General features: G+C 39.7%; 1 protein-coding gene across 1 annotated transcript; it reads right to left on the reverse strand.

Annotated features, from left to right (window-relative positions):
* Positions 1-32,561: 32,561 nt before the first annotated feature.
* Positions 32,562-36,839, reverse strand: LOC113181756 (apolipoprotein R-like). Its single transcript, XM_026387380.1, has 4 exons — positions 36,755-36,839; positions 34,453-34,623; positions 33,328-33,503; positions 32,562-32,717 (listed from the first exon to the last, which is right to left on the reverse strand). The coding sequence occupies exons 1-4, from the start codon at positions 36,837-36,839 to the stop codon at positions 32,562-32,564; spliced, it is 588 nt and encodes a 195-aa protein (XP_026243165.1).
* Between the last annotated feature and the right edge of the window lie 25,541 nt (positions 36,840-62,380).

Raw genomic sequence — 62,380 nt, forward strand, 5'->3', positions numbered from 1 at the left:
GTGAGCCCTGAAAAACTATCATACATCTCATACTCTAAGGATACTGCAAGAGAAATTTCATCATATATATATATATATATATATATATATATATATATATATATATATATATTTCATCTTATATCCCCTTTCTCAAACTTGTTACTGGCCTTAAAATACCATTTCAGGTTGAAAGCCCGCTTCCTGGCCTTTAAATATGTTCTTGGAATGAATTTTTTTTTTAAAAGGCCCACCCCTTAAATGCAATCATCATCCAAGTGTCTTCCAATTTATACTGTGCAGATTCTCTCTTCCTCTCTGTGGTGGGGCACTGCAATCAGTTCAGACAGAAGACTGGCTCTCAACACTGGATTCCATAATGAGTGGAAAGCTATGAGCCACGCCCTCAGGGAGCACTTGAACCCTACTCTCTGCAGCTTCTGTGCTTTCACAGGCGCTGGCCACCAAGGATACCTGGCATTAAAAGCAGTTGTGGTGTTAAATGGCAAATCCTCCAGGAAAAGACTGTGTTTGTATCTTTCTCAGGTTTTTCTACAATTAGCTCCTTTTCAACCAGTACTTCTTAAATTGCTGCTTGTTAGAAAAGGCATGATCCTGAAGAAAAATCCTGAAAGCCAAATAGTCTAAGTAGGTAAAATATGAACTCTATGCTTTTTAATTCATTCAGCATGTCTTGATTATCTGCTGTGTGTAGGGAAGTGTGCACTTAGTCCAATTCCGATTTTAAATCACACTGTCCCAGAGCTGCATTACCTACACAACCATATCTGGACTTTTCCAACTTTCCACTTTCTCCCATTTGCTGTTTCTTTTTTCTTATCTTCCACATCCAACACAAATACTGACCACTTTTTAAATCTGCTGATCAGAAAAACAATCAGAGTTTTTCAAAGGGAGGCATGATGATACAACTTATGCAGCAGTATATTCCACATAATAATATAAATAAACCCATCCCTGATCCCATTATTGATACTGGCGATAGTTTTCCTAAGAGAGCTAGTATGGATTCTTTTGCAAAACATATTTTTAGAATCAATACATATACAAATTGAGATACTTTTATATGAGTATTTTTGGCTTTTTCATTTGGAACTGACCCCTGAGCAGTCCTCACTTATGCAGCCATAAAAATCTTGGATTTCAGCCTATTTAGCCAAAACAAGATATTGGATTGGTAAGTGGTCATGCCATGTTGGAGTGGCCAGCTACCTCCTACTTCCCCCCACCCCCCCCACACACACAAAAAGAAAGAAAAATAAAATAAAAAACAAAAGCTGGGTGATCTCATGAAAATCAAAGGGATGTCAGTAAAGAAAAAGAACAAGTGGGAGGGAGGAGGGAAGAGGAAGGGGAAAACAGTGGAGAATTATATTGACCAGATGATCTTGTTAGATTGTGTTTATGTATGAATATGTAACAATCCCACCATTGTGTACAATTATAATACACCAATAAAAAAGGTGGAAAAAAACCCAAAAATGTCATCTAGGAGTGTCTAGCTTTCTAGAATTTTGAACTTTTCTGTAAGTCTTGGTTAGAATTTCCTTTAAAATAAAGAAACAAGGTCAGAATTACATATCACATGCTAATATGGATTTCATAATACTGACATTAAGTAAATTTGAAAAATATAAAGGATTAAAAAAGGGCAAAAACTTACTTTTTACCCTCATGTTCCCCCTTTTGTTCAGTGTTTCTGTAGTAGAGATTTGATAATAAAATTCAAGAAAAGCTTAAGTAATAATAAAAAAAAGTCACTTTTAATTGAATCATCAAAAGTGACCCCTCAAGATCTATGTTTCCTTTCTGTTACTGTGACAAAATACCTGAGACAAAAAACTTAAAAGAGGAAAGATTTATTTGGGCTCATGGGTTCAGAGGTTTTAGTCCATGGTCACTTTGCTCCCTTGTTTTGGGACTGTGATGAGGCAGCACATGATAGTAAGCAAGAAGGAAAGAGAACCCGCAAGAGAAAGGAGCTGGGATCAAGATATAGCCCCCAGTGACCTAATTTCTCCAGCTAGGTCCCACCTCCTAAAGTTTCCAAAAGCCCATTAAGTTGTGAATTCATCAATGGACTAACTCATTGAGGAGGTCAGAGACCTCAAGATCCAATCACTTCCCCAAATTTCCACCTATGAATTGTTGCTTGGGGGACTGATCTTCAACACACAAGCTTTTGAACATTTCAGATCCAAACCATAACAGTGTCTTGCTGCATTCCCTTCCAACCTTTTTCTCTTATAATTTTTTTACTTATTATTATATTGTGAACATTCTTACATCAATATTAACTACTAAAATAACCATACAATAGTCTATTTCTACTTGGCCAATGATTGTTAATAATTCTCTTATTGTTGGATGCTTAGGTTTTTATCCAATTTACTATAAATTAAGCAGAGATGAACCTCAAACATGCATTTTCCCTAAATTTAAATTATTTCACTGGTGGACCCTTATCTTACACACAAAAATAACTCATAATAGATTAGAGACTTACATGAAGATCTGAAACCATAAAACCTTGAATAAAACACTGTAGGAAAAACTCCACAACATTGGTCTTGGTAATGATTTCTCAGACATGAGACTGAAAAGCACAGGCAACAAAAACATCACTGGTCAGGTCCCAACTGGTACTTTTCCTATCATACCTTCTCTGATCTTGCCCATCAAAATTGATTTTTCTCTCCTCCCAACCTCCAGGTACTTTTCAAACAATAAACTATTATTATTATATCAGTCTGAAAAACAAAAGCAAGCAAACAACCAAAAATAGATGAGCTGAACTAGAGCAACCTAACGTCTTCTGCAAAGCCAAACCATCAACATGCAAAGGTAAGCTATGGATTGGATTATATGTACTAAACAAAGGGTTAATATCCAAAACATAGAAGGAATTCCTGAAACTCCATAGCAATAAAACAAAACCCCCAAATAACCTGATTAAAAATTGGGCAAAGGAACTGAATAGAGATATGAAAGCAGCCTAAATACATATTAACAAATGAAGAGATAAACAAAACGAGTGTATGCAGACATTAGAATATTACTCAGCCTTTGGGGGGAAAAAAAGGAAATCTTGCCATTTGCAATAACATGGATGAACTTGGAGAACATCATGCTAAGTGAAATAAGCCAGACACAGAAGGACAAATACTACATGATACCACTTACATGAGAAATCTAATCTAATCCCATAAAAGCACAGAACAGAATGGCAGTAGCCAAGGGGTAGGGTTAAGGGGAATAGGGAGGTATTAGGCAAAGGGTACAAAGTTTCAGGTGCACTGGTTGGTGGAAATGTAAATACAAGATGAATAAGTCTTACAGATCTATTGCACAACACAGTGCCTGTAGTTAACAATATATGCTTAAGAACTTGCTCAGTGGGTCTTATGTTAAGTGATCTTATCCCTCCCCCGTCCCCTGTCACTCACTCCACACATGTACACACTCGCAATGATAAAGAGGTGGGAGGAAAGTTTTGGAGGCAATAGTATGTTTATGGCAATGATTGTGGTGATGGTTTCACAGGTGTGAACTTCTCTTCAAACTTATCAAGTTTTATATATATATATATATTGAATATGTACAGCTTTCATATGTGAATCATGCTTTAATAGTTACAAATAATAGGGATGAAGTGTCCAGTATAGCAATATTACATCAAAAACTTTTGCTATCAATTTCCATATTGCTTTCCAAAAGAATTATGCCAGATTGCAATCCTAGGAGAAAAGAAATGGTCTTAGCACCCCCTCAAATTTATGATCAGTTATTATATCCGAAGTACTGATCTATGAGGAATATAACTGGGAGGCACTCTTGAATTCCTACAACTCTTCTGACAGCAGGCTTTCTGTAAAATAATTTACCTTATCTCATTTCCTGTTCTAGCAGCTTAATTTTTTACAGAAGTGGTTAGCTCTACAACACATTTCCAAATAAACAAAAATTTCTTGAGCAACTACTGTGTGCAAAGAACTATAAGAACTATACCTGATGGTGTGGAAAATAAGGTCCCTGTCCTCAAAATACCAGTAGGAGATGGAAGATATACCTGTTCTCCTTTGTACTCACTTCTTGCTCTTTACTACTATTTACACAGGTAATACAAAGCAGAAAGTAATAAGGGCCATTGAAGAGATACAGAAAGTTTAATGCCAGGATAGAACAGAAGGAAACATTTGATGAGGTGGGAATTCTAGCGTAAATTGTTTCATGTCTTATCCATTTTGCATTATGAGGAATAAAATGCTGGAGATACAGCTTTGGGGCCATAAGATCCCTTTATGGGCCTGGTGTGATGGTGCACACCTCTAATCCCAACAGCTGGGGAGGTTTGTGGAAGGAGGATTGCAAGTTCAAGGCCAGCCTCAGCAATTTAGTGAGGCCCTGACTCACAATAAAAAAAACACAAAGGTGGGCTGGGGATGTGGCTCAAGCGGTAGCGCGCTCGCCTGGCATGCATGCGGCCCGGGTTTGATCCTCAGCACCACATACAAAGATGTTGTGCCCACCAAAAACTAAAAAAATAAATAAATATTTTTTAAAATTCTCTCTCTCTCTCACTCTCTCTTTAAAAAAAAAAAAACACAAAGGTCTGGGGATGTGGCTCTGTGGTTGAGTATCATTGGGTTCAATTCCTGATACAAAAAAAAAAATTCCTTTGTAGAAGCCTCTGGCAGAAATAAGACTTTAAAATTTTTGGATTTCTTTAAAGCATGTGTATGAAGAACACCTGAATGAAGAAGTCTTGCGATTGCATCATAAATGTGTTAGTATACATGCTTTCCCTAGTGTTTCAAGGGGAATTGATAAATATCAGGGTTCTCCTTTGCAAATACTATTGATACCTGTATATTTATGGTCCTTCCTTTCCCTAAATTTAATAGGGATAAAACTGTTTCCTGAGTTGGAGTCAAATAAAAGGAAAGGCTGAGACCTTGGCCTACTGGGAAAACAAAAGATTGTTCTGTCTCATGTCGCCCTTTTTACTTGGTCTTCTATAGATACATTGCTCAGTATGCTAATTGGCTGGCTATTTTTAGCTATCTAAATGTACTTTTAAATTAATGAAAATTATATAAAGTTTAGATTTTACTTCCTTGTCATAGGAGTCATGTTTCAAGTCCTCAATCATCCATGTGGTTAGTGGCTACTACATAGAGTGGGGCATATACAGAACATTCCATCCTTGCAGAAAGGTCTGTTAGAGGATGCTGATCTAGTTAGTGTTAGGCATTTAAGCTCACCCAAAGTGTGAGGTACTTACGAATGCTCATGAAAATTGTTCCCAGAATTTAGAAATTTCATAATGATTGATGTAATGCCCAAGTTCTAGGGAAGTGGTTTCTAGGGTATAGTTAACAATAGTCTCCAAACATCTACTATTTGTAGAGTACCTTCTCTGCAAAAAGTGATCTGGAATAGAGAAAAAGAAACGAAGAACCCTGAACATTAAGGTGTCTAAGTCTGTGAAAGCTCTTTAGTTATGTAGAATGTGGGTATGTTTCCCAACCTACCTGAGTGGTACCAGTTTACACCTGTTTTCTCAGCATAATTATGAACAGTTTTCTCTTTTATTGTCACAGTGTGCCATTTAGGATGCTAAGTTACATGGTCACCCTATTTGTAGTTGCATTTCTTCCTTCCTCATTGAAACTTTGTAGATGAGCAAATCAAAAGTCTTCTAAATGCTGGTTCCCTAAGGCTAACTTTGTCCAAGTCACATGAGGATGTATGTGTTCACAGACTATGAAATTGCTCCTCACATATCGAGAGCCAACTTACTGTGGAAAAGTCCCAGGAGTCACTCTTGGGCTTCTGTTTTTTCTTACTAAAGAATGAACAATCAGAGGTAATTGTTGAACTAGAACATAGAATAAATATATGAATGATGAAGGGAGACATTAAGTACATCAAATACTTGTATATGTTTATTTTCTGCACCAATAGGTTTCCTTGTAAAAGAGAAGCTTGATATTGAAAGAAAGACAGAGAGAGAAATATTTACTGGGAAGAGAGCTAATCTCAGGGGCAGAATACACGAGTCCCTTGCTAGCTTAGCCATATATATGATCTTGGGATTTCCCAATTTTATATGTTATAGATTTCAGTTTATATGAAGTTTATAGATTTCAGTTTATATGAGTTTATATTTCCAAAGATTTCAGTTTTCTAGAGGGAATAATAGGATTAAATTTAAAGCATTCTTCACTTGAGCCAGTTTGAACCTCTGAACTTCTGGTTCCTTTACTTTATCAAGGTCTTTCCTACTTCCTGGCCTTTGAGCATGCATGTCCTCCATCCTGTAGATCTGAGCACGTCACGACCTCATGCAGGTCTTCGCTGATTCCTTGAATCAGGTCCAGTGAGATCATGGTCTATATAGCTCCTGATCAAAGCACTGAGCTGTAATTTCCTATTTATTTGTTCAAACTCCCCCTGAGGCTTTAAAGCACTAAGAGAATAAAAGTCATATTTATTTCATTTGCTTTATATCACCAGTTCCAAAATAGAATATTTACATCAGATGATGCTCACTTATATATGTGGGATAAATGAAGGAGAAAGAAAAATCTTTTTTAATTATTTTTTTAAATCTATATATGACAGTGGAATGCATTACAATTATTATTACACATACAGAGTACAATTTTTCATATCTCTGGTTATATACAAAGTATATTCACACCAATTTGTGTCTTCATACATGTACTTTGTGGAGGTTTCTTAGAAAATTGGGAATGGAACCACTATTTGACCCAGCTATTTCTCTCCTCAATCTATACCCAAAGGACTTAAAAACAGCATACTACAAGGACATAGCCACATCCATATTTATAGCAGCACAATTCACAATAGCTAAACTCTGGAACCAACCTAGATGCCCGATTAAAAAAATGTGGCATATATACACAATGGAATATTACTCAGCAATAGAGAGAATAAAATCATGGCATTTGCAGGTAAATGGATGGAATTAGAGAAGATAATGCTAAGTGAAGTTAGCCAATCCCCCAAAAACCAAATGCTGAATGTTTTCTCTGATATAAGGAGACTGATTCCTAGTGGGGTAGGGAGGGGTGGAGCATGGGAGGAATAGACAAACTCTAGATAGGGCAGAGGGGTGGGATGGGAAGGGAGGGGGCATGGGGTTAGAAATGATGGTGGAAAATCTTTTTTGATCTGGAGCCAAGTAAGACCTGTTTCCTATCCCGAACAAGCACATGGTTAAGGTCAAACTATAGTGGCCACACTCCAATGCAAAATAAATGTCATGAAAGAGGTACTCAAGTTCCTGTAGGGATTCAAAGGAAAATGAGAGCACCTCAGAGATAAGAAAAGCCTTCTTAAAAGAGAGAGCACTTGAGATAGGTCTTAAAGGAAGGTCAGAACATCACTGGGCAGAGATCATTAATTTGAAGTTAGCCTTCAATTCACGGTCAACCTAGCATTTATAGGAAGAGATTGTTTTCAGCACTAAACTGATAAAAAGACGAATAAAACCTACGTGAAAAAGGCCAGTGATTTAATTGGGAAATATGTAGATATACTAAAAGCCAAATGCATTCCATGCTAAAGTTAACACTGTGAACAGAGTCAGTGGGGGGAGGGTGGAGGACAGGACTAGAGAGAAAAGAGGGGTCAGTTCTGACCGGGTGTCTTTTCCACCGGGGTGGAGAACATTAGAGTAAAGCCTTGCAGCTGTAGATTTTAATGAACTTCTTGGAACTTGCCTTTTGTTTCCTTTCATTGCTTAGCAACCCTCAACCTGGCTCATGAGATGGTCACCACTGGGAACAATTGTTTTAAAGGCCAAACTTTCAAACCCCCATTAACTCAGACCACACCTGTAAAACTTTCCTCCAGAAGATTGCCTATTTGGGCAACAATTTTGGTTATGTTAAGAGCATTTCAGTCAAATTTTACCCCTATGTTTGCTGTACCCTTATGGGGTGACTTCTGAATTCTGAACTTCAGTAATTCCCAGGGACATTTTGAGCTGGTTTCTTCCAAAGGGAGATATGACTGGTTAGCATGTACTTTAAGTGAGGTCTATTTATTTCCCCTTTCCCTCTTGGACTTCCACTTGGGGAATTATAGCTGGGCTGCTTTGCAGAGTCCCATGGTGTATATGTCAAATGGCGTACCTACCCCAGCTGGCTGCTCCAGCCCTTGGGATCCTCAAAGGTTGCTCAGCAGCAGCCTGATTAGAAGATTTAAGGGAGATAGAAGCAAGGGGTTTTTTTTGTCATCAATTAACCTGAAGTTGATATATGGATTTGAACTCTTGCAATGGACTCAAATGTGCCATATGTGTGTTTGAGTGTTTAGGGGAGTAGGGTATCAATTTCAAGTGTGACTGCTAACAGCACAAATTTGATGATTCCCTGAATCATCAGCATCATCACATTTAGTTAATGACCTTTACTACAGAGTGCAGAAAGGCATAATACCAGTATTCACCAGCAGTTTCTTAAAAAAAAAAAAAAAAACAACTTTAGATGTATCAAGATCCATAAACTGTTCTGTGGTTTAAAGAAATTTTTTTTTGCGTAGGCATTGTGGTATACATCGGTAATCCAAGCAACTAGGGAGGCTGAGACAAAAGGATCATAAATTTGAGGCCAACCTGGGCAACTTAAAGAGATTCTGTCTTAAGATAGAAAGGGCTATGGAATGTGGCTCAGTGCTAAAGCACCCCTGGATTCAATCTCCAATACCAAACAACAAAAAATAATTTTCACCAAAAAATGGTCTTGGATGGTACTGAACATATTTTTTAGCACCAACTTGCTAAATTATAAATAATCTGTTGCTCTAGGACTGTAGGAAGGATTGTATAATGTAATGCTGAGACCATCTCTAAATGCCCAGTCCATCCAGTCCTTAGCAATGAGCATAATGCAATTCACAAACACCAGGTAACAACTATTCATCTGTGCTAACAGCACAAAATGACTTTGGAATCTCTTCCCATCCTACAATGAAGTGGTAAACTTTGCACATGAATTTTGTTGAAAGTCTAGAAGCATTATTAGGTAAGAGCCACAAGGCAGCTACATTCACTAACGATACTAAAAGTTCCCCTTTATTATTAACTTAAGCATAGCAGGTGCAAAGTCAAGATATAATCATTTCAGAGCAGAAATACCAACCTCCTTCCATCTCTGGTGTCCTCAAATATTACCAGTCCACCCAAAGACAATTATTGCTAAGCATGTCCCTTTTAAGTTGTAAATCAGATGAAAATCTGTGGGGGAAAAAACAACTTTCTCATAAATAAGGATCTGTGACATTTATGGCAAGTGCATAGAGAAGGTTTGTTTTTTATTTATGATCCTTTAAAACGAATATACCAAAATCCAAAAGGGATGAGTAAGGAGAAGAAATGAGTAAGGGAATTTAAGGGAGAGACACACCCATGTTGTGCGGGTATAAATACTTTACGAAGATTTATTTTGGAAAATGAACTCTTACTGCCAGAAATGGAAAGCTGTTTACTATTGCCTATGAGCCAAAAAGAAATTACTGGCCAACCACCACATCCTTCCATTTCTCTGATTCAGTTAAGATTTTTCAGTCTAGTGGAAACTTCTTGCTGCCTGCCTGAGAAATCCCTTACCACACTACTTAAGGTGGAAAGCTTTAGGGGAGGACAGATCCTGGCCAAAAACAGCCATGCCCATTTGTTTATTTATTTATTTATTTATTTATTTACTGTGTGAGATTTTTAAAATTTTTTTCTTTTTGGTTTTACATGTATTTTGACATATTATACCTACATGGAGTACAATTTCCCATTCTGGTTGTCCATGATGGGGAATTACACTGGTTGTGTATTCGTATATGAACATAGGAAAGTATGTCCAATTCATTCTGCTATCTTTCCTATTCCCATTACCCCTCCCTTCCCTTCATTCTCCTTTGTCTAATCCAAACTACTTCTATTCTTCCCTATCCCACCCCCTTATTGTGAGTTAGCATCTACATATCAGAGAGAACATTCAGCCTTTGGTTTTCTGGGATTGGTTTGGTTTACTTACAATGATATTCTCTAGTTCCATCCATTTACTGGCAAATGCCGTAATTTCAATTCTCTTTGAGGCTGAGTAATATTCCATTGTGTACATATACCACATTTTCTTTATCCATTATCTATTGAAGGGCACCGAGGCTGGTTTTATAGTTTAGCTATTGTGAGTTGAGCTGCTATAAACATTTATGTGGCTATGTCACTATAGTGTGCTGATTTTAAGTCCTTTGGATACAAACCGAGGAGTGGGATAACCGGGTCAACTGGTGGTTCTATCCAAGTTTTCTGAGGAATCTCCATACTGCTTTCCAGAGTGCTTGCACCAATTTGCAGCCATGCCCTTTAAACCAGGCATCTCACAGTAGCTCAGTTGATGCGGGCAGACTTTCATCTCTGGGGTTTGCCGACAGTATTACAGAAAGGCAATGGAAGTTGCTGGTGAAAGTGGAGAGAGAGGCACAGGGTCTACTGTTGCTTAAGGGAAAGTGCTTATAAAATGGTCCTGCTGGATACTTATTACACACATGTGAATAACTCAGACTCCTACATGCATTTCTTATAACTACAGAGAAGGCAACATGGGAAGATAAAAGACAGGTGCACAGCTAAGAACTGAGTTACTACTGAGACCGTTGCCTCCCATATAGTAATTGCTGTTCTAGGGGAAAGGGAAAGTTCACAGGCATTCTGTCAGCCATTGTTCTCTGTCTTTCGTATTTTATTTTCATCCTTTATACCCTTAGAATTCCCATTTCTTGGGCCCTCTACACTTTGAAATCTCAAGACGTTGATGTGTTCCTTTTCTGCATATTTATTCGAAACATCTGGAAAGCATTCTTTTGGCAGGCTCAAGTCCGTGCAGTTTCACATGGGAAAAACTGAGGAATGGAGAGAAGTGTCTGGTGTTCACTCCCAGCTATGGGAAGAGACACCACAAAATGCCTTTGGCTGAGCTCAATGCATAGCTGGACGAAGCTGAGATGGGAAATCTGCAGCTGGATCTAATCACAATCCCAGTCACAAAGACAGATTTTTGCTGTGTTCTATCTAAACACTCCTAAAAACACACAAAAATATTTCTCTCTGACATGAGCATTCGTAGAACTCAGTAAAGGTAAAATAATCATATCAGTTAGGAGTAATATTCGTCCTCCAATCCCATTGACCCTCAATAGCCACAGGAGGGCCATGAGGCTTCTGTTCTTTCTATAGTAGAATTAATGGGAAGGGGGCTCAAAAAGTTGCTATATTCAAAATTCTTTGGCACACCTATGGGGAAGAGGCAATTATTAAGTTTAAGATTCAATGACAAAATTCTACCTTCTCCACATGCAGCCTTATATCTAAAATGGTCTCTCCTGGTCCCAAGCTGGCCCAATGCACTGCACTGACATTTAACCAAAAAGTTCTAATTGTCCACTTTGTTATTCTGTTATTGATGTCTTGTCTTTCCAAATTGTTCTGGTTGTTAGAGGGTGGAGGCCTTGTTTTAGCTTTTTATTTATGTCGTGGTGACACCTGCTTCAATAAGCCCATAATAAGCATTCATTAAATGCTGGTTTAATTAATGAACAACTTTTCCTCCCTTCTCCTCTGTCAGTCCCATCAGACTAAACCAAGTCCCTCCACAGTTTACCTCCAGAATCCAACTCGTTAACTGTTTTTTGTTGTTGTTTCTTTCTGGGTTTTAATCTCCACAAGACTCACTGTAGTAAGATCAAGCAGGTGTTGCCTAGGGAGAGTGGACCAGTCCTGGCCTCGGCAAGAAACACTGCTGGCTCCTGACACCCTCATTCTGCAACCTGCCAACAACCTTCAGGGGGAAATTTCCCAACTTCACATGACATTGAAAACAAAGCAAAACAGATAATACAATGAAGTATCATGAATTATGATAAAACTTGGCATGGAAAGATTGTTAAATGATACTGTTCCTATGTCATTCTGATTGTAGTCCTAAAGGTCATTCTCCTTTATAAACTGAAAAAAAAAATCTAGTAAAAAAAAAAAAACAACTCAACCATGACCAGTTCCAGGTAGACAGGACTAGGTCAAGTTTGTCCTAAGCGTCTCTTACAAACCCCCATTGCTTTCTCCACCATAAATTGACCAATTATTTAATACTATTCCTGACTTCAAAAAAAAAAAAAAAAGCATTTTGTTTCTAGAAACAAATGTGACTTGATAAGTTTCCCCATGAGGAAAAATAATTTTAAAGATGATGCAGAAAAAGAGTGATGATTAACACAAATATATTATTAATGGCAGAAATTCAAGCATTAGCCCATTCCAGATGCACAATAATACTGTTCTTATTTGACAGTAAATGACTATAGACGGTGAGTATTTATGAGGCCAGTTCTCATTTCTTGAAGAAATAAGAGGGCAAATATTGAGGCCCAAATCACTCAGGGCTGCTTTATTTTAAAAGGGAGAGGTCCTCTCACCCAGCTGTTTGGTGATCTAAGATTCTGGGATGAAAACAGCTAATGGTCAGCAACGAGCCTCAGTCCTGAGACCAGGATTTTTGGCTGGAAAGGGAAAATCAGACCTCTGGTAAAAGGAAATGCCCCACCACTGGGATTTTATTTTGTAAAAGAATCTTCAAATGGAGCCCAACATCCAGGCTTGCCTCTCTCCCTCCTGCCATCCACCTTCTGCTTGAGGCTTGATTATTTTACCATCCTATATTGACCCCTCATTGAAATCTGCGTCCTTTAATTTTAGCCAAAGTGTGAACACCAACTCATCTCTTTGTTTCCTCCCCCTTAGCATAGCTAAACCAGATCAGAACTTTCAGAATAGTTTATCTAAACACCAAGCAAAACAAAGAGAAAAATCTTGCATATAAACCATAATTTTCTGATTTGATGCATGCTGCTATATACCTTGGCCTATCGTACACTACCTCTGTGATGGTTTTACGTCATCTTAAATGGCTGACATGAATGTACAGCTTTCTACCTGTGTTCTTACTTCCAAAATTCTGGTTCAGTTTCCTAAAGAAGGAATCAGCTCAACATCCTGACAATTCAACTCCTAGACATCTTGACCACATTAAGGTCAAGGTGAGAAGACACAAAAGTTCCTGCAACCAAGAGGGCCTCCTCTCCATCCCCAGCTAGCACCAGCAGGACCTCCTTCTACATTCTGCCTGGAGAAATATGTATTTTAGCCAAGCGATTGATGCTAAGGATGATCCTACTCTTCAGGTGAGATTCCTCTAAACCCCATACAGCAGAAAATACCTTCATTCTGTAGAGGTTCAATATCATAAATGATTGATTACATAACATTTCCATGTTTATATAGTGAGAGTGAGTGAGGAGATAGCTACAGCTCCAGATCTGTACCTGGCCCTGTTTTAAACAGGATAAGCTGTCCCTTGCCTGCAAATTAACATTGGGAATTACCTAGCTTTTCCTTTCCCAGAAACTCATCGGTGAACTGATGTCATTAGAGGGTTGATTAAAGCAAAGAGGCTTGATGACTTTTCCACTACTGTAATTTTCATATAAAATGATTCCCACTGATTTATTTGTTTAAGATTTCCACCCCTCAAGATTTTTTTCCTTTGATCTCTGAGATCAGCATGCCCAAACTTACACAGAGCCCTGAATTTGTTTGATAATGTTAGATGAGTCCTGGGGAAACTGGGCTTGCAATGGCCAGACTCAAGGTACTAAGACAGAGGATCGAACAATTTGGTCATACCTGAGTGTGGATATCTTTGTCATTCTAAGTTCAGTCATTCCAACTGCATGACAAATGTCAGGAAGCTAACAGGCTGGAAAAGGAGCATGACAAGAGCTTGGTCCTCCTTAAGAACCAAGGTGAATGCGCATGGTTCTCTGGTGAACCTCTAAAGCTGAGAAAAGCAGGATGTGGTCCCCTGGCCTGTTGACCCAACAGGGAAAAGCAGGATATGGTCTTCTGATCTGTTGACCCTGCAGAGTTCATGAATATGAGTTCAGACAAGAACAAAGTATTTTCTATTCACTGAAAAAAGGAACACTCCTAGAAAACATGTGTTGCCTAGCCAAATATCTAATCAAATGAGAGGAGTGTATATTTGGAAAAAGCTACACCTACGTGGGCAAATCCATCAAATTGTCACTTCCCTGCCACCCACCTGAAACTCCTGGAATCAGCAGGCTTTGTTCCAATTGCCTCTTATCTGCCTTTGTTCTGGGCTTTGCTCCCAGACTACTTACTGCTCAAGCCTTCGGTTCCCTTCCTCCCTGTTCACGACTCCTACAGCCTGAAGGACAAGACCCCAAACAACCAACTGAAAGTATCTCCCTGCTTTCCCTTCATGAGAATCTGAGGGACTCCAACTCTGCTCTCTGCCTGGTTTGCTGGCAGGACCACACCCGGGTCAAACATTTGGCTTTTATTCCCTCTTATCTTACAGACAAGACAGGAACCCGGTATCTTGGTGCTTCATGCCCGGCTGACCTCTTGGGAAATCCCTGCCTCTTGCTCCCACTTGTTTCCTGGTGCAGGGGAAACTGACATCTTCTTCTGCCTCTCAGCCCGGTTCTTCCTAAAACTCCCTCCAACCCTTGAGCCCGACATTTACTGATCTATTGACTATAAATCCATGATCTGGATGATGTTTAGCATTGACATTTCCTCTCCCATCTTTTTCTCCATCCAGATTCCTGCTGTTGTTATTTGTTTCATGGAATAACTTTAGAAAGCACTTTGTGTGTGCGTTTACCCTGGGGACCTCCTCCATACCTTTATGTCAAATTCCTGTTTCTCAACTTACTTGATCCTCCTCTGCTCTGCATTTCTCAGCAGCACATCTCCACTGAACCCAATCTCTCAAATCCCTGAAACTCCACTTCCATATTCCCTCTTGAGCCGGCCCCTCATTTCTTTTTATCTTTGTACATGCAGGAGATGCCTCCTGAACCAATTCCCACAACCATGAACCAGCTTTTGCCTATTATCTGGATCTCCAATGGCTTAATCAATTTTTCCACTCAAGCTTTCATAGTTACACAGTTGCCTATTAACTCCAACTTCACGTTTTCCAATATTTCCCTGTTATCCACACATCCATTCATTCTTTAGACAGGAAAATTTTGAGCACTCACTATGTACCAGGTAATGTGCTAAGAGATGGGTTCTGGCTCAGGAAGAAAACAGACGTGATCTCTGCCTTCCTGAAATTTACAGCTTAAGTAACGAGACATATTAAACAAGTAATGTACAAATGAGTATAAAATTATAAGAAATACCTAATTGTAAATGAAGATCTATAGCTCTAGATGCTTTCTAAGGAGAGAATAATGGGGGATCCACTTTAGACTGAGAGAGTCATGAAGTATTCTGAGGAAGTGGCATCTAAGCTTTTTGTGAGGGATGGGTAGGTAGTATTCAGTTGTTGTTTTTTTAAAAATAGAGAATTATCCAAATAATGAAAGGTAAATGACTACAAGGCAGGATCAAAAGGCTATGTGCAGGGCCTATGATAGGAAATAGCTAGGAGTCCTTGCAGACAGAAGAAGCCATTGTGATAGGAGCAAGCATGAAAGAGGCTCTGGATAAGGTTGGAAGGTTGGAGAGGATTCTGAGCCTATGAAATCCAAGAGTCCATGCTATGAGGTTTAGAATTTGTTCTAGACCCAAGGGAAGGTTACTTGGGATTTCAAGCAGCAGATTAATGTGATAAAATTTACATTTTAGAAAAATCTCCTGGTCTGTTCTGTATAGAATAAATGAAAGGGGACAAGAGTAGAAGGGAGAACTACTGGGAGGCTATTGTAGATCAGAGATGATTGTGGCTCAGAATGGAGAAATGGCAGGAGAGAAGGAGAAGTGGGGGTATTGCAAATGTATTTTGGAAGCAGAATCAACAATATTTGAGAATAGAGTAAATTGAGAATCCAAAAGAGAAGAAGAAATCAAAACTGGTCCCCAGGATTCTTAGTATGGGTAGTTGATGGTGCTATCGGTAGTTGGACTATGGTAGTTGATGATGCTACTTATGAACATGGTCATGACAGGGAGAAGAGAGAATTGGTGGGTACAGGCTGGACATGGCAGACAGAAGACAAAGGGCTCCTTTGGGAACATGTTAAATTGAGATGCCTATGAAATTTCCCAATAGGCAGTTCTACCCACCATCTGCCATAGGATCACCCTAGTGTGAATCTATATTCTCTGCACTTGGGCCCAGACTACTCTACTCCTGAGAAAAGTTCCTCACAAAATTCTGACTCACTAGATGTTCTGCAGAGAGAGAGAGCTGCCCATCAAAGGCCTGTCATTCCATCTTTAGAAAGCGTCTAGAGCTATGAAACAACAGCTCTGAGAGCTTCACAGAAAAGTGAACAGGAGGATAGATGAGGGGTGCTACGTCCAAGGAGAGGTGGTAAGAAATAGCTCAACCTTCTCTATATCCACTCTTTCCCTTTCTGGCCCTATGAAGATAAATACTGTGACTTTGAATGTCGTGTGCTGAAAACAGTGGAAACACAAGAACAGGAACCTGAGGGTTCAAATCACTGCCTGGAAGAGAACTAACTGATCAGGAACAACCATTTCAGACTTTACAAAAGAAAGTCAACCCCCATCGCATTATGCCTTTGAAATATAAGGGCTTAATTTTTATAGCACCTACCATACTTTAACATCCAATTAACATCCATTTCCCACTAGAGTTTTGTTGTTGCTTAAAAATCAAAAGGTATAGTGTGATATGATTTATGTATTTTGGTTGGACTCTGGGACATCAAGACAGACCATTTAGTCCCTTAGAGTAAATGTTAGTGATTGCAACTGAGAGTAAGTTTCCCAGAGGCCTGTGTTTAAATCCTACACAGGAAGATGATGGCTGCCCTTGACTTTGCTCAAGTTGTGTCTCAGGATGGTTTAAAACTAATATCCCTCACTTACACTCATTCTCTAGGGGAATTTGATTCCTAGATAGAAGGAGCTGGATCTTTTTAAAAAGCAAAGCAACTTTTTAGGGATCAAAAGAGAGATGACCACTGAGTGTTTGGATTACCTAAACTGGATTTAAAGGATGTGACACTTTGTAAAGAAGGAAATGTTCATCCCCTGGGACTGCAGAGAACTGGGGATCTCACTGGAGGGGATTGCTAAGCAAATGTATGGAACAGAAGCCTCCAGCAGGGTGGGAACTGTGGCTGCTGGGACCAGGGCAGCCGTGTAGTAGAGGCCACCCAAGAGGGACACCAGAGGCAGCACTATTAGGTGGTGGTCAGTGTCTAAAATAGGGAAGAGCCAAGGAAAACAAGATCAGGGAAACCGCCCTTAGTTCCAGGGTGTCTCCTCTCCTCTGTTCTGACTGCTGAATCATAGGATCCCTTATAAGGGAGGGTTGGGACCTCGGTAAGAAGGTTCTGAGATAAACAGCTTTCATGGAGACAGAGCCCAGGCAATGGCAAGAAAATATATGATTGATCATTCCCCCCCCCCCAGGATTGTAACATAAATCCCCTGTTTTTTTTGTTTTTTTTTCTCTTTTCTTTTCCCGGTAGTTCATGCCTTTCTCAAGACAAAAGGTTGCTGGGTTTTCTGGAGTCATCTGTTGAAATCCAAAGATCCTTCCCCCAGCAGCCACTTCATGACTTCTGGCTATAGTTCAGCCACAAGCTGCCCTGGGCCCTGCTTGGGCCATCTCACCTGACAGGCAGATGCCCCGGATTTTCCTGGGGTTATTTCGGTCTGTGGCCATGCCCCAGGGCCTCACTCTTAGCTCACAAAATGCGCCCCCTCTTATTTCCTTTCTTTGACTTCCTTGTCCCTCCACTATTACCAACTATCAACTGCCTTTCCTTGACTTTAAAACATTCCACAACCCAAAGTAGGTTGTGTTTGACCCTAACTCTAACTTCTATATCATCCTATTTTTCTTCTTCCTTTAAAATTATTTTTTTCTATTTAATTGATTTTATTTTTTTTAAATGCATGACAGCGGAATGCATTACAATTCTTATTACATACGTAGAGAACAATTTTTCATATCTTTGTATATAAAGTGTGTTCACGCCAATTCATGTCTTTATACATGTACTTTTTTTGGATCACAATTCTTATTGCACATATATACCACAATTTTTCATATCTCTGTTTGTATATAAAGTAGGTTGACAACCAATTCGTGTCTTCACACATGTACTTTGGATAACGATGTCCATCACATTCCACCCTCCTTGCTAATCCCCTGCCCCCTCCCTTTCCCTCCCACCCCTCTTCCCTATCTATAATTCATCTATTCCTCCCATGCTCCCCCTCCCTACCTCACTATGAGTCAGCCTCCTTGTATCAGAGAAAACATTCAGCATTTGGTTTTTTGGGGATTGGCTAACTTCACTTAGCATTATCTTCTCCAGTATCATCCATTTACCTGAAAATGCCACAATTTTATTCTCTTTTATTGCTGAGTAAAATTCCATTGTGTGTATATGCCACGTTTTTTTTTTTTTATCCATTCATCTACTGAAGGGCATCTAGATTGGCTCCACAGTTTAGTTATTGTGAATTGTGCTGCTATAAACATTGATGTGGCTATGTCCCTGCAGTATGCTGTTCTTTTTAGTTTTTTTTTTTTTTTTCAGTTCTGTGTCTGTTTCTGGAACTGACCTGTTAATCCACTCCTTAATGAGGTGTCTATTCTGATAATGAGACATTTTCAGGAAGAGTTGAAGTCCTTCTTTTTTTGTTGTTCCTTTAAATCCTCTTTCCCCGTCGCTTAACCCACAATTTAGAGAGTTACTGAGTTTGTTTATAATTTGTGTTTATTTTAATAAAATTCTAGTTATTAGAATAACCAGAATCAATCCTTTCTTTTCTTTAGGTCTTTCTTTTTTATTTTCTTTCTTTTCCCCCTGGATTGAACCCAGGGCTGCTCTATCACTCAGGTTCATTCCCATCCCTTTTTATTTTTTTTATTTTGAGGCAAGGTCTTACTAAATTGCCCAGGCTGGTCTCCAATTTATGATCCTCCTGCCTCAGCCTCCCAAGTAGCTGGGCTTACAGGTGTGTGCCAGGTACCTGGCTTCATCGATTCTTTCATATAACTATTTTTATATATTTTATTCTAATTTATTGTACATTTTTACATAACGGTTATAAAAATTTTGTAGCTAATTTTCTTCTTCTTGTCCTATCTCAAAGAATCCATCCTTTAGGCAGGACTTGGAAGAAAAATCTTTCTAAATTGTATATCCGATTTACTGTTTCCTCCCTTTTAAGTTGTTTAATGACTTCCAGGAAACTATAGGGCGAATTCCAAACCTCTCACACACGTAGACAGTCTATGATGGCGTCTGTTCAACTCTATCCTCTGAATGCCTCTTACTGCCCAGTTTCACATCTCTAGCCTTGCCTCACTACCTACACATCCGCAGGCAGACAGGACACCCTTTCTTGTCTTATCCCTGTCTCTTGTGGGGAAGCTGACTCTGTCCACCCCCTTCCAGAGCTGTGGACATATCTCTGCATATCCAGAGATATATCAGGGAAGGCAGCCTATCACTTTTTTGAACGTATTAGCTATTTGCTACTGTGTGAGTCATGCCACAACAAACATCCACTATAACTGGCAAGACTGACACACATTTGGGGCCAGCCAGCTGCTGTACCTCCTTTCTCCTGCATTAGGTATGCGATCTGGCTGGAGTAGTGATTAGAACTGTCATAGAGCCATCAGGTCTCTGAGCATACTGGTCCAAAATGAGATATGTGGGGGATTGAATAACTGGTGCCACCTTAAGTTGTTATATAAATTGTGGTCCGATACTTATTTATGGCAATAGCATATTTGGTCATTTAGTTTATTTAGTATTTTTATTTAGAAAGTGGGAGAGAATTTAACTTCTAATAACAGAAATATATGTCAGAATATTGTTACAATTTATAAGATTAATATCCCTTACATTCTCACCATCATCATCATAGCCAATAGTTATTATTTATGTGTGTCTGAAGTACATCATATTTGTTATCCTGCTTAATCCAAACACTGTTTAGTTCTACTCTTACCATTTTTTAAAAATCACACTCTCACAAACTCCTGCCATTTCCCATTGCTTCTTAACCTGCTAGACCTTTTCTTCTTTTTAAGGCAATTTGCACCTTCTAATATAATATACCGCTTACTTTTAATGGTGTCTTCTGTTCATTCCAGGATATAAATTCTACCAGGAAACAACCTTTGTCTTTTTTTTTCTCACACCTCACTATAGAAACATGTAATAATAGGTAGTCAATAAATGTTTGTTTCATGACTAGCCACAATCTTATGAACTAGATAATATTTTTAAATCCTCATTTTATGAATAAGGAGATGGAGACACAAAGGGATCAGGATGCACAGCAAGTAGGTGGGGAAACCAGGGATTGTATTAACAACAGATCACAGAGTCTGAATGCAGAACATCACACTGAAATGTACTAATATATTTGGAATTATCTTTCATTTTATTTTCATCAGTCATGTTCATAAAGGGTAGTGGTCACTTTTATGGGTGTAGTTATCAAATATTGTTTGAAATACTTTTAGGAGATCTTCTATTTCTGGCTTTCATGTTCCAAAAAGGATTTCCTGTTTCTACAATGTTTGGGTTCTCTCTTTAGATTTTATTAAGATGTATTTATTTTTATTGGTGTTATTTTCCAAACCAGGGAATATCTTTGGAAGTATATTTGGCATGTTTAAGTTTAGATAATACTTTAAATCACTTGTCCCCAGCAACAGTGTTCCATAGTGTTGATATGGTTTCAGAATTCTCACTGCCAAATAAAAGGGTTTGTCATCTGGCTAGTGTCCCATGTCCAGCAGCACAGGTTCATATCACCCAGAAATCTCCATGGAGACAAAGGGGGGTGGATTCATTTCTTCTAGATGATGACATATCCTGAGCATTTGTTCTCTTCATCTTTTTAAATACTAGCTAGTGTTTATTATTTTGAATTACTTAGAGAATGAGTGTGGTCTGCTTGTACTTTCACTTTTAGGAATGAGAAAAATGACCCGTGTTGTGGGCTGGATCTCGGAGGGACAAGAAATCCGTGTCTGCACTAGTGGAGCTTATATTCTGCTGGTGCAGGCTGAGGTTGGAGACACATAAAAGTATAGAGAAATGAATACATATAAATCATAAGAGCTATGAAGGGAAAACCAAGGTGTTATAGGAGAATAATGGGAGGGTTTACTTTGCACTTTTCTTATAGAGGCATTCATTATGACTTTTTGCCAATGATTTAATTTTTAAAAATACTGCATTAACCGGGCGCGGTGGTGCACACCTGTAATCCCAGTGGCTCCAGAGGCTGAGGCAGGAGGATTGCAGGTTCAAAGCCAGTTTCAGTGAAAGCAAGGTGCTAAGCAACTAGGTGAGACCCTGTCTCTATATAAAATACAAAATAGGGCTGGGGATGTGGCTCAGTGGTGGAGTGTCCCGGAGTTCAATCCCCAATACCGCCCCTCCCCCCAAAATACTGCTTTAAAATATTATCTTCATTACTGAAATTTGGATTCCCCCTTTAAGTATTATGCCCCAGGTGAGTGTCTTGCTTGCTGTACTCTGGTTTCAGTGTGTTATAAGAACAGATGCAGAGTGAACTCTCTGGGTTTCCCAGAGTTGCAGTCTGCCTATGTATGAACAGAAGAGTCTGTGAGCCTTCTAACTGGTTCCTCCCCTCCAGTTCTCAGTGGATAAACGAATGTGTTTTATATTATTTTCTGACCTTTTGGTAAATATTCTGATGGTTTTTCAGAAAGTTCTGTTAGGTTTTAAAGAAGTGGTGGTTTGAGTGCTATTCACTAGTTTGGTGAGATGGGAAGGATGAAAACACTTCTGTATATAAAATCCATGTTTTCTGTGGGAGAGGATAAAGATGATGTAGAGAAAACACTTTTGCTGGCAAGTGGACCCTAACTGTTGTGGCTTGCACAGTGGGCAGCAGTGAGGAATTATTCCAGAGTTAATTTGCTTCATTTTGTGTGATTATTTCGTGGACAGATACAGAGAACAGTGAAGGTGGTTTTTAAAGGGGATCTTTGTGTTTTACATTCCACATATAAGTAAGATCACACAATATTTGTCTTTCTGTATCTGGCTTGTTTCACTGAATGTAATGCTCTCTAGGTTCACCTGTGCTGTTGAAAATGGCTGGATCTATTTTTCAATACTGAACAGTATTCCATTGTCTATACAGCATGAATTCTTTATCCGTCCATTCCTTGATAAATAAGCTGATTCCATATCTCAAGTATTATGAATAATATTGCGATAAATGTGGGAATGAAGACATCTCTACAAGGTTCAGATTGCAATTCCTTTGGATGTATATTTCAGTGTAGGGATTGACTGGTCAAATGGTAGTTCTAATTTTTTTTCTAATTTCTTGAGAAATCATCATACAGTTTTCATGTGACAATTTCCATTGCCACCAACAGAGTATATGGGGTCCCTTTTCTTCATACTCTTGCCTTTTTGATGACATTCATCCTAACAGGGATAAGGTGGGTTTTGGATTTACACTTTCCTGATTAGTGATGCTGTTTCCATTTGTCTCTCTTATTTGGAGAAATGTCTATTCAATTCCATTACTCATCTTTTAATTGGATTTTTAAAAAATTTTCACTGTTGAGTTACAAGCATTCCTTATATAATTCAAGTGTAAGCCCTTTATCAGAAATGTGGTTTGCAAATCTCTTCCCCCAGATGAGGCTGCTTTTTTTCTTCTGTGGATTATTTCTGTGCAGAAACCTTTTAGTTTGATTTAGTCACACTTTGCTATTTTTGTTTTTGTTGCCTGAATCTTTGATGTGATATCCAAAAGTTCATTGCCAAGGCCAACCTCAAGGAGCTTTTCCCTGTTTTCCTTTAGGAGTTTTAAATAGAAACAGAACAGAACAGAAGTTACTAGGGGTGGGAGAGGGAGGTATTGGGGAGAAGTAGGTCAAAGGGCACAAATTTGCAGTTAGGTCAGATAATAAGTCTAGAGATTAAATGTATAGTATGAAGACTATAGTTAATATCTTGTTGTATACTGAACATTTGCTAAGAGAGTAGATTTAAGTGCCCTCACTGCTCACAGAGAAAAGTAACTATGGAAGATGAGGGGTAAGTAGATCTGTTTGACTACAGTAATTATTTCACTATGTGTATGTGCAGCAAAACATAATAGGATACCTCTTCAACATGTACAATAAATGCAAGATTTTAACAAAAGGAAACTTGATGTAAATTCTGAGCCATGGGAGGAGAAGCTATGCAAGTGACAAGGTGGCCCTGGAGGTAGAATGACCTATGCCTAGGCTGGGGTTGTGGCTCAGTGGTAGAGTGCTTACCTAGCAAGTATGAGACACTGGGTTCAATCCTCAGCACCACATAAAAATAAATAAAAATAAAGCCCATCAAAGATATATATATATATATATATATACATATATGAGTGTGTGTATAAATATATATATATATATGTGTATGTATACACACACACACACACACACACACACACACACACACACAATGACCTATGCCTGGAAAAGCTTGAAGTTTAGTTTAAGTTAGAAGAGTACCATTTTGAAAAGTGTACTTACAGGGTAAAATCAAATATTCACTTTGGCCTAATACCTTAAGGCCAAATATTAAAGTATATTTATGCAAAGAGGTGCCCAAAGCTTGCTGTTAGTATCATGAAATGAACTTGGAAAAACAGAAATTTTACTCTAAGCAGTTTAATAATTAGTGCAAGTATATTATGAAAATTCAGTATCCCATTTGTAGTATTTAGTATTCTCCTGCAGGTACAGGAATTACTAAACTCGCAGTCGCCTGATTACTCAGATGGTTACTCTCCTGCTTATTCTTGACACAGATCTAGCTTTTAATCAATCAAGGGCAGAGGAAGAATAAGGTAGTTGGGGAATATTTCATTTGTTCTTTACAATTTCTTCTTTCCTTCATACATCTGATAATAATTTATTGTATTCATACTGATGACAATTTATCATGAATGCTATATATAATTTGGAAGTTTTTCTTCTTTGTCAAATTGTGAGGTGAGAATATTGACATTCTGCTGCTCATTCTGCTTTGGTGAGTTCCTATGGAACCTTTTCTTAAAAGTATAGTGGCCTAAATAAAATAATATAATATGACTCAACAGAGATATTAAAGTTCATTACCTTTAATACAATGTGTGCCAGTTTATTAGACAAATATAGAAAAGTTATCACTTTGATATAGTCTAACCCATTATTCTGTATTGGATAATTATTTAATTTTATTAGATGCTTGTTGGCTGAAAATTTTTGTTTTCTCTAATGTATCTGAATAATGCATTCTTAATACTTACATTAACTGTCCAACTATTTCCCTATTTATTCAAATATTTAAAATATTTTTCATTGTACATACAATCAATGTCTTTAATAGTCATTAATCACAATAGTACATATATAGGATATATTATAACAATACACATATAATATTTTTTTCTTCAACTGAATGATAGAATCCTCATATAATGCAGATAAAGAGACTTTCCACCCTGAGATACATCTAGAATACTTACTTATATTTTAAAAATCCATGTTCACTAATGACTATGGATCTAAATGACATTCTTTTTGCACTTTACCAACATTGCTAGTCTGAGAGTTGTGGTAATCAGGAGGTCAGAGATTGCTTTGCAGAAAGTTTGGAGCTATTTGACTTTCAAATGATAAAGCTGAATAGTAAACTGTGGTCAAATACTGTAGCTGCCAGGGCATCTCTTGAGTCTGTTTCCCTAAACTGGTATTATAAGCTTGAGGGGACTTGCCTTATTATGAAAGCTAGTGTAGTACTTTTCCTGGGACACTTCAGCAGACCTGGTGCGTGCATTCCTAGCCTGGCTAAACGGTCATAATTGGTGGTGAAATCAAGGCTGTCAGTCATGGCACACCAGAAACCCAATAGGCCTTGCTCAGTTTGCAGTTCACCATAATGCTTTGATTTCCCTGTATAAATTCCAGGGAAGCAGTTAGATTCAAGATTACCAAAATTCTCGGGGGCTGGAGATGTGGCTCAAGCGGTAGAGCGCTCACCTGGCATGCTCGGGGCATTGGGTTTGATCCTTAGCACCACATAAAATAAAATAAAGATGTTGTGTCCACCGAAAACTGAAAAATAAATATTAAAAAATATTCTCTCTCTCTCTCAAAAAAAATTACAAAAATTCTCTTCACTTTGGTGGTTATAGGAGAAAAGAGGGGGAACATGAGGTTAAAGGAAGTATTCTATTTTTTAATTAGAAATTTTCACATCTTATTATTGGTGCATTATAGTTGTACCTAATGGTGGGATTTGTTGTTACATGTTTGTAAATACACACAATATAATAATATAATTTGGCCAATGCCATTCCCCAGTATTTCCCCCTTCCTTCTCCTCCTCCCTCCACCTGGTCCCTTTCCTCTATTCTACTGATCTCTTAAGGGAATAATTCTATAAAACAGGCCCACTGTGCTGACCTCACACTCTTTCTCTTTTAAAATAGCAATTTATCTGCAGCCCTGCCTGGCTTAAGTGGACAGAGCATATTCCATTTTTCAGCAAATTACCTGTTATCTGCAGGACAAATACAGTTTCCAAAATGCTAATAAGGAGAACACAAGTTATCCTCCAGGAGGGGAACTTCTGTTATATAGCCAAGATCCTGGAGCTCAGAGACATAAGGATAAGTCCCCCAACCATAAAATCTATAAGTACAAGTTCCAATTAGAACTGGTTAGCATGGGCTAAAGTGATCTAGAGTTGTCATGGCAGTGGGGACTTGAAAGTCTGATGTCATCCTACTGTCAGTTAAAAGTCAAGAGATGGAACTTGGCAGAACTCTGGAAACTTCCCTGGGACCCCAATAAAACTGGAGTGCAAGAGAGGCATGCTGTCCCTCTCTCTTTGAGAGGACCCACTTTCTCCCTTGAGAGTGTCCCTTTTCCCTTCTATTAAAATAAATTCATACCTATGACTTTGAGTGACATGTCTGAAATCTTTCTGAAATTGATCAGGAGTTTTTTTTTGGTGGGGGATGGTTCATGCTGCCTCAGTTTCCCAGAAGACCCCAGTGCTGGAACAGTTGAAATAAGAAAAGATAACATTATCCAAGACCTCAGGCTACACATGCCTGTGGATAGTGTTCACCATTCTGTGCTTGGGAGCTGGAAGTTGGGTTTCATGTGAATTAACATATTTTTTCCATATTCCATGTGAAGTCAGACATTAGAATTCCATCTCTCCCAGTCATCCCAAGAACCCAAACTACTCATAAAAGGTAAAAATTGTACAATAAGCCTTGCAATTATTTTGGATGACTCTCCCATGCAAATTCTGCAGCCCTGGGGGGGTAGACAACAAGGAGAATTGGGAGGCTAAACAAAGTAGGGCCTGCATAAGATAGAAAATATCTCCAGCAGAACAGCAGCTAATTAGCCCTCAAGGGTTGCTTCCTTCTAGAGAGGCTAGGCTTGGTCCTCTCTTGGTACTATATTTTCCAGGGGCAGTGAAGAGACAGTGACCATAAACGAGATCTATCAAATGGCATCCTGAAAGAAGCAGAGATTTACAGCAAAATATCTAAGCTCTCACTCTGGGGCAAAGATCAGTCAGGTCAGTGATAGAATTTTAGGTCCCAGGAGGCACCAGCTAAGGCAGGGATCATTATTAGATGTCACACAGGGATTTGGATGACAATAAATAGCAGTCTGCCCAGGGACTCAGGAAGAACTAAATTATGCTTGCCAAATACAACCCCCTTCCCTGCCACCACTCTATATCCATCCCTGCCCCTTGTCATGGCTTCCTAACTACCAGGGCCAAGGTCAGGAAATTTCCCCAGCCATGGCCTGAGGGTCAGTCCCTTGAGTCCCACACCTCCAGTGACATTCTCCTCCTCACTGGGCTCTGATGTTCTCTCTACTGCAATGGCCTCCCTAGACTTTGTCCCTACCCAGGACTGTTCCTGGGTAAAGTGTGTAAAATTCTGATACCTGATTCTCTGACCACAAACTTTTGTCTCTCAAGTTGTTTCATTCTTAATCATCTCTTGCCATTGAACACTTTTTCTTCAATACCATTATCCTTCAGCCACATTTTTTTTTTCATTTCTTTCCTCTCTAGCTGAGTCCATGGTGTACCATTTCAACCTTTTGGATAGATATCCTAAACTTCCCTGACCTTTTATCCATTCATTAGTCATCTAGCAAAATCTCAAGCCTTAAATGCATCAGGAATCTATCATTCCATGCCAACAGAGTTCTGGGAAAAAGAAAACATAAAATTAAGCAGAGTAGTACATTTATGGCTACTAATTCCACCTGGACCCTCACCTTTCTTGAAATGCAGACTTCTCCACTTCTCTCTCTTTGGAAAGGTGACCTCCCCTCCTGCCTCCGAGAGAACATAAATGTCAACATAAAAGACACCTGATAGAGAACCAAAGAGTATCCACCCCCACTTTTTCCTTTTCTTCCCCATAAGTCAGAGATGCCAATCCTTCTATCTGAAGTCATTTTCTCCCAACTGAGCCCTGAATCTCTTCACCTATGGCTTCATCAGGAACATCTTTCACTATTTTTCTCACCCCAGTCTCCTCTCCTCATCCTCCCTCTGTCTTCTGTAGCCCATTTGTCCATTAACCTGACGCCTTTTCTCTGTCCTTTCTTTAGCAGCCAAATATAATTTTTGTTATTCTTTAAAATTATTTTGTAGTCATCTTTTCTATTATTGTTATAAAGATAAAAATAAAATAGAATAATATTACCTATTATCTATGTTGTATATCAAAACATGCTTAGTTTGCAAATAACATATAAGAACATCAAGTTCCAAATTAATACTTTCTCTTCCTAAGAATTTCCCAAAAAATTCTCACACAAATGGGATCATATGATACATGCTGTTCTGCCACAAACTTTTTTCACCTTGGGCATTTTAGATATCTTTCCACACCAATACATGCAAACATGAATCATCCTTTTTGGTTGTTGTTTTTCATTTTAGTGACTTTCTTTGTTCTTTTTTGTTTATGCATGACAGTAGAGTGTATTTTGACATTTTATACATACACAGAGTAAAACTTACTCTAACTAGGATTTTAGTGGCCTTTTAATGCTCACTGCTATATCCTTGGTACCTGACACATAGCAGGTACTCTATGAACATTTAGCAAGTGAATGAATGAATGAATCCCACTCTAAGCACATCATATTTAAACCAATGATTGGTTTAAATCAATAGAGGTTAAATCTGATCACTAAATCTCTATTGATTAACATGTGGTTGTCTTCAGCTTGTTGTTATTATAGATAAGCTTAGTTTGAATGGCTCTAGGTAAGGCTGTGCCCTCCCAATTGCATCTCTTGGTCCTTATATCCTACTGACTCAGTCACCTCTGTTCCTACATCTATGTTTGCAATAATAGGCTCTGTTTTCTGTGCTAATCAGCCAAGAAACTGCCCTTGATTGACATTCACAAGAAACCTAAAAGATGAAGATACACAGTTGCATAGCTTTTGCTGGAAATTCTGTAGTCCCACTGTGGTACTCAGTGTGGTTTCCCAATGATTCTGATTCTTCTCCTTTTAGGCACATAGTGGGACTGTTCTTCTACCTTTCCTTTAAAGTTCTCCTAAAGCATTTTGCTTTTGCTAGTAAAGTGTGGACGGCATTTACAAGGGTCATATAGCAAGGGTCTTATAGAACTGACACAGGAACGTCATATGTCTTCCCCCTGAAGCGGAGTTTCCCTCTGTGTGGGTTCCGGAGCAGAGTCCACCTCTATGCCCTCCCAGTCCAAGATGGGCATGTGGTGTTAACGAGAAATAAGCCTTTATTTTTAAAATCCCAGAGATTTGCAAATTCTCTGCTGTGATAGTAAAATTAATGTTACTGTTCGGAGGTGAGGTGTCCTCAAAAGCTCATGTGTGAGACAATGCAAGAAATTTCAGAGAAGAAATGATTGGTTGTGACAGCCTTAACACAATCAGTGAATTAATCACCTGATGGGATTAACTGAGTGGTAACTGAAGACAGGTGGGATGTGGCTGGAGGAGGTAGAGAATTGGGGTGTGACTTTGGGGTATATATTTGTGTCTGGCAAGTGGAGTCTCTTTGTCTCTCTTCTTTCTGATCATCATATGAGCTGTTTCCCTCCACTACATCCTTCCACCATGATGTTCTGCCTCACCTGGAGCCCTGAGAAATGGAGCCTGTTGTCTGTGGATTGGGACCTCTGAAACTGTGGGCCCTCTAATAAACTTTTCTTCCTCTATAATTGTGCTGTTTGGGTCTTTTAGTCACAGGAGCAATTAAGCTGACTAAAACATATAGCTCATTCCAACTAGTACAAGGAAGGACTGCTTTGCATACTGTGTAGCTACCCATGGGGTCTTGTGGGCTTCCTCATTGATCTCCCCACTTGGGGTTCATATTGAGGACTCAGGGACCCTTCCAGAGGTCGATGCTCCAGATATACACTCTGTGTAAGTGTTGTCCCTGTTAGGTCCCTAGACATGGTAACTCCATTTTGGTTCTGGAACTCAGAACCGAAACTTATAAACTGCCAAGAAAAAGAAACTTAAGACCCATAAACGCCCCCTCCCTCCCCTGCAAGTTCGCTACATACAAAAATCTGTTGTTACCCAGTCATCTGCACCCAAGGTCAATTCTAGCCTGCTGCACCCAAGATGTTCCTTGTTAAAAAAGACATAAGGGCTGGGGTTGTGGCTCAGTGGCAGAGCGCTTGCCTTGCACGTGTGAGGCCCTGGGTTCACTCCTCAGCACCACATACAAATAAATAAATTAAATAAAGGTTTAAAAAAGTTATCCTTTAAAAAGAAAGATATAAAACCTCTATTCAAGTGACTCTGCCTGCTGAGCCTGGCAGAAGAGCAGCCGGACAGACACTCTCTATCTTCTTTGCTTGAACTCAGAGATGTGTCTCTCATGGATATTTGTGCCTGCTACCCTAACAATCCCCATCCTCTCTGATCAACTTTTCCTGATAAAAATTTTCTTTATCCTTTCCTACTTTCCTCCAAAAATTATTGCTTACCCTAACAAATTTGTTACATGTTTCTCCCTCAAAGAAAATGAAGGAAGACATAAATAAAAGTTAATTTGAGACATAACCCTCATTGCTGCAACTCTGAAAACACATTCTCCTAGAGTGCTGCAGGTAAAGCACTCGTGTTTCCTTGCTTCCTTGCTTGGTCTGATTCATTGCTGGAAAGATCCTCACTCTGGCTTCCAAAGCCCATCCCAGTCGTACCCCAGAGTCTCCTTGGTATCAAAGGGTCTCTGGCAACATGAGGGGAACAAGCCTCTGTCACACTTCCTTACCATCCTCACTCACATCCTGATGGAGGATTGCCCACATCTGATTGCCACCTCCTGGAAAGACTGCATGGCGTGAGGACCTGCCTTTCCCTCTCCCTTCAAGATTTGTCATTTAAAAAAAAAAAAAAAGATTTTTTTTTTTTTGGTCTAGTCTACCACAAAGACCACACTTACTCCCACCTCAATAAAACAATAAAAAGTGAATTATTCCATGTGACAAAGCCTCCATCAGTTCTTGGTAAGGTGAATCTATCTCACATTTAATGAGTATTGCATGCCACAGCAATCCTTTCTGTGACTCAGTCTAACAAACTATGAGCAAATTAGAAGGGTGTTTTGATTGAATTCGCTGCAAAATAATCTCCAAATTTAGTACTCTGAAACAACTATTTATTCAAACAAAGATTATTCTGGCTGGGCACTGTGGTGCACACCTGTAATCCCAGTGCCTCGGGAGGCTAAGGCAGGAGAATTATGAGTTCAAAGCCAATCTTAGCAAAATCAAGATACTGAGCAACTCAGCAAGATCCTGTTTCTAAATAAAATACAAAAGAGGGCTGAGGATATGGCTCAGTGGTCTTGTGCCCCTGATTCAATCCTTAGTACCCCCAAAAAAACAAAACAAAAAATGAAGATTCTTTTGGGCAAGATGTGGTATGGCACAGGCTCAGCTGGTCTCAGACTGGCTTACATGCTCAGGGTAAGTTTGTGAATTGCCTGGGGACTGTCTAGTCTGATGGTCTCACTCGTGTGTCTGACAATTGAATGGCTATCAGCTGGGGCAAAGCAGGGCCATGTGACTTTCACCACCTCTAAGGATATATCAGGTTTAGTAACTTGGGGATGAGCACCAAGTTCCATAAAGTGGATAAAGTGGTTCAAATTCAAGAAATGAAGAAAGACTCCTTCTAAGACTCTCTTTCTAAGGAGAGAAACTATTAAGGATATGGATACAAGGACAGGAAGCATCTGTGGCCATATTATACCATTGGTTTCCAATGGAAGAAGATAACTAAACCCAAAATAAGCAGAAAAAAATTAAATAGATCAAAGAAAAAAATCAATGAAACCGCTAAGATATAAACAACAGAGCAAATCAAACTAAAAGCTCATTTTTTTTTTTTGAGAAGATCAACAAGATTGACAAACTGATAGCCAGACTGACCAGGAAGAGAAAATAGAGAGAAGACTTGAATTAGCAATATAAGGAAAGCGACAAGTAATTTCATAACAGATTCTCCAGATATTAAAAAGAATGGTAAAATATGAAAATGGTAAAAATTAATGAGGCAAAAATACTCTCTACCTTTATGAGTATAGAGAGAAAAACACTCTTCAGCACAGAGAAGTAAATTGATACTGCGGCTCCTTCTGGGGATATAAATCCAAAGAAGGCCTCGCATAGTTTTGTAAAGAGACACAAAGGCATTCATCACAGAGTCATTTGTGGAAAAGGGGAGCTGGAGGCCACCTAGATGGTGATCACTAGGGGAATGAGTAAACAAAATATGGGGAATACATATTTTGGCCTTTTATGTGGCACTTGGGAGTCAGAAACGTAATGAGGGATGTGCATATTTAAGGACATTTACCAAATACATTGGAGGGGGTGGGAGGGCAGAGAGAGGAAGATGGGGACAATAATCAAGAGATAAAGGAAGAAGAGGGAGAGAGGTATTCATAAACTAAGGAATGGGATTTACTAACTCTGCACCTGGTGTCTGGAAAGAGAGGATCACAGGAACATTGTCAGGGAATGCGTTACCCTTCACAACCACAGAGATATATTAAAATGGAAAAGAAACTCAACTAACTTTAGGAAGTGGACTTGTGCAGGGCACACATATTATGTGACATAGACATCCAAATGACAGTGAGGACAAACTAAACTTTATAGGTGGTTATTTAATTTAGCTGGCCTGCCACATCCAGTAGTGTAAAAACTCAAGCAGAGTGATAGTGATATAAATTATCAATAATTCCACATTCCAGGATCACTGTACATTCAGCAAGTTTTACCCACATTATTTATTGCAATAAGTGACGAAGCTTAAGTGGAGTTGATAAGCTGAGGTTTTCTTTCGAGCACTGTACAGAAAAGAAAATCCTGTATCAGGAAAAGAGGTATAATGTATCATTTAAATGATTTTCTCCTTTTCTCTCTCTCGCTCCAGTTTTTCAATCTCCAGGGACAGTTTATGTAACTCCAGGGCCACTCTGGAGTCCCTGGGGTTTGGGAGACACTCTAAGAGGTTTTTGCCTGCCAGCACTATGTCACGATCTTCAGGGGCTTCCTGAAAAAGAAAACCAGAACAGTGAATTTGCAGTTTCCCCTTCCTTGGAAAGGCCTGTGCTTCTTTTAGGATGATAGGAGGTAGGCTGCAAGGTGAGTGCCAAGATGAGTGTATAGGAAACTCCAGGAAAAATACTTTGGAACCTAGTAAATATTTCTCGGAGAGCTCAGTCCCTAGGTAATCATTACCATCAACTCAAGCAGAGAGGGAGTTGGAGTTCATGGTAATTCCAAAAATGTCTGAAAGCACACCTGGCATGCTAGTTCTGCTGACCAAACAGAAATGGAGCAAAAGCATGGCAGATGTTAGACAAAATGCTTCCTAGGGCCAAGGAAGAATATTATTAACCAAGGTCCTTGGTTATTCCTACTCTCCTGTCCACCTGGGCTGGCCTGCTGAAAAACAAGAGCAATCAGCTTGCTACCAATACAGATGCATCACCATGCTTCAAAGTGGAAAGATTCTGTCCTATAAACACCACATATACTAACCCAGACAACTGAGACCATCCCTTAGGACACATTACTCCTCCTATTTTATAAATCATCTCACTTGGAATTTGTTATAAGGTGTCATATGACATAAAGTTCATTGAAGGAGTATCATTCACCCTTTCACACTTAGGCACAGCCGGGCTCCAAGATCTGTTTTCTGAGCAAGAGATAAATGGGGAGCCAATCATCTTGTAGCCAGGGTCACACTGGATGGTGACAGCTTCAGGGCTGATATACTGATCCTTCTCCACAGATAGCTTTCCACTGGGTATCTTCGGTTTTAGGCACAGAGCTGCAATCAAAACACATTAACTTAGCACCTCGTTTCTCTTAGAGAATACACGTTTGGACACTGAAAATCAATTAAAGGAGTCTTCCAACTCTGTTGCCATGGCCGCCACCACCAGCTCTGCCAAGATTGTTACTAGCTAGCATTTACTGAGCACTTGCTACATGTCAACTATGTGCCAAGCACTTCAGGTGCATCTTTCATATAACCTCCAGCCACCCTGTGAGAGAGAGACTATGAGGGTGCCCGTTACAGAGAGAACTGAGGTATGGAGAAGCTAATTGCCTTGTCCCAAGTCATACAGAGCACTTGTAAGTAGCACAGCCTGAGTGAACCCAGGAGACCTAATTCCAGGTTTTGGACTCTCTGTGCTGCAGGACTTCTCTTCTTGCCTTGGTTCTCTCCTGTATATAATGAAAGCAGTGACAGCAACTTAGGTCGTGGAGTTGTTGAGAGTGAAATGATGGGACCAGGTATGGTGGTGCTCGCCTGTAATCCTAGCGGATTGGGAGGATGAGGCAGGAGGATCATGAGTTCTAAGGTAAAGTATTGCCTCAGCAATTTAGCGAGGCACTTAGGAACTCAGAGAGACCCTGTCTTTAAATAAAATATTAAAGAGGGCTGGGGATGTGGCTCAGTGGTTAAGCACCCCTGGGTTCAATCCTCAGTACCAAAAAAAAAAAAAATAGTGAAATGATGGAAATAACCTTATGGACATTTTGTTTATTCTTCCAAAATAGCCTGGTGACCGATAGGGAGGCCACTGTCTCCTGAAAGGTTCTGAACTGACTAAGAACACAAGAGTGCTATTTCCTGGATGTTTGAAATAGAACCATGACCAAGTGTGAACTCACAGTGACTCTGGCCGGCAGGACCTGTTCTCTCTGAGTCACTTCTGAACCACTCTGCAGGCTCTACCTGCTTCACAGTGCTCTGCTGGGAGTTTGATTACCTTTACATCGAGGAGCTGGAGGCGACCATCCTGAAAACAGGCAGGAGATTTCAGCTGCTCCTAGGAGAGCATATCCTTCCTTGCATTCATACCGCACCACGGTGCTGAGCGATACGACCCCACTGATATACCTGTAGTGCCCGTGTGCAATCCTAGGAGGGGGACTGCAGCCTTGAGTGGGAGACCGAGGGAGAGAGAGGGAGAGAGAAAATTTTCTGACTCATTACTAAGGTACATTAGCCAGCTTTTCACTTCAATAATACCTAAGATAATTAATTTGCTGGACGTATTGATGCTCCCCTGTAATCCCAGCGACTCCTGGAGGCCGAGGCAGGAGGATCACAAGTTCAAAGCCAGCCTCAGCAGCTTAGTGAGACTGTCTCTAAATAAATTATAAAAACGGACTGGGAGCACACACCTGTAATCCCAGCGGCTGGGGAGGCTGAGACAGTAGGATCACGAGTTCAAAGCCAGCCTCAGCAAAAGCGAGGCACTAAGCAACTCAGTGGGACTCTGTCTCTAAATAAAGTACAGACTGGGGCTGGGGCTGGGACTCACTGGTTAAGCGCCCTGGGGTTCAATAATACCCGGTACCAAAAAAAAAAAAAAAGGTGTCCAAGTGTGAATTTAGGCCAACAGATTCAGAGGTTCAGAGGTTCCCCTCACCAGGTGGACTTATTGCTTTTAGGTCTATAGCGAGGCAGCACATCCGGGAGGAAGTACCGTGAGGTGGCAGAGCAAAACCTCTCAACTCAACGCCAGGGAAGTGTAAGAAGGCGCGGCAGAGGCCAAGGCGGAGGCTGGGGCCCCACAGCCCCTTCAGGGCACACCCCGGGACTGCAAGACCTCCTGCCAGGCCCCGCCTCTTGAACATCCACTGCCTCTCAACAGCACCACCTAGAGGACCCAGCCGTTAACGCAGGGACCTATTGAATAGTCAAGATCCAAGCTAGAGTCTAAGGGGATTTGTTGGTAGACTTTCACCCCTCCTAGTTAATTTCTTTGCTTATGAAATAACATAGCATAATTGAAAATGGAGATGTCACTTCTCATATCGTCAAGCGGCTGAGAATTATGGATAGTGGGCATGTATGTGTGTATTTGGGGGAGGGGAGAAATTGCTTTCCCAGTATAGAGCTCTTCTATTTTCAATAATTTTTAAATATTTAACAAAATGTGTGTGTGAACACAAGGTCATGCAAGGCGATGTTTTAAGCATCTAACAAATACCAGTTCATGTAATTCCCCCCAAACAACCCCATTAAGTAAGCATTCTTATTATCCCGTCTCACAAACAAGAAAACAAGCACAGAGAGGTGAAGTAGCTTTCCCAAGGTCACACAGGGAGAAGCAGTGTAGTTTTCCCCACACGGGGTCCATGCCCTTCACAACATGACTCTGCTAAGAGTCTGTGCTAGTTGTGGACAATGAAGGACCTTTAGATATAAAGCAACAGAGGCATCTTTTTCAAGAAACATTTGCAATTAGACATTGGTCTTTATTAACACTTGTAAGGGCTACAAACCCAGAATCCCCAAGCACCTTCCCATCCATCAACTCCAAGAATATTCCGTGTTTCTGCATTTTTTTAAAAGAAGAGAATCACAGGGAAAAAATTACTTTCAACACTTTAATAATAAAAACGACTCACTAAACTGCAACAATAAAACCTTATGTTTATATAATGTCTTATGATATACAGAGAACTTTTATACATGTACCTTATAAATTCAGATTCCAGTTAATTTCCTTAGAATTTGTGACAACAATAATTATTTCACTTTTGCTTTACAGATGGCAAAAACTAAAAACCAATTAGAAACCATGTGTAAAGCAAGGGATAATTAACTCATTTTTAAAACAAAGAGATTTGAAGCCCTTTTGTATTTATATTTATATGGAACAAAATGAAGTTCTTGCAGTTTATTCTTACCTGTTTATTAGGCTATATTCCCAGGAACGTATACAAACTAAGTTTTTTTTTTCTTTTTTTTTTTTCTGTTGTAATGGGAATAATACGTACCCTAAAGTATCAGAAGCTTTGAAAAAATATTTTGTAGTTAAACCTTTCCATTATTAAGATGGAAATTAGTAAATGATTTATTATACCATTAATAGTTAATTTATTGTTAAAGTATTGGCATCAATATAATTATTTGTTTTATCTCTCATACATTGATGTCAGTGACTACAATTTGACTGGGTCTTTAGTTTTCCAATATGGAATGAAGAGGCTACCACATTTGCATTGATTGTTCTTGTCCCTCATGCTTTCCTGGGACCCCAGCAATCTCTCACTCACCATGTAGGCTGGACAGGCAAAGGAGCAAGGTCAGAGCCCCCAGGAAACACGGAGACAGGGAACAGCTCCCTGGCAAGAGCCTCATGGTCTGTGTTCCTTCCAACCAACAGAAGCTCAAAAGAGGCTGCGGATTCTGCCTGAAGTATCTGGAGGAAAGAGCAAATCTGCAGTAGCACTTGCCAAGTTGGAGGCGAGCTGCACAATAGTCAGCAGCAGCTAACCCGTGGGGGAAACTGGGTCAAGAGTGAGCTCTGAATTAGGAGGAAGAAAGCGGAATTCTTCTTAGGGGAAGAGAGCGGAATTGGGTTTCCTCAAATCAGTGGAGTCAAAGGCCCCTGGAATCCTCAGTTCTAGCATTCAGGTTCTGATAGTGGAGCAAGGAACATGGTGGAGCTCTGAGGGTAATTTAGAATGTGACCCTCTCTTTTCACTGCAGGAGTGGGATTTCAAAGAGATATTTGTTTTCAAAGTGACAAATAAAGAGGGGGGCGCTTTGGTTTAAAGTGAGTGGTCTCAGCCACCCTCAAGCAAACCTGGAGGAAAATAAAGCGGAGTCTGAGGTTCCCTTAGAATCTGGACACTGCAGTGGGAGAGAAAGGCACGTCTGCAAAGGACTGCCAACTCAGGAACGGGCTGTGACTTTTAAAAGGATGACATTAAAAAACAGAACCAAAGATGGTGGGAAAAAAGGGAAATTTTTTCTCAGAGAAGTTCTGGAGCGTCGTGGGGAATGAGAAATATGAACAAAATTTAAAAATACAGACAGGACTAACAAAACCGCTCAGACGGTCCTGAGTGGGACATTGCTTTTTGTTACTGTGATTCACCACGTTGTCTAATGGAGCACACGTTGGTCCTATTTCCATAGATTGAAAGAGGAAACAGTGACACCTGACACCATGAAATGCATTCAACAGCACACATGGGAACAGCTGCTATTAGCCACCATGTCATCCTTTTAACCATGGAGGGAGGAAGAGTCCCCAAGACTGTAAGAATCACCTGGTGTGGTCTCTGACAGCAAAAGCAGTGAAAGATGTTTCAGAGCATAATTGTTACCTTCCATGGGAAGTGATACTGAAAGATATGCTGATGCTTACTAAAAGAAGATGAGTTTGGAAAAATGTCTGCAAATGACCTTTTCTCCCAGTTCAGCTCTGCAAAGACAGCTACAGGAGTTCAAAATGTACTTACCAGAAATAACTGCGTAGGTCGTGATGCAATATTAATTATGACATGGTTAAATTGCAGCATTCCCTGGGAGAAGGAGAACAAATAAATTTCATTGTGAATTAACTTCAGAAAGAGTACCCCAAAACAATCACAGAACATTAAGTAGAAGCAAGCAAACTAAAACATTCAATAGAAGACTATTTCAAATGACTCCTTCTACCTATGAAGCACCTACTATGGTCTAAGAACTTTCTCTAAATGATTCTGTTTAGACTTAGAATCATTCCATGATTTAAAACCTCCTTTCCAAAAAAGGTTAAGTATTACTTGCCCACAAGTAATAAGTGTCTGAGCCAGACAGGATCTGAATTAGATATATTTAGATTTACACTAAAATCTTATACTATTTGTTATCCATGATTCACCACGTTGTCTAATGGAGCACACGTTGGTCCCATTTCTATAGATTAAGAGGGAACAGTGGGTTGAATCCAGAGCCTCTCAACCTCTGAGCTACTCCCTTGACCCTTTTTAGTTTTTGTTTTTGAGACAGAGTCTCACTAGGTTGCCCAGGCTGGCCTTTGAACTTGCCGTCCTCCTGCCTCAGCCTCCTGAGTAGCTGGGATTACAGGAGGCACCACTGCACCCTGTTAATACTTTCAAATAATATAAATTACTGTCAAAACAAAACAACAACAACAACCAAAAAAACAAAACAGGTGTTTAAGTAGAGACAGAAAAGATAGGAAATATTAATATCTAGAAAGCAGAAACACTGCTTCCTCCTTCCATATTATCACAAAAGGACAAATCAAAAACTACTGGATCAAGCTGAGCTTGGTGGTGCAAGCCTGTAACCCAGCAGCTCAGGAGGCTGAGGCAGGAGGATCATGAGTTCAAAGCCAGCCTCAGCAATTTAGCAAGGACCTAAGCAACTCAGCCACACCCCATCACTAAATAAAATATAAAAAAAGCCTGGGCTGTAGCTCAATCCCTGGTACCAAAGAAAGAGCTACTAGATGAATAAACTTTGATGGTTGACAAAATTGCTGATCCAATCCAAGCTCCGCATTTACTGATACTCAAGTTTTTTTCTGATTATCAGTCTTCTTTTCCTTTTTGCTGCTGAGCAGTGATCCGTGATTATGAAGGTAGTATAGTACTTTTATTTATTTTTTTTTATTATTTAGAGAATGCTTTATTAGTTTCTGTAATCAAACCCACATAGATAAGATCTTACATACTTACCCCTGTATAAATGGAAAAAAAAATTAAGTTTAACGTTTCTAGACCAATATGTCTGTGAATTTCTGTACAATGTCAACTCAACATGGTAAGCTGGGGTACTTTTTCCAAAGTTGACAGCATAGCTAATTTCCCCAAAATTCAAATTATATATGTATACACACACACACACACACACACACACACACAGTTTTTTAATAAAAAATAATTCATCTTCCCTTATCCTGTACCTCAAGATTTCCATCTATTTTTTTTGAAAAGTTTTGTACTTTATGTATAATTCTTGAATGTCCTAGATTTTTCTCCTGTGTCTTTATCTCCTAAATTTCCCTTTAGTTTTATATTTAGCATTTAAGTACAGGACTCATTTTGAGTTGATTTTTATATAAGATGTGAGGTTTGGATCAATATTTATTTATTTATTTTTGGTCTACAGATGTCTAGTTGCTCTAGCACTATTTGCCAAAAAACTATCCTTTCTCCATTGATTTGCATCTTCACATTTGCAAAAAATTAGTTGAACATATTGTGTATGGATGTATTTTTATGTGTCTAGCATGAACTGGTCATGGAACAAATATTTACTAAGCACTTGCTATGAGCCAAGTGTTATTCTTTGTGCTTGTGATGCCAAAAACACCAAAAGCAAACAAAAATTCCCATGTTCATGGAGCTTATAGTCTAGTAAGGAATATAAATATCAATAAAAAATGAATTAATGCATAGCATAGGTCAGGACTAGAAGTACTCAGAAGAAAGGAATGCAAAGTCCTAGAAAGTAATGTGTATGTGGGCTGGACAGCATATGTTAGGTAATACAGTCCAAGAAAACCTGTCCGAACAAGGGGCATTTGATAAAGGACCTGACTTGAGTAAGGGAGTGAGTCATGCAAATATTCAGGGAGAAAACTTTCTCTGAAGACAGAACATAATATCCACAAGTATGAAAGATTCATATGAACTGGGCGTGATGGCGCATGCCTGTAATTCCAGCAACTCAAGAGGCTGAGTTAAAAGGATTCCAAGTTGGAGGCCAGCCTTAGCAATTTAGCAAGGCCCTAAGCAACTCAACAAGATCTTGTCTCAAAATAAAGCATAAAAAGGGCTAAGTATGTAACTCAGCACACACACACACATAAATATATATACACACACATATTTCTATATGTATATATATACATATCTATCTATGTGTGTGTGTGTGTGTGTGTGTGTATATATATATATATATATATATATATATATATATATATTGAATATGCTCCTGGGAAGGTCCATTATCAATACAGCTGTGTAAGTTTCTGGCTCTGCTCTCCCAAGATAACAATTATAGGGACTGGAGTTGTAGCTCAGTGGTAGAGTGCTTGCCTCGAATGTGTGAGGCACTTGGTTCGATCCCCAGCACCACATATAAATAAGCAAATAAAATAAAGGCCCATCAACAACTAAAAAAAACAGATAACAATTATAAACTCTGAATATGATAAGTAAGAAAATAACAAAAATTCTCCCTGAAGGGACCAGGAGTGAATGAAAACAAATGTGTTCTAGAGGAGTGATAACTCTTGGGAGAAAAGAACCGCCTAAAGAGAGTTCCCATTTGTTATGCCTTTTAGCTTTGAGGCAAAATAGAACCTGGCATAATGTGGGATGGCTAAAACTTTTGTAGAAAACCCATAGTCTTTCCAAACTGAAGAAACAGAAAATACTTGGGGCAGCAGCAACCACTGGAAAATGAAGGAGGAACCCAGAAGTTAAAAAGCCTAGAAAAGGGGAACCCATCCTATGTATCTAAGTCCGTTGATTTAGCTCATAGTTCTGGAGACTGGAATGTCCATGATGGAGTGGCTGCATCTGGTTAGGGCTACTTGCTTCTTCAACTCATGATGGAAGGCCGAAGGGCAAGAATGCATGTGTGGGAAAGACAAAGCACAAGGAGTAACCTTGCTTTATAAGAATGTATTCTCCTGGTAATTAATCCAGTCCCAAGAGAGTAAGGACTCACATTTACCACACAGCATTCATCCTTTCATGAGGGTGGGTCCTCCCTGAATCAAATATCCATCACCTCTCAACACGACTTTATTGGAACCAACCCTTAACACGAGTTTTGGTGGAGACAAACCATAGCATTATGTATCAGCTCTGCTCCAATCTCTGGCTGATCTCTGAATTACCCATGAGCACTACAGGCTGAAACAGTCCAGCCAAAAGTAAAAGAACTGGAATGAGATTTGAGCTGCTACGCAAGAGAGAGTTTTCAGTTTGGGTACAACTAAGTCAATTGTTTGTTTAAACAAAAAAAGTGGAACAAGAAAAGTGGTTTACCTTGGGAGTAATATAATAGAATCCATTTACAATGTCCAAGATACAATAAAAAATAACTAGACATGTGAAGAAGCTAGAAAAATGGAATCATTCTTAAGAGAAAGAAAATCAATGAGATTTTCCTTATGAGGATCCAAATGTTGAAATTAGCATAAAAGGGGTTTTTTTCCTTTTTTAAAAAATTTGTTATCATGTATTTGAGAGCGGAATGCACTTCAATTCATTGCGCACAAATGGAGAACAACTTTTCAATTCTCTGGTTGTACATGATGTAGAGTATCATCATATGTGCAGTCATACATGTACCTAGGGTAATGATGTCCATCTCATTCCACTGTATTTCCTACCCCCACCTCCACTTCCCTCTCCTGCTTTGTTTAAAGTTTCTCCATTCTTCCCACCCCTCCCATCCCCATTATGGATCAGCATCCACTTATTAGTGAGAACATTCAGCCTTTGGTTGTTTGGTATTGGCTTTCTTTGCTTAGCATGATATTCCTCAACTCTATCCACTTATCTGCAAATGCCATGATTTTATTCTCCTTTAATGCTGAACATTGATGTGGCTATATCACCATAGTATGCTGATTTTAAGTCCTTTGGGTATAGATTGATGAGTGGGATAGCTGGTTCAAATGGTGGTTCCATTCCAGGTTTTCTAAGGAATCTCCATACTGCTTTCCAGAGTTGTTGCACCAATTTGCAGTCCCACCAGCAATGTATGAGTGTGCCTTTTTCCCCACATCCTCGCCAACACTTATTGTTGCTTGTATTCTTAATAGCTGCCATTCTGACTGTGGTGAGAAGAAATCTTAGAGTAGTTTTGATTTGCATTTCTCTAAATTACTAGAAAAATTGAACACTTTTTATATATTTGTTGATTGATTGTATACCTTCTTCTGAGAAGTGTCTATTCAGTTCCTTAGACCATTTATTTATTGGGTTATTTATTTTTTTTTACTGTTTTATATATCCTGGAAGTTAGTGCTCTATCTAATGTGTGTGTAGTAAAGATGTTCTCCCAATCTGAGGGTTCTCTCTTCACATTATTGATTGTTTCCTTTGCTGAGAAGAAGCTTTTTAGTTTGAATCTATCCCATTTATTAATTCTTGATTTTAATATCTTGCACTTTACGAGTCTGGTTTAGGAAGTCGGGACCTAATCCAACATGATGAAGATTTGGGCCTACTTTTTCCTCTATTAGGTGCAGGGTCTCTGGTCTAATTCCTAGATCCTTGATCCACTTTGAGTTGAGTTTTGTATATAGTGAGAGATAATGGTTTAATTTCATTTTGCTTCATATGGATTTCCAGTTTTCCCAGCACCATTTATTGAAGAGGCTATCTTTTCGCCAATGTGTTTTCAGCACCACTGTCTAGTACGAGACAACTGTATTTATGTGGGTTTGTCTCTGTGTATTCTATTCTGTACCATTGTTCTACATGTCTATTTTGGTACCAATACCAGGCTGTTTTTATTACTATAGCTCTGAAGCATGGCTTAAGATCTGGCATTGTGACCATATTACCAAAAGTGTTATACAGATTTAATGCAATTCCAATTAAAATCTTAACAACATTTCTTATATAAATAGAAAAAGCAATTATGCAATTCATTTGTAAAAATAAGAGACCCAGAATAGCTAAAGCAATCCTTAACAAGAGTGAAGCAGGAACACCACAATATCAGAGAACGGTTTTTAAACAGCCATTATAGATACGCTTAGTGATGGAAAGATATATATGATTGATAACGAATAGAAAGATAAAAATCATGGCAAAAATATTTTAAAAAGCATCAAAAGAAAATTCTGGAACTAAAAAGTACAATCTTTAAAATAAAAATGTCACTGGAACAACTTAGCAGTAGAATGGAAATGATAGGAAAGTCAATGAACTTAAGGATAAATCAATAGAAACAATCCAGTCTGAAGAAGAGAGAGAAAATAATTTTTTAAGAAAGAGTCTCAGGGCTGGGGATGTGGCTCAAGCGGTAGCGCGCTCGCCTGGCATGCGTGCGGTCCGGGTTCGATCCTTAGCACCACATACAAACAAAGATGTTGTGTCTGCCGAAAACTAAAAAATAAATATTAAAAAATTAAAAAAAAAGAGTCTCAGTCTTATTGAACAATGTCAAAAAGTCTCATACATGCAACTGGAGTCCCATAATGAGAGGAAAGATTGGATAAAATAGAAACATTATTTGAAAAAAATCATGATCCAAAATTTCTCAAACTTTGGAAAAAAGATATATTTACAAATTCTAGTTGTTCAATGATATTAAAGTATAATAAATGTGAAGGATATCATGTCTGAGAACAGCATAGTTGAACTGCTGAAAAATCAGAGAAAATTTTGAAAGCATCCAGAACAAAACAGTACTTACATACTGAGAATACTTTGAATAACTGCTGACTTTTTATCAGAAACAACAGAGGTCCAAAAAAAGTATACCAACATCTTGAAGCATTGAAAGGGGTAAGCACAGAAAGTCTCCCTAAGCCAGTATGGCTAGAACCATGAGCAGGGCAAAGAGAGGCTGATGGTGTTGGGGTGGTACACAGAGACCAGATCATGTAGGGATTTGTGTGAAATTTAATGTGTGAAGGGAAATTAATCAAGATGAGTCAGAGAACGGCCACATCAGCTCTCCTTGACTGATATGTGGGGTCCAGAGCAGAACCCAGAAGCCGGACTGAGGTGATCTAGTTTAGAAGTAGATCCAACATGGCGGCCGGCGAGGAAGCAGCGTCTCCAACGTCTCCACTTTAACGGGATATGAAAGACTCATCGAAACAGCTGCAGCCTAGCTACGGAGGAACTTCTACCATAACTTCCTTAAGAGGAGAGCTGCCGTGAACTGGTAGGTTTACTCGAAGTGACAGGTTGCCCCAGAGAAGTGGATCTTGGAAGGCCACGCGGGCACAGAGGTCTAGTCCCCCAACCATCAGCCGCTCCGGCAGGCGGCTCCCCCTGGAGGCCTAGCTCTCGCCCTGGGAGAAGCGGCCCCACCCGCCCGCTTCCTAACCTGGCAGCCACAGCTACTCAGCGATAAAGGTGCCCACGTGGCGGGTGCAGAAGTTAAGTCCTGTAGACGCCAGCCACCTTTGCAACCCCCGGGAACCCTGAGTGGCTTGGCCCGCCCCGCCCGAACCGGCAGTCCTCCGCCATACGGGCTCCCCCGGGAGGCCTAGCTCTCGCCCTGGGAGAAGCGGCCCCACCTGCCCGGTTCCTAACCAGGCAGCCACAGCTACTCGGCAATAAAGGTGCCCACGTGGCGAGTGCAGAAGTTAAGTCCTGTAGACGCCAGCCGCCTTTGCAACCCGCGGGAACCCTGAGCGGCTTAGCCCGCCCCGCCCGAACCGGCGGGTGCAGAAGTTAAGTCCTGCGGACGCCAACCGCCTTTGCAACCCGCGGGATCCCTGGGCGGCTTGGCCCGCCCCGCCCGAACCGGCAGTCCTCCGCCATACGGGCTCCCCCGGGAGGCCTAGCTCTCGCCCCGGGAGAAGCGGCCCCACCCGCCCGGTTTCTAACCAGGTGGCCTCAGCTACTTGGAGATAAAGGTGCCCTCGTGGTGGGTGCAGAAGTTAAGTCCTGCAGACGCCAGCCACCTTTGCAACCCGCGGGATCCCTGAGTGGCTTGGCCCGCCCCGCCGGAACCGGCAGTCCTCCGACATACAGGCTCCCCCGGGAGGCCTAACTCTCGCCCTGGGAAAAGCGGCCCCACCCGCCCGGTTCCTAACCAGGCAGCCACAGCTACTCGGCAATAAAGGTGCCCACGTGGCGGGTGCAGAAGTTAAATCCTGCAGACGCCAGCCGCCTTTGCAACCCGCGGGAACCCTGAGCGGCTTGGCCCGCCCTGCCCAAGCGGCGGCGGGTGCAGAAGTTAAGTCCTGCAGACGCCAACCGCCTTTGCAACCCGCGGGATCCCTGAGCGGCTTGGCCAGCCCCGCCCGAACCGGCAGTCCTCCACCATACGGGCTCCCCCGGGAGGCCTAGCTGTCGCCCAGGGAAAAGCGGCCCCACCCGCCCGGTTCCTAACCAGGCAGCCACAGCTACTCGGCAATAAAGGTGCCCTCGTGGTGGGTGCAGAAGTTAAGTCCTGCAGACGCCAGCCACCTTTGCAACCCGCGGGAACCCTGAGCGGCTTGGCCCGCCCCGCCCGAACCGGCAGTCCTCCGCCATCCGGGCTCCCCCGGGAGGCCCAGCTCTCGCCCTGGGAGAAGCGGCCCCACCCGCCCGGGTCCCAACCACGCGACCGCAGCTACTCGGCGATAAAGGTGCCCCCGCAGCGGGTGCAGGAGTTAAGTCCTGCTGATACCAGCCGCGTTTGCAAGCCGCCGGCACCCAGTGCGGCTTGGCCCACCCCGCCTGAACCGGCAGTCGGCCTCCACCATCCGGGCTCCCCCGGGAGGCCTAGCTCTCGCTCCGGGAGCAGCCCCCTGCAAGCTAGGGGAACCTTTGACCCATCGGGAGGTTAGGCCCAGCAACCTGCGGAGTGATAGAGGTGCCCCTCGTACCTGCTGGGTAGGCGGACCTTTGACCGACCAGCAGAGCAGACCTAGGGCCTCCCAGTGTGGTAGACGGATCACACCAATTGGAGGAGGATCACAGCCACTACATGCCCTGCAAGGGTGATTATTCAACTATACAAGAGCAATATAAATAAATAGAGGGAAAATTTCAAAACACAACAGTTTCACCAAACAGAAAGAAACGCCAGCAGTATGAAAAGACAAGGAAAGAAAGGACCACAGGCAATGCAGGTCAACTCAACTTTAGAAGAGGTAATAGGTGCAACAGATGGAATGTCAGATAGAGAGATCAGGATATACATGCTTCAGATGATCTGGAGTCTCAAGGAAGACATGAGACAGCAAAATCAGATAATGAAAGATCACATTGACAAACAAATCCAGGAAGTAAAAGATCAATTTCACAGGGAGATAGAGGAAATAAAAAACAAACAAATAGAAATACTAGAATTGCAGGAAAAAATAAACCAACTTAAAAACTCAATTGAGAATACTACCAGCAGAGTAGATCACTTAGAAGAGAGAACATCAGACAATGAAGACAAAGTATTTCAACTGGAAAAGAACATAGACAGCTCAGCAAGTCTGCTAAGAAACCATGAACAGAACATCCAAGAAATATGGGACAATATCAAAAGACCAAATTTAAGAGTCATTGGGATACAGGAAGGCACAGAGCTCCAAACCAGAGGAATACACAGCCTATTCAATGAAATAATACGAGAAAACTTCCCAGACTTGAAGAATGAGACAGAATCCCAAATCCTAGAAGCCTACAGGACGCCGAATGTACAAAACCATAAGAGATCCACACCTAGACACATTATAGTGAAGATGTCCAACATACAGAATAAGGAAAGAATTTTAAAAGCTACAAGGGAAAGGAAGCAGATTACATTTAGGGGTAAACCAATCAGGATAACAGCTGATCTCTCAACACAGACTCTGAAAGCTAGAAGATCCTGGAATAACATATTTCAAACACTGAAAGAAAATGGGTTCCAACCAAGAATCGTGTATCCGGCAAAATTAAGCTTCAGGTTAGAAGATGAAATTAAAACCTTCCATGATAAACAAAAGTTAAAAGAATTCGCAGCTAGAAAACCATCTCTTCAAAAAATCCTTGGCAAAACATTGCAGGAAGAGGAAATGGAAAATAACATTGAAAACCAACAATGGGAGGTAGGACAGTAAAGGGGGGAAAGTAGTCAAAGAGGATAACAAATCAGGTTTAGTAACATTAACAAACAAATATGGATAGAAGTACAAACCATATCTCAATAATAACCCTAAATGTCAATGGCTTAAACTCACCAATTAAGAGACACAGGCTAGTAGAATGGATCACAAAACAAGACCCAACAATATGCTGTCTACAGGAGACGCATCTGATAGAAAAAGATATCCATAGACTGAAGGTGAAAGGTTGGGAAAAATCATACCACTCATATGGACAGCGGAAACAAGCAGGCGTGTCCATACTCATATCTAATAAAATAGATTTCAAGCCAAAGCTAATCAAAAGGGATAAAGAAGGACACTTCATACTGCTCAAGGGAACCATAAACCAACAAGACATAACAATCATAAATATATATGCCCCAAATAATGGTGCAGCGGTGTTCATCCAGCAAACTCTTCTCAAGTTCAAGAGTCTGATAGACCACCATACAATCATCATGGGAGACTTCAACACACCTCTCTCACCACTGGACAGATCTTCCAAACAAAAGTTAAACAAGGAAACTATAGAACTCAACAACACAATTAATAACCTAGACTTAATTGACATATATAGACTTTACCACCCAACATCAAGTAGTTACACTTTTTTTTCAGCAGCACATGGAACCTTCTCAAAAATAGACCATATATTATGTCACAGGGCAACTCTTAGACAATATAAAGGGGTAGAGATAATACCATGCATCTTATCTGATCATAATGGAATGAAACTGAAAATCAATGATAAAAGAAGAAAGGAAAAATCAAGCATCACTTGGAGAATGAACAACAGGTTGCTGAGTGACATATGGGTTATTGAAGACATCAAGGAGGAAATTAAAAAATTCCTAGAGTTAAATGAAAACACGGACACAACATATCGGAATCTATGGGACACATTGAAAGCAGTCCTAAGAGGAAAATTCATTGCTTGGAGTTCATTCCTCAAAAAAAGAAAAAACCAACAAATAAATGATCTCATACTTCATCTCAAAATCCTAGAAAAAGAGGAGCAAAACAACAGCAAAAGAAGTAGAAGGCAAGAAATAATCAAAATCAGAGCTGAAATTAATGAAATTGAAACAAAAGAAACAATTGAAAAAATTGACAAAACTAAAAGCTGGTTCTTTGAAAAAATAAATAAAATTGACAGACCCTTAGCCATGCTAACGAAGAGAAGAAGAGAGAGAACCCAGATTACTAGCATACGGGATGAAAAAGGCAATATCACAACAGACACTTCAGAAATACAGAAGATAATCAGAGACTATTTTGAAGCCTTATACTCCAATAAAATAGAAGATAGTGAAGGCATAGATAAATTCCTTAAGTCTTACGATCTGCCCAGATTGAACCAGGAGGATATAGACAACCTAAACAGACCAATAACAATAGAAGAAATAGAAGAAACCATCAAAAGACTACCAACTAAGAAAAGCCCAGGACCGGATGGGTATACAGCAGAGTTTTACAAAACCTTTAAAGAGGAACTAACACCAATACTTTTCAAGCTATTTCAGGAAATAGAAAAAGAGGGAGAACTTCCAAATTCATTCTACGAGGCCAACATCACCCTGATTCCGAAACCAGACAAAGACACTTCAAAGAAAGAAAACTACAGACCAATATCTCTAATGAACCTTGACGCAAAAATTCTCAATAAAATTCTGGCGAACCGGATTCAAATACATATCAAAAAAATTATACACCATGATCAAGTAGGATTCATCCATGGGATGCAAGGCTGGTTCAATATACGGAAATCAATAAATGTTATCCACCACATCAATAGACTAAAAAATAAGAACCATATGATAGTCTCGATAGACGCAGAAAAAGCATTCGACAAAGTACAGCATCCCTTTATGTTCAAAACTCTAGAAAAATTAGGGATAACAGGATCATACCTCAACATTGTAAAAGCAATATATGATAAGCCACAGGCCAGCATCATTCTGAATGGAGAAAAATTGAAGGCATTCCCTCTAAGATCTGGTACAAGACAGGGATGCCCTCTCTCACCACTTCTGTTCAACATAGTCCTCGAAACACTGGCAAGAGCAATTAGACAGACGAAAGAAATTAAAGGGATAAAAATTGGAAAAGAAGAACTTAAATTATCACTATTTGCAGATGATATGATTCTATACCTAGCAGACCCAAAAGGGTCTACAGAGAAGCTATTAGAGCTAATAAATGAATTCAGCAAAGTGGCAGGATATAAAATCAACACGCATAAATCAAAGGCATTCCTGTATATCAGCGACAAATCCTCTGAAACGGAAATGAGGACAACTACTCCATTCACAATATCCCCCCAAAAAATAAAATACTTGGGAATCAACCTAACAAAAGAGGTGAAAGATTTATACAATGAAAATTACAAAACCCTAAAGAAAGACATAGAAGAAGACCTTAGAAGATGGAAAAATATACCCTGCTCATGGATAGGCAGATCCAACATCATCAAAATGGCGATATTACCAAAAGTTCTCTATAAGTTCAATGCAATGCCAATCAAAATCCCAGCTGCATTTCTTGTAGAAATAGATAAAAGAATCATGAAATTCATATGGAATAATAAAAGACCCAGAATAGCAAAAACAATACTAAGCAGGAAGTGTGAATCAGGCGGTATAGCGATACCAGACTTCAAACTATACTACAGAGCAATAGTAACGAAAACAGCATGGTACTGGTACCAAAACAGGCGGGTGGACCAATGGTATAGAATAGAGGACACAGTAACCAATCCACAAAACTACAACTATCTTATATTTGATAAAGGGGCTAAAAGCATGCAATGGAGGAAGGATAGCATCTTCAACAAATGGTGCTGGGAAAACTGGAAATCCATTTGCATCAAAATGAATCTGAATCCCTATCTCTCGCCTTGCACAAAAGTTAACTCAAAATGGATCAAGGAGCTTGATATTAAATCAGAGACACGGCATCTGATAGAAGAAAAAGTTGGTTATGATCTACATACTGTGGGAGCAGGCTCCAAATTCCTCAATAGGACACCCATAGCGCAAGAGTTAACAACTAGAATCAACAAATGGGACTTACTCAAACTAAAAAGTTTTTTCTCAGCAAAAGAAACAATAAGAGAGATAAACAGGGAGCCTACATCCTGGGAACAAATCTTTACTCCACACACTTCAGATAGAGCCCTAATAACCAGAATATACAAAGAACTCAAAAAATTAGACAATAAGACAACAAGTAACCCAATCAATAAATGGGCAAAGGACCTGAACAGACACTTCTCAGAAGAGGACATACAATCAATCAATAAGTACATGAAAAAATGCTCACCATCGCTAGCAGTCAGAGAAATGCAAATCAAAACTACCCTAAGATACCATCTCACTCCAGTAAGATTGGCAGCCATTAGGAAGTCAAACAACAATAAGTGCTGGAGAGGATGTGGGGAAAAGGGCACTCTTGTTCATTGCTGGTGGGACTGCAAATTGGTGCAGCCAATTTGGAAAGCAGTATGGAGATTTCTTGGAAAGCTGGGAATGGAACCACCATTTGATCCAGCTATTCCCCTTCTCGGTCTATTCCCTAAAGACCTAATAAGAGCATGCTACAGGGACACTGCTACATCGATGTTCATAGCAGCACAATTCACGATAGCAAGATTGTGGAATCAGCCTAGATGCCCTTCAATAGATGAATGGATTAAAAAAATGTGGCATTTATACACAATGGAGTATTACTCTGCATTTAAAAATGATAAAATCATAGAATTTGGAGGGAAATGGATGGCATTAGAGCAGATTATGCTAAGTGAAGCTAGTCAATCTTTAAAAAACAAATACCAAATGACTCCTCTGATATAAGGGGAGGAAACAAGGACAGGGTAGGGACGAAGAGCTTGAGATGAAGATTTTCATTAACAGGGTTGAGAGGTGGGAGGGAAAGGAAACGAGAAGGGGAATCGCATGGAAATGGAAGGCGATCCTCAGGGTTATACAAAATGACATATAAGAGGAAAGGAGGGGTAAGACAAGATAATTCAAATGGAAGAAGTGATTTACAGTAGAAGGGGTAGAGAGAGAAAAGGGGAGGGGAGGGGAGGGGAGGGGGGATAGTAGAGAATAATACAGACAGCAGAATACATCAGACACTAGAAAGGCAATATGTCAATCAATGGAAGGGTAACTGATGTGATACAGCAATCTGTATACGGGATAAAATTGGGAGTTCATAACTCATTTGAATCAAACTGTGAAATATGATGTATGAGGAACTATGTAATGTTTTGAATGACCAACAATAAAAAAAAAAAAATAAAAAAAAAAAAAAAAAAAAAAAAAAAGAAGTGATGGTGTACCTAAGGTAGGGTGGGTGACAGTAGTAGATGTGCTTAGAAATAACAGAATTAGGGACATGTTTAGATTCCGCTGTTGATCTCCATATTCATTCTCCTTCTTCAATTACTGTGAAATGTAATTGCTTGAAGACATATAACCTTGCTTGGTAAAAAGGGAGGCGAAGAAAAGAAGTAAAAGAACCAAAGGACTGATGGATTCCATTTTGGGTCCAAGAATTGACAGAATTGGAGTAATTTAAATTTTAAAAAATAAATCCATATATTATATAAATAATTTCACAATACTATCACAGACCTTTATTATTCTCACAAAAACATTGCATAAGACAGACTCAGAAAATCAAGGGTCAATTATTTTTCTTTTATGTGGAAGCTAAAACAAAATACGGGAAAGAAGAAAGTAGAGGAAGGAATCGGACATTTTAAAGATATAGGGAAGATCAGTGGGAGTAGAAGTAGGAGAATGAGAGAGAGGAAGGAAGGGAAAGGGAAAGAAATATGGAACAAATCAAACATAATATATACATTTATTAATATACCAAAGGGAATTTTCCTTTATGTATATGTAGAAAGTACCAATCAAAAATAAATTCATAAAGGAGTGAAAGGAAGACCATCATCCCCCAGAAAAAAAGGGGAACAGAGGAGGGGAGAAAAAAGGAGGGGAATGAAAATTGAAATAAAATTCCTCATATGTATAATTCTGTCAAAAGACATCCAAATACTACACATAATTATAATGCCCTAAAAATGATGCTCAGAATAATTCTGACAAATAATAAAGCATAAGTTACATATTGGTTGCAAAAATAAAATAAAATACAACATTTCAAAGGAAGAAGCAACCGAATCATAAAGGGAAGAGGTGGAGAAACCTGTGGTTTTCAGTCTTGATACAGAGAGTAAATACAGGACAGGCCCTAATTAGTCTGATGGCAAAAGATGTCTGAACAACTTACCCTTATTCCATTTCAGGAATGTGTTCAGGGGGTGGGCTGTGTTAGTGAAAAAGGCTGTCCTTACACCTGTGGTCCTTTCATGTATTGATGAGGTACACCTGGCCCAGGTGGGTCTCTCATGAGCAGCCAGCATATAGAACTGCTTCAGCCTTTGAAGGCTACATAATCTCAACTATGAATCCTCTGAGAAGACTTTAAAAGCTGAAAACTTGACTTCTACCTAACTTGGAAAATCTGGCTGATATCTCTGCCCTATATCCAGACTTTGAAGATCCTCTTCTGTATTTCTGGGTTTGTTAGATAAACAAATGATTTGAATTACCCAAGCACCTGAACTTCCCTTTGAATAGAACCTCTTGAAATTTATCACTACTGTAAATACTCTCCTTGGATAACAGTGGGATTGATACAAAGATACCACACCCCGCATGTGTGTCTCTTTTAGGAAAGAGTTAGAATAACGAAGGTGAGATGAAGGACATTGTGAATTCCAGGTGAACTTGCCATGCAAGTTTTGAAAGGGCTAGACTTGAGGGTTATGATAGGAATCAGATCTCACCACGGAGGCATTAAAACTGCCAAGGATCTGGCCCAATGAAATAATCCCGGAATGCTATAGACAATAACACCAACAGGAAAAGCTAATATTTTAGGATTGTTTTCTGCACTAGTGAAAATCAGTGAGCCAGCAGAGGGAGCCAAAACCCCATAAATGAAACTTATGGTGTCCGAGACTTGTATTACAATATTTCATATAACTAATGGCTTAGTAATCCTGGGAATATCAGATGTGGCTGTAAAAGGCAAAAACGTGACAGCCAACATAAACAATTTCTGTTGTGAGCAAGGTATATCTGAATGCATTATTGATAAGCTTGCTGTAAGCCATGGGAAAACCTACCAACATCCCCCAGATCAGTAGTGTATAAAAGAGCCACTTCTTTCCAATTTCTTATTTAATTTTCATTGATGTATACTTTGTATATATGGTATATAAACAGAAAAGTAAAATCCCTCAGGTATGGAGCTAATAATAATCCACTAACATCACTGAAGGAAGAGACATTGCCAGCACCTTCAAAGCCCTCCGGAGCCGCCCACACCCCAAGGAATTTCTCTTCTGACTTTGAACTCCATGCAGTGCGTGGGCCTGTGTTTGTACATTGCATAAATGAAACAAAGCTGTATGTATTCTTTTGTGCCTGGTGTCTTTCACTTCACATTTTATGTTTTAAAATTCATCCATGTAATTATTTATTCCATGGTTGTGGTGTATTTTATGATGTGACTCACCGCAATTAATTTATCCTTTGTCACAAGTTTTTGGTAGTTTTCATTTTGGAGCTGTGGAAAACAGATATGCCATTGGCATTCCAACACACATCCCTGTAGAATGGAAGCTTGCATTTCTTAGGAATAATTAGTCCTGTGGGGTGGAATCACTGTGTCATGAATAGGCACATGTCCAGCTTTGGCAATTACTGCTCAAAATTTTGCAAGGCAGTTAGACCAATTTCCCCAGAAGGTTTTCAGAGTGACAGCAGTATATTCTTGCTAACCCTTGGGGTTTTATTATTTTAGCCATATTTCTTGGAATGTAGTGAAATTGCACTGTGGTTTAAATTTTAATTTCCCTGATGACTAATGAAGTCAATCAATTTTTCATGGAGATAGATCATTTAGATATATTTTGAGGAAGGCTTTTCAGGCTTTTTATCCATTCTGTTGTTGGGATGATTATATTTTTAATTTCTTATGTATTTGAAATACACATATAAACTACCTATGAAGAGCATATCACTACTATCTAATTCCAGAAATTTTTTATCACCTCAAAAAGAAACCTCATGCCCTTTAACAGTCAGTTTCATTCCCCCTCTTTCCATCGCTCAGCAACTATGGATCTTCCTCTATCTCTATGTGTTCCTATGAACATGTGCTTTCATATGTGTTTTGAATATGTAAGTCTTTAGTCCTAAGTGTTATAAATACTGCTTCCCAGACAGTGATTTTCTTTCTGCTTTCTTACTAGTTTTTATCAGTGTGCTTGGACCCTCAAAACAGACTGCAGGACTTAAACAACAGAGATTTATTTTTTTTCACTCTTCTGGAAACTGGAAGCCTGAGGTCTAGGGGTCAGCAGGCTTGCTTTCTTCTGAGGCCTCTCTCCTTGACTTGCAGATGGCTGCCTTCTTGCTGTGTCTTCACGTGACCATCCCTCTGTGTGTGGACATGTCTGGTTCCACCTCTTCACCACTGCCCAAATTTCCTTTTCTGCCAGGCATAATGGCCCATGCCTGTAATCCCAGCTACTCAGGAGGCTAGGGCAGAAGGACCACAAGTTCAAGGGCAGCTTCAGCAACTTAGCAAAATCTTCAGCAACTTAGTGAGACCCTGTCTGAAAATAAAATCTCAAAAGGACTGGAGATGTGGCTCAGTGGTAAAGTGCCCCTGGGTTCTGTCCCCATACCAAAACTAACTAACTAACTAACTAACTAACTAAATAAATAAATAAATAAATAAATAAATTTCCTATTCTTATATACACCAGTCAGATAGGATTAGGACCACCTTAAAGACCACCCTTAACTCAGTCTCCTCTTTTAAAGACTTTATCTCTGAATATGCCAATATTGTGAGATGCAAGCAGTTAAGATTTCAACATATGAATTCTATGGAGAACATAATTAATCAGCTCATATCAGGTTTTTTTTCCTTTTTGAGGTATAATTGGCACAGCATGAAATCCACCATTTATATGTTGTGCAAACCACTTCTATCTAATTTCAGAACATTCTCACCACCCCAGAAAGAAACCCTAAGCCCTTTAACAGTCACATTTCATTCCTCCTTCCTTCTATCCCTCAGCAACTCTGGATCTACCTTCCATCTCTGCGGACTGACCTATCCTGGACAATTCATAATACGAAATCAAACACGATGTGGTCTTTGTGATGGGCTTTTTTTCCTTTTGCATAATGCATTCATCTACATAGTAGCATGTATAAGTACTTTGCTTTTGTTTGTCTTTTTACTTGAACTGGAGTCCGTCACTTAGGCTTTACAGACCAGAGCTCCCCTAACTATAAAATAGAGTTTATCATTTTGTAGAAAAGGAGGCCATACACAGAGCAATGGTGAGGGGGAGACCTGATGAAGAATAGATGAATATGGCAGAGAGGAGGTGACGTTTGAACCAGGTCTTAAGAAAGCAGGAAGAGTTTTCCAGTCAGGAAAGAGGAGAATGTTCCATGCAAGATAACACATTTATAAAGGACCGAATTCAGGTGAAAGAGGGGGGAGAAGATGGGGCCAGTGAGTATATGGGAGAAGTGGAGAATTCAGGAGAATGGGGAGGGAGAGCAAGCCAGTGGTGTTTTAGACATAGGCTGGGTAGTTGGTACCCCCCATATCCACTGCTGGAGTAGATTCCCCACATTCAGCAGAGGATGGCCAGCTGGCTCCTTGGTTAGATGGCTGAGCAGAGGATGATTGAAATAAGAAAAACGTCCAGGGCAGAAGAGGATGGGAAAGTTTCTGGCAACTTCATTTGTTTTTATGGCTATTATTTTTCTATTGATTGTACTCCATTTGTTTATCCATTTGTCAGTTAAGAGTTTTTCACTTTTAGACTGTTATGAATAATACTGCTACAAGCATTCACATACAAATGTACCCCAAAACACACTTTCAATTCTCCTGATATCTAAGAATGAAATGCTGGATTATATGGTAAATTTTTTGAGGAACTGCCAAACATCTTCACAGTAACTACAGCATTTTACATTATTATCAGCAACATGTGAGTGTTCCGATTTCTCTGCATCCTCTCAATACTTACTATTTCCCATTAAAACAAATTATAGCCATCCTAGTGAGTGGGAATTGGTGTGCATTGTGGGTTTGATTTGTGTTTCCCTCATGAATAATTCTTCTGGATACCTTTTCAAAGATGTACAGATGTTTATTGAACATCTGTACATCTTTGAAGAAGTTTGGTGGTGTCTTTAAGTAAACAGAATGATTATTTTAAGTGAATAATTTATAACTTCTTTATGAATAATGTTTACTTTGTCATTATAAATAAAAAAAATATTTGCCTGCTTTAAGGTCATGAAACTATTCTGACAGGCAGAAAGGAAAGTCAGGTTGGTCATAAAACTAGAAGCACTAATATCTTCATCCTACATGGTAGACACAAGTTGTAGAAACTCAAGATATGAAAATAAAGCAGATAGGTCAACAGGGAACAGATCCCAGAATTATTCTCAGCAGGTATTAAGCAGCTCCAAAGAAAAGATCTGTAAAGATATGTCCCAATTAAAAATAAAACAAATATATAATAGTTAAAACTGCTTGATGACCAATCATGCTACAGTTCACTAGAGACACTTCGCTCATACACACAGAGATTCAATCAGTATTTTAGTATTCCACTTCTTTTTTTTTTATTACTCACACATGACAGTACAATGATCTTAACAATTCATACATTTGAGTCAAATGGGGTATAATTTCTCATTTTTCTGATTGTACAGGTTGCAGAATCACATTGGTCATACAGTCACTTATATACATACAGCAATAATAATGTCTATTTTATTCTGCTCCCCTTCCTATCCCCCCTTACCCCCCATCCCCTCCCTACTTCTTAACACCAGCAGCAAGCTTGGAATGCCTTAACTAATACCCCTCAGGTGTTGTTCTCAGGAACATGGAAAATGACATGGTATCCATGAAGAAAAAACAGAATACCACTTTAAAAAAACATGTAGAGAACAAACATGAGTCATTAGAAATTTAAATGATAGAATAAAATTTAAACTTCAATGAAAATCTTTGAATACAAGGTCAAGGAAGTCTCCCAAACAGTAGAACAAAAAAAGAAGGAGAGAGAAGTAAGGTTGGACTCAGTATTTTACTAAAAGGAGTTCCAGGGAGAAACGCATACACGTGTTAAAGGCGCTGTTTCCAAATTTCCAAATAATTCTCCAGGTCCTCTGAAGGTAAAGACATCAGCTTTATTTCTGGCCAGGGCCGAGAGCGCAGAGAACCAAGCAGTTCTGCAACCCTCAACCCCGATTGGGGGGCAGGAACACGTTATAAGGCCTAAAACCACAAAGCAGGGTTGCGGGGTGCAGGAGAAGCAATCATAATCATAAGGTACATCTCATACAAATAGAAAGTTACAAAAAAAGAGTCCTATAGTCATATTTTCAGAAAAACAGTCTTGCCCACAGAGCAAGGATATTATGCTCAGGGTGCAAATAGGTGGGGGTGGAGGTGTTAGTTTCTATGCGAGTGGGCTCATGAGGAAGGGGGAGGGCAATTTCACACAGGGTGAGGTGTCTGAACAAAATGAGGTACATCTGGGCTAATTTTCAAATCAGCCCATCACACACACACACACACACACACACACACACACACAAATAAAACAAACAATAGAAAAAGAAAGTAACAGGAAAAAAAAATACAAGATCTTCCATTCTCTGAAGTACATGGGTTTCCCCCCAAAAAGTTGTCAGTGCCCAGATCAATGCATGAGAAACATTCTAAGGCAAGGTCACAGGGATAAAGATACTGAGATTCCAGCAAGAGAGAGCCACAACACTGCATTCAGGGTCAGAATATCACACCACAATGTGAGATGTGCCTTCAAATGCTGAGAGAACCAGACTCCGCACCCAAAGCATCTATTAATTTGGAAGGAAGATAAAAACATTAAGACATGTTAAAGACTCAAAGATTTATTAGGGACCATCTGAAGGATCTGTACCAGAAGAAATGGGAAACCAACTAAGAAAAAAGAAAACTTGGAATCAAAATAATAAAGAGATCAGCAAAGTGAAGATCTGCAATTTAAAGGCAAACGGTTTCCTGTGGAACCCGTGAATAGTGGGAGGTCTCAAGGGACGCTGGTGCCAGAAATGCAGTAGAGAATCAGAGGCAAACCACAAAAACTGAGCATGATTAAGAATGGTATTTTTGGTGGAGGCAAAAGTTGGAAGAAGTGGTAACTGTCAGACGTAGAAGCCTCTAAAAATACCCAGAGATTTATGGGGGACACGTGGATGAGCCCTGAAGAGCTCTGCCCATGGCCCTTCTCAGTTCCCTTGTGCTATTTCTGTGCACTGCTCTTCGGGCTTCTGTGCTTTCCTTTGCGGTGGCCACACCTGCTGCTCCCTTGAGGGGCCTCCCCTCAGGCTGCTGGATAGCTCTGCCCACATACCAAGACAGCTGGGTGGCTTTAGGGCTTATTAATAATCCTCAGGGTGTTCCTTTGTCAGTGATGGAATGGTCCAGCAGAATGAAAGCCCAGTTCCTTTCGCTCAAATGGGGGCAAACTCAGGTATAATTTATAGTCCAAAGTTCCACTTTGAGATGAAGTTCCACTAGCCCTCACCTCCACAGGACATGGCCTGGTGGCATTGCAAGGTCCCTTCACTTTCCAGCCCTGCTTACTCTATTTCCTATTTCTCTTGGGAGCTCTTCCTTAATAAATTTTGTGTATATAAACCCTCTTCCATATATGTCTGTTTCTGAGTAATCTGACTTAAGATAGACAGTAAAACCATTTTATTTGAGTGATCAGAATGAATTGGAAGATTTGGGTACATCCAAGAGTCATACTTGGGCTAAACATAGTTCAGGCTTTCAGACCCTTTCAAACTTGTTATTAATGATGCCAAGAAAACCAAACAGACCTTAAATATTAAGTGGAAATGAGAACTTGCTCCAGAGAAATACCAGCAATCAAATAGGGTGAGAAGACTTGGAGGAGGCAAGTCAGGATGAGTAAGAGAAGATGTAGGGTAAAGTTAGTTCAGAAAAAAGGGCATTTCCAAGGATCAGGTATACCCTGCAGTACAGTTAAAGGAAAGAAGAAGAGCATTAGGAAGTGATTTGCAAAGGGCCCTAATTGTTTATTACCACACATCAAAGTGAAAACAAAGATAATTTGAAACTTAACAGGTGAGTATTTATTTTGGCCAGTCCACCGAATCCAGAAGAGCAGAAATTTAAATTGCACTAAGCTATAAATCTTTAATAATTTTGTATTATCTGTGCCACTGAGAATATTAAGCACATCTCCCTAATACAGGTGTTCCCCCCCCCAGGGAAGGACAACACTTAACAAATAGCAGAACTGCTAAGGAAAGCAGTTCCTCCCTCTCTATTTTTGGAGAGGGAGGAGAAACAGATGTACTGGTTTCTAACTGGCATTGATCACCTTCAAGTTTCACTTTTGTTCCAGTTGTTTAATCTACAAAGACAGATATTCACCTCCAGAGCCATCTCCACATCCTCTGGGCTTGGGAGATACTGCATGAGATTTCTTCCCCTGTGCACTCGTTCACAGCCCTCAGGGACCTCCTGAAATAAATAAGGGAATGTTTTTTGAGAAGTTTTCTCCAAGCTAAATATAAAGATTCCTTCAGGACACATCACTAGTGACAACAAAACCGGAGCATGAAAACCTTTCTCAAGATTGATGAAAGAAATCCAGAAGATGGTTGTGTGCCAGCCCAGTTCCCCTAGAGTCAAGGCCAGCCCTGCTCTCAGGAAGCAATGAGCAATTTCTGAAGCAGGACAGGAGCAAAGCTGCAAAGAGCACACCCACAGGGCCTCTTTGGGGACAACTGAAAGGATCATTTTAATGGCCCCCTCGGAAATGGAGCATTTGTAGAAAAAAATCAGGTTTGGACCAGGCGACTTGGATCTATGAGAACTTCTCATCTAGGGGATTGGTCCTTTCTTGAATGAAATCATTAGAATTTTCCTTAGTGACTTACTAAAGCAGGTTAAGGGTGACAATGCAAATTCTATGATTTTCCAGAAAACAATCCTAACAAAAGTCAGATATCATAGGCATTGGCTGACACAGTGTTCTAGAGGAGGCAATCATTTTTAGAATGTCATAGGATATCCTGAAATATGTGCCACTTACCCACTCACACTTAAGAATCTCTGGGTACCAGGCTATGTTCTCTGAGCAAGTGGTGCTTTGGGGACTGACCACATCATAGCCACACTCAAACTATATATGACTTCATGCTCAAAATATGGATCCTTATTCATAAATAGCTTTCTATTTTCTTTCTCTAGCTTTAGACACAGAGGCATGAGAAAAACAATTTTGATCAGCCATTGGTTCTCAGGACAAGATACTACAATAATAAAGAATATTGAGGCATGAGAAACACTGATAAATTATACCCAAATGTCCAGCTTTATTTTTTTCCTTCCATTTATTTTATTATTACAACAATAAGATTAATAATAATGTTTTGCATGCTATATATCATTGTCAGTACAATTTGAAATGCTGTTATTATCCCCATTTTGCTAGAGAGAATATTAGGTTCAGATAGTTCATATGATTTTTCTGAAGTTGCATAACTTTTAAGTGGCATAATTATGAACATAAGCTTGGGTATTTTGGTCCTCAAGTTTGGGTTTTCAAAGCTACAGTATCTTAAAAGCTGAATGTATCTGTAATCCTAAGTATGTAGTATTTGTTCTTATAATCTTAATATCTTCTTATGCTACCTGGAAGCAGAGATGGGAAATTAGTTCCTTGAGTTGCTGTTAGCAGAGTGGTAAGAAAATATGACCATGACCTGCCTTAGTGGTCAACCTGAGATCTCCTAGGAGGTCAACTTCATTATGAAAAGCTTGAAGCATGCATGAACTCTAGTGGAAATAACAGATACTTCAAACAAATAAAGCAAATACAAAATGCACATTTCTAAGCATTGTTTGTATATATTATTTAATCCTAATAATAACTGTGAATTAGCATTAGCATATATTCATTCTATACAACACACATTTGGAAGAGCAGAAATTTAAATTGCACTAAGCTATTAAGCTTATAAGCTATTGCTCTTAGTAGTTACTAAGTGCCAGCAACATAAATCCAATGTGGGGATTTGTTGTGTTGGTGAAGTGGCTCAGGCCCGGGAAGCAAGGTTTGAGGCTCCAAGAAGTTGAAAGAAGATGAGAGACACAGTTGGGATGGTAGTCATTTTTTATTTATAGGCAGCAATAGCTCTTAGCCAGCCCCACCCACCAAGTCATTTCTATGGGCTTGTTTTATTTGCAGACCAGACAAAGAAAGCACACTGCCAACAGGTTACATTAATGGGTACATGTTCACAAGCAGATGTTTATGACCTTGAGTACTTAAGCTGAATCAGAGTGTTTATGACCTTAACTACACAATAAAAAGATGAAGCTTCAGCAAGGGAGCCTAACTACAGTCATTTTGAGCCTGTCCAACAGGTTATATTAAGGTTTGTATCAATTCAAAATCCACTGATACTTTCTCAAACGCTACTATTTTGTGCTCTAGCACTTATTGGGTAGTTATCTTAGGTGGCATCACTGGATTTTAAATGGTTGTAAAATGGAAGTTTTGGCTGAAGTAACAATTTTGATTACTTTTTAAGTCAAAGAACACTCTATACTTGATGGAGTAGGTGACTCAGAACCAGTTAAAGAATTCTGAATTCCCTCACCCAAATCAAAGCCATTGAAAGGTCAGGAATTGGAATATTTGGGGAAGTTTCTTTGGAGTGAAGTTTTTATTATCCTGTGAGTACCACCCCATCACCTCAGGTGAAGCCAATGTGCAGGTGCATCTGTCTTTTACATCAAGAGAGAGGAGTTCAAGGAGCTCACTGAAAAAGCCCAATATGTCTGTCCCCTTTCAATTTGAATGGGAACACAGTGGACTGGTGTTAGACTCCTCCTGGGAAAACCTAAAATATAAAAGATAGGCTCTTTAGTGACTCTGGTATTTGAGAACCAATAA

Source organism: Urocitellus parryii, chromosome 9 (genome assembly GCF_045843805.1).
Source record: "Urocitellus parryii isolate mUroPar1 chromosome 9, mUroPar1.hap1, whole genome shotgun sequence".
Classification (NCBI taxonomy): domain Eukaryota; kingdom Metazoa; phylum Chordata; class Mammalia; order Rodentia; family Sciuridae; genus Urocitellus; species Urocitellus parryii.

Bases quoted from the DNA above. Each gene is read 5' to 3' on its own strand.
- LOC113181756 (XM_026387380.1), bottom strand. From the start codon at position 36,839: ATGAGGCTCTTGCCAGGGAGCTGTTCCCTGTCTCCGTGTTTCCTGGGG. The intron at 33,504-34,452 runs GTAATCAAACTC...TTTTGATTGCAG, and splicing joins TCCAGCTCCTCGATGTAAAG to CTCTGTGCCTAAAACCGAAG. The intron at 32,718-33,327 runs GTGAATGATACT...TTTCTTTTTCAG, and splicing joins CTGTGCCTAAGTGTGAAAGG to GAAGCCCCTGAAGATCGTGA.